Consider the following 72,089-nt stretch of genomic DNA (forward strand, 5'->3'; position numbering starts at 1 on the left):
CCCTCAGGCATCCATGCTGCCCTGATGTCTCTTCACAAAATATTTGGAATTCTAAGGCCAAAGTCTTTCCGCAGGTTCCTGAGGCCATGGCCTATAGACTTCATTACCCCAAAGATGAATAAGCATTTGCAGAGCAGCTGTGAGCCACCAGGGTCCTGAAGGGGATCTTTCATCTGAGATGGTTGAAAGGATACTGTGATGATGGTTGGAGGATGCTGTGAGTAATCAGAACAGACCCAGATTTGAAAGGCCTGGCATTGGCTTCAGTCTCCTTCCCCTCTTCCAGAATTCTCTCCTTAAAGAGTCAATCCTCTGAAAACCCAGAATCTCTCCTCACTCTAGACCTCAATTTAGCTCCCCGATTCCCCTCTTACTCCGCAAGTGGTAGTGAAAAGCAACCACAATCCCTTTCTTCTTTGCCAGCGCCCTTTTAGACAGGCCTATCATGGACTTCTAGAACATTTCTGAATGCCTTTGGAATTCCCTACATCATTTTGAAATGATATAAGATAACATTTGGCCATTTAAATTTGTCTCCCTCCTCAAGACACAGAGGGGAAATAAAGATAGAGATCTGCCCATCACTGCTGGTAAAAACTGACTAAAAGAGAGGTTTGATTGTGTATTAATGGCAAGAATGCATGGAGTCACATGCTTTCAAACCAATTAGCAATACAGATGAGCTAGCAAGTCAAGTTCCATTTATAGGCTGGGGGAAGGGGAGAAGTAAAATAATCTGTGTTGTTAAGTGTTTCTGAGAAATGAAGACCTCCAGGGCAGAGAGAAGGCGGATCAGGAAATAGCTATGCAAATCACATGCCTATGAAATTACTAAGACTTTGATCAGAGGCATTAACAACTGCTGGAGCATTCGCAAGTACGAAACAAGGAGTGAGTAAGACAGGACATATTTGGAAGGCATTACAAAAGTGTTTACTTACATGGTTTGTTGAGCAGTCAATGAAGTCCACGGCTGTTTTGGACTTATGTTGCCCGACCAGTCCAGGTATGACAAATGCAGTGATACATTCCACTCTTCATTAGTGACTCTTGGGGATCTCAGTGACAAAGACCCTAAGTGGCTTGACCTCATGGAAAGCCTGCTTCATTTTTTTTTCCCCACACTCTTTCTAATAACACTACCGCGCACCCTTCTACAGGTGGTAGGAGAGGACCTGGATTCAGTGAGAGCATAGTTCATTGGAAATGCTAAATTGTAGTTAATAGGCACGGTGGTTGAAGCAACATCAAGGTATGGCTTGGGCTAAAGCAACCTTGGAAACTCAAAGCAGCCGTGACATCCAGAGTAGTGAGTGTGACCACTCCCCTGGGGCACACCCCTTGGTCCCTGTGCAGGGCTGCCTCGTCTTGGTGGCATTTGAGAGTGAGGGCATTTGAGGCTGGCTCTGGTCTCAGCTTGCAAGTCTGGACTCATCTTTTTAATGCCTTTATTTGAGGGAAAAAATTACTCTTAAATAGGAAACTGTCAGAACAATGACAAAAAATGATAACACTCTTGCAGCTTTTTTTAAACTGTGCCTGTTTGCTTTAAAGTCATCATTTAAGTTAGCAAGCCCCTCAGGATGGAATTGTGCTTGTTAATGGCCCGGTGTGTTCTTCTCTCAGCGCAGTTGCTTCTCAAACATTTCTGCTGGGTGTGGGAAATTATTTATAGGCGAACAGAATAAAAGTAAACTTGCATGTTCTTAAATCTATATATAATTGATTCTTTGTGAATTCATGGAAAGATTCAACCAATTATCGGATGCTGAGTACCAGCGGCTGCAGTTTTCTGGCCTTGCTCTGTGAGGTGTGGAGCGGGGAGTATATGGAATGTAACCGTGGATTTGAAATAAAATTTCAGGGAATCATTTATGAATTTAAAAGTAAAAATGTTGGCTTTAAGTTAAAGCCAGCATGAGAGCTGAGAGCTTCTGTTTTTCTTTTCTTTTTTTCCAAGTATTTGAAAACTGAAATTCTGTAAGAGATTATCTGTGAAATGCCTTTCTTTTATTACACCCATAAATTTCAGGAGTGGCTTTGATCAAGCCTTCTTCTGCCATTCTCGGTTTCTAAATCTTTTACTCATACGTTAATAACTTTAAAAACACTCATCCTATTTTTGTTGTAGTGCAAGAGGAAGTTTCTAAGGAGTCAAAAGGGAAACATTGAAAATAGAACACAATAAATGATAACTAAATTAGGATAGGTTTTTTTTTTCCCCCCCAGTAAGAGCAACGCTCCATGCTGAAACTTGCCAGAGTATTTTAAGATTATTGTCTGTAAAGACAATGTACCAAAGAATTGAGATGCTCAGAGGAAAGGCATTGAAGAAAATGCAAAGTATTATCAGTAATGCACGCTATGCATAGAACAATGCTTGCCAGTCCACAATCCTTCAATCGGCGTTGTTTAGTTTTCTGACTTGTGTTTAGTGTTACACACACACACACACACACACACACACACACTTGCAAATCAAATGAGTTAACGCTCTGCCAGCTTCCTCTAGACATTGACCCTGGGAGTCAAACTCTTAGGAAAATGATGCCTGGTTTTCCATTCCCCTAATTCCAGTCCCTACCAACAAGCAAGTCCTATCTCTGAGTGGAAGCTCACAAAGAATTTCTCGAGAGAACATGTTGCTGTGCTGGCAACAAAATCCTCTCTGCAAAACGAGAAGAAAGAGTTGTTAACTGATGAGTCAATCCAGCTTTTATAGCAGTTTATCTTCATGGCATTTCCAAGAGCATAAATGTTATAAAAAAAAAAAGAGACGGTCATGACAGGAAGAACACAGTAGGAAAAAAAACAGGAACATTTAAGCCAAAAGCAATTTACTTTGCCAGTAACTGGTTACATTTCCTTTGTTTTTATTATTATTGCAAGATGAAAGTTTCCCACACCTGTGCTGCCCTGACACATAACTTGTCAGAACCCACAGTGAAGTAAATACGTACATGAACGCCTGCAACTCTGAGCTTCTAGACTCTTTAAGAAAAACAAAACAAAACACAAAGCATGTTTTGCTATACTGTTTAAAAAAAAAAAAAAGACTGTGATTCAGTAATAGTTGAAGGAGTTTTTAAGAAAAGGAACAAAACAAAACACATGGGTCAGATGTCAAAGTAGCCTGGGGCACTGGTGGGTGCCGATTCTCCTGGGATTAACACCTATAGAAATAGCTGTGACGTCACAATGGTGAATACTTGTTAATTTCATGGCGCTGAGTAAGAGGAACAGATGGGCAGTCAGAGAGGGAAGATTTGTTTTAAAAAACCACAGAGATCTTTCACCGATTAGGCAGAAGAGTTAGTCAGTGGCTCACTGCAAGGGGGTAATGTACTTGGTGCTCTAAGTTTTATTGGAACCCTGTGACTTAACTGATGGGGACCCTGCTCGCCCTCAGGGCTGTAGGATACCGTGTGATGCCTGAGATGGGCTGCAGCGCCCTCGTGCTGTGTGGTATTTGAGAGTTTTTTCATTTGGGGAAAGCTCCCCGGAGACTGCCAGCCCAAGTTAATAATATAGATCCCTCATTATGAGACACAGTGTGTATGTCCTCTGTTAGAGAGAAGTTCCTTAAAGCAGGGGCTCTGGACAATGTCCGGCTGCCTGGGCTGGAAGCCTTCTGCTACCAGTAACCAGTGGTATGACCTAAGACAAAAGTAATTTCACTCTATCTCAGTTACCTGGTCTGTAAAATGGGGATAATACTTGTGCCTTCCTGTTGGCTTGTTTTGAGTTTTAAATGAGTTACTGTATGCAGAGTGCTGACTGGCAAGAAAAAGTGCGCCGTAAGCATCAGCTATTATTATTATGTGTGAATAATATTGAAAACATTCGTGCAGAGGGCTTTGACTGAACTCTCTGAGCCGGGCCAGGGTTGGCCAGTGGATATACACACATATCAAAGTAACTGTGCATTTCCTGCTTCACACTAAAATACACTACATGTCTTTTTTTTGAAGTAGAACTCACCAGCACCAGGTATGCTATCAGTAAATGTATTGCTGGCTTCCAAGAATGGCTTTGTTGGTAGAGACTGCTCTCATCTAAAGCACGGGAGCTGGTGTGCGTCTGGAGTTTTAGGATTTGGGTTCTCTCAGGAAGTGTGCGGCCCTTAGCTGGCAAGAAGAGGGCGGGTTTAGGTGGGTCCGGGGCAGCTAGGAGGAGGTGGGGAAGAGTTAAAGGCCAGGGCCACGCCCCCCTGACCCCACCACACCATAAAGCATTTGTTTTCATTCACCCGCCTAGCAAGTGATTTGTCTTCTTGACCCTGTAGGAAAAAAAAATGTAATCTGGGGACAAGAATATTTGCCCTCCCCAAAAGCCAGCCTTTCGGTCCCAAAGATTCACCTGGGGTCTTGCGGATCCAAAAACTCTCCCATTGTATTACGGGGGCTCCCACCCCACACGGAGTCCTGCACGCTCCATTCCCCCAGGACTTTGAACGTCTGCTCTTCAGGGCATTTGTTCATTGCATGTGGGACAATCGTGGTCCCACTGAGATGCCAGATACAATTACCCTAAGCAGGAACCAAAGGCTGTAGGTTTCCTGTCTCATTTCCCACAGCAAACTCAAGTCACTGGTGTGTGCTCCCAGAGCTCACAGGTAAGCAGGAAAGGTGAGTGCCGTTTTTCAGGTGCCCAGTGTGACGGGCATACATGTGGTCAGGTCGGCGGGCCCAGCTCTTGACACCAAGGAGGCCTATGTGGGCACCTGTATTTCCACTAGTCACTTGATTATTCAACAGTATATTAGGCAGTGCTGCCCCTGGATGGATACTGGGGCAGAGAAAAATGAATCTAACATGGTCCTGCCCTTAAGGACTCTCCAACTTCGTATAATAATAAGCTATGAGACACAGCTAAAGTACAAATAATACAGTGATACTTTCCATCAGAGAAGGTCAGAAAAGAAGTTCAGAGGGGAGGCTAAAAGAGGTATTTGAGTTTGAGGCTTTGGTGACTGGTGAGATTTACCTAACCATGCCTGAAACATCAGTGTACTTGCCTTTCTTAGGGACAAAAGCCTTTTTCTCTTGATCAGATTCCACTTAGAGTTTAAGTTTGTGCGACCAGACTATTAGGTGTTAGTCTGTTCTAAATTTGCAATTCTCAGAATTTGCTGGGGAAGGGCATGTGCCTCTCTGGGTTCTGAAAGCAGCTCAGAGAATGGAGAAAATAGACCCGATTTGGGGATGACTTATTGTCAGTTCCCGGAACCTTTGCCTTTATTCAAAACAGCCTGTTCAGTGCAAGTTCTCTCTATCTAAAAGGCCTTTGGGATTTGAAAGCTTTTCTGGAAATAAATGCCTTTTAGGTTTAAATGCTTTTTGCCAACATGTTAGGAAGGAACGATCACAGTAACAAGTCTTAGAACAGAGGCAAGATTGTTTTCTTCCTTTTAACGAAATGCCTCAGACCTACCCCAAGTTCTGTGGGTTTCCGTCAGCTTTCTGTTCTGCTATTATTATGATAAGGGACTTGAAAGTACATCCTTCCCTCGCGGTCATTAAAGTCTTAGCCCTTGGGTCAGTTGTGGAAACACTTCTGTGCTACACTGCGTCCTCAAACCAAAATGGTCCCCGCCCTGGCTCCCGGCCGAGCCTGGAAGGAAGGTGGCATCGGGCTCTGACAGGGGAACGGGAGGCCAGGATCCACAAAACAGGCCGGATGAAATCACCAACCCCGTGTGGTAGTCTCAGAGAGAGGCAAGCCCTGCCTGCCAGTCTGGCAACTCAAGCCAAGTCCTCGGAGCTCATCCCACACACCCCCGTGCTAGTCACTGCTGTGTGTTTACATGAGTAATGGAGCTGCCGGGGGAGGGGAGTTGTAAGCAGAGCGCTGAGCCTCGCAGCTCGCATTCGGAGGGAAGCTGACATCCACACCAAGTCAGGTCGAGACTTCAGGGACACAGGGCCGGGAAGCAGTCACATGCTGTAGCTTTCACGCGCACAGACACCATCAGGCAGATGTTTGTCGACTGGAATGGGTAATCGCCGCTTTCTCTTTGCTTGATTTTTTTGTTTGTGAGTTTGTTTGCCTTTGATGATTCCAGGCTGGCTTTCTGAGATGGACTTTAAGACAAACGTTTTGGGGAAATGAGAGGAGAACGGATTTGGGAAGGGGGGGAGTCTGAGCCCCAAAGCCACTTTTTAAACTTTTGCCTGAAAGTAAAGGCAGCTCTGCTTTCTTGTGCTTTGTCAACAGCAAGACTGTTATCCACAGTAGAAAATCAAATCAGTGGGATTAATTGTGTTTGTTAAGAGGAGTCCAGTGTACAGTGCCCTAAAAGCACTGGTTAGTGGCGTGACATGAGTAAGATTAACAACAGTTAAGAGGGTTTGAGTTGTTCAGATTTTCCATGGTCATAATCATACCTTAAAGCAATAAAGAAGTGTGGGTACCTTGAAAGGTCCTAAAGAAATTGCTTGGGGTATAATTTGTTAGTTTGGAATTCTTCAAGGGCTAGTCGGTTAGTTGGTTTGTTTTATTTTTGCTTGACTCCGGTGACTGATGAAGTTAAATGTGAAAGCTGATGCCGGAGAGTCGTAGCACTCAATAAACAGCAGCCTTTTTTTTTTTTTTCCTCCTTCTTTCTGTATGGATCTTAAAGGGATTCAAACTCAGCATCCAAGATGAAATATAACTTTGATTTGTGTCTTGTCTGTGGCTTTTAAAAAGTATAATCTCCACGGAATCAGGCTAACTCCAGTGTGATCTTTGGAAGTTATTTTAAGTAACCCTCAAGATCTTCATAAACAAAATGTATTGAAAAGGAAAAGAGAACATGCTGACTTAAATGTATCTGCCAGATCTGTTGAGATTTGAAGCATGCTGGTTGCGATATTAATAGTAAATACATGGGATAATATTTTTCAGATTGTTATTTTGAATGCCTCTTTTTTTTTTTTACAGCTCTCTCCTTACTTATTTGTATCATACTTTGAGAAAACACTCATGTCTCCACTTTTGAAGAGAGATGTTTTCAAACGTTACATTACTATGATACCGTAATGGGCTGGCATATCATTTGGGTTTCTGAAAACAAGATGCAAAACAAAAAACAAAGAATGAGCCAGGCTCAGGGCTGTCTTTCAGCCCAACACGTTTCTTTGATAACAGTGGGGAAGTGCGTTTTCCTTATCCTAACCCTTTAAAGCTGAGGGCTCCGTTTTATTTATATTAATTAGACACGTTCAGGTGCAATAGATGAGCTTTGGGGAACATGGACAGAAGTGTACAGTCTACCAAGAGGCAGCCTTTCAGAGAGAGACGCCTAAAAGGAGGCTTGGCTACCACAGATGTGTATGTTTCTCTGAACAATTAGAGGGCGCCACTGGAGTTTTAACATCCTTGGTTTTTCATAAGGAAACCCACGCAAATGAAAATGTATCTCATCTGTTCTCCATTTGTTTTCAGCGCCAAATCTTAAAGGCAGACCACGCAAAAAGAAACCATGCCCACAGAGAAGAGATTCATTCAGTGGTGGTAAAGATTCCAACAACAATTCCGATGGCAAATCCGTTGCCAAGGTACAGTCATTCGGCTCCATGGTATTCGTTTTGCTGCATCTTTTTGTTTTCCCCTCTTCTCTTTCTCTCTCTGCTCCTGTGTCTTGGTGGCAGTTTTCAATTCAGAGTCTGACTTTGCTATTCACAGCTCTCTGCTGTTCCTGTTCCCGCCACCTCCCCTCCCCTCCCCTCCCCACCCCTCCCCTCCCCACCCCTCCCTCGGGGGTGGGGGTGGGGGTGGGGGTGGGGGAGGGGCGGTGCAGGCATTTTGATTAGTCAGCAGAAAGACTTCCCACCTCCCTGTTTGGCCTGTTGGGTAAAGGACAGATGATTAAGCGCCCACGTCATTGAGGCTGAGATTTCATAGTAGGTGACACAATGACATAGTTTACTCTGCTTGTATCAAAAATAGACAAGCTGAACCATCCTCTTTCTGAATGTATTCGTCTAAATATGTTTCAGCGGTTAACAGAGGATGAAATTAGAAATGGCTATAATTAATCTTTTTTCAAGTTACTTTTTTTTCAAAGTCACCTCTAATTTACCTTAGAATTAAAGACACGTAGCCCAGTACTTACGTGGATACATATACTCATATATAGATTTACATGTTTTTAAAGATCACTCTTGATGCAGAATGCAAGTCCAAACTCTAGGCTCTTTTTCAGGCCCTGGGGCCTAAGCAGTCTTTGGAATCTGGAAAGTGCATGCCTGAAGTATTTAGCACCATGAAGGGTGAAGTGTCACTTCATATTTTTAGGCTTATCTTTTTTTTTTTTTTTTTTTTTTTACTTTTGTGGCTTGGATCGTGTTTCCATGATTCCGTTTACGGGGTGTTTGCGTTTAGGTGTTGTTTCTGTGCCAAAGACAGCAGTAGCCCCTTTAGGACCTGAATTGAAGCCCGGATTTCAACTGATACCACGTTTCCAGATCCAAGGACTTAGCTTACGAAAATGGGAGCATTATTAGTGAATTTGGAAGATCCTAAAGTAGGAAAACATGAATTCAGTTCTCTGTTGACCATCTACTATTTTTCTGCCATGGCCTCCTCTTCTCCTCCCGGTGAAAAGAAGCAAATCCCAGACATTCACATTCTATAGCTTATCTTCAAGGATTATTTCATCAGGAAGTTCTGAGGACTTATGGGTTAAAATTTCTTCATGCTTCCAAGATTGCAAGGGGTTAAAAAGAGACCACCCAGTAGAAATGTGTGTTTTCTGGCTAAAAACAAATCTGTTTTTCCCTAAAGTTATTTTTGTTCTGTTCCTTTAACCTTCTGCCAAGTGAGTCTGTGTGGATACCAAAAATGAATTTTCTAGTAATTCGGACATCTTGGCCCTACAACTACCTATCTAGGGCTTCGACTTCTGTGGTCTTGAAGGATGTCAGCGGGAACAGTTTGTTCCCTGTGACATGGCTTGCAAGATACTGCAGAATGCAGTGAGAGGGTTTTAGGATCGTGGCATTCAGCAGAGCTTGTCCTGACAAGGTCTTGTGTTGGCGCCCTGCCCCATACCTCTAAGGTGACATCACGTGTTTATCCCAGCATGTTCTGCACCTGAGCCCAGCAGGAGGAAGCTCCTTCTCATGTCATTTGGAGCCACCACCAAAGAGTGCCTCTGGGAGTTTTACAGGAACTCATACAATTGATCTGAAAGAACAGCACCTCGAATATCACCCTCCGTGGAAGGCAGCTCAGGACTCCTACTCGGACCCACAAAACTGAAGAGAACTGCAGTCTGTATTTGCTGTTCACTGACTTACCCTTCTCAGAAGGGACAGTAGTGAAGCCTGGGTTTTCTGAGTGACCTTCTCCACTTGATTTGCACCAGCACTGCCACTTAGCATCTTTACCAGAAGGAGGGTCATCCTTCCGTCATTCGTTTCAATGGTGACTTGATGAATGTCATGCTGCAGTCAGCTCCCGGGGACTGGTTTAAACGCCCTGCTCCTCTCGGAGTCTTGGATTACAGTCCTGCTTTGTCTGCTTCCAGTGGGTCTGGAAAGACCGCTTCACCTAGAAGAGAGAGACTGGTAGGTATGAAGTATGGCGGGCTTATCTGTTGGCCCCAACAAATGGATGTAAAATCCCTGCTGAATGGACAGGCCACATCTGGGGCCGGGACAGCGTTAAAAAGACGTGTGTGACTTAAAGTGGTCTTTTCTCATGAAACGCTACCGTAGAGGTTACAAGTCTGTGACCATCTGATCATTTGCTGAACCGGAAGCAACATTTCAGGTGATAGTTTGGCTTTATGACCAAGACTTGTGTGACTGTTTGTTTTTTTTTCAAAAGTGCCTCAAACAGACCATTTCTAACTGTGGATCAGTACCAGCTTCCTGCAGCTCCATGCAGCAGAGCTCTTAGAGTAAGAACCCACTCACTTTGTTGTGTGCATGACTGGAAACGCAAGTCAAGTAATTTGCCTGTTGCTATCCAAAGGTTGCCCTCTTTCAGTGAGAACATGAAAACTAACTTTGCAAGACTCTGTTTTCCAAGGGACAGAGAATTTCATGGCTTTCCAACAATAGCAAAAGTCTCATGGAGAAGAGGCTACCAGTTCTCTGAAGATGTCATGAATGTGTCCAACACAAATCCAGGTCTGGGGCAAAAGCCCATTCATAATGCCGACCTATACAAGAGAAGTCTTCTCAGCCTGGCTCTCTAATGAAAGGCCTCCATTGATAAAAGGCAAATGACTTTTCACATCCTGTAAGCACTTTCCAAAGGCCAGAAGTACATTAACAGGTGGCTTATATTCTTGTATTCTTAAAGGAACATTAAAAAAGGAAACTGCAATAGGTTCTTCCCTTTAAATCACAAGCATACTTTTGATACTTCACAAATGTGATACTTCCATTATTTTCAATATTTTTCATCCCATTTGGTTCGCAGAATTCACCCCAGGGATTATCCTTCTTGCTTTCCTGAGGAAGAAAATGAGGGTTTCCTAGGAAGTTAGTGACCAAATCGAAATTAGACTCTAGTTCCTTTCCTGCTGGTTCAGCACATCTTGCTGCCCCAGTTGAAGGCTGAATTAGTTACAACTCAATCCAGTGAAAGGATGTGGTTAATATCAAATAGGTGGTGGTTCACTGAAAATGTTAAATGTGGATTCTTTAATCAGCACTTCCTCAGTCACTTTGGAAACCCCAAAGCTCTTAGTGAACTCAACAAGTGTAAGGTGTTCAGGTCTGGTGGGGGCGGGGAGTGGAGTGGGGGGGAACAGATCTAGTAATTAACTGTTACCATCAAAAGGCTGGGCTTTCTCAAGGTCAGCATGAAGACTAGCTCCCGTGTCATATTTCAGTAGCTTAAAACGCTGAGAATGTTTCCGGTAAGTGTGAAAAAAATGTAGAAAGGAACTTGGCCTGGTCCTATCCAGAAACAGAATAATACCCTAAAGGGCTCATTTATGTTAAGTGAAGAAACGTAGGAGCTAGTCTGAGGACAGAAACCACTGTTAATGTCTTACGAAGCCCCTGGCCCCCAAGAGAAGCCCCCTGACTTTCAGGATGCAGCTCAGTAGGTGGCAGCCCAGCATCACCTGGAGCCTCCCCTGTGATCATGGGGTCTGAATGACTTTGGGTCGGGGTTGTGCATGCCCTCTGTGCTTTCCTTCTGTTTCTGGGTGTTTCTGCATGGGTGAGGCAGCTCCCTAGACACTGAGGGGCAAACCTCACACTCCCTTAACAGTGGCGCTTCTGACCTAACAATATAAATAAGTGGCCCGTTATCACTGCAGATTTAAGACCTCAGCCTATTTTATATGCAAAACTGACACCTACTCCTGGTTTTAAAAGATGGGTTTGGAGTGTGGGAGACCTGAGTTCTCAACTCAGAGCTCTACCGGACACTAGCCACATACTAAAATACATACCGCTGAGCTTCAGTTTCCTTGACTGTAAAGTGGGGCTCAAAACCTCCCATTTATGATTCTTGTGAACATTAGGTAGGCTGTGTGAAGCCCAGGGCGCGCTGCTCCATTGATACTGGTTTCCTTCCCTCTGCTCAACACACAATGGAAGGAATGGAGCCCTTTTACACTTTGGAAACCACCGAGTTTTATCTTCAACTTCTCATTTGATAAATCACATTTCTAAGCTGTAGGTTTTGTAATGCCTAGTGATAAGATATGGTCTTTAATTGGAAGTATGTTTTGACTATCAATTTAATATTTTTATGAGTGTCAGTAAAATACAGTGTTTAAAAAACCACAAGCCATTGAGTGAGACTACCTGAGTTCAAATTCCAGACTCGCCACTTACTAACCTGGACATGATCTTGTGATCTTGGATGTGTTACCCATCCTCTCTGTACCTCAGTTTCCTCCTCCCTCATAGAGTAATAACCTGCCCCATTAGGGTTGTGAGCATGAAATGAGATAGGGCCCACACAGGGCTTAGAATAGAGCCTGGCTACATAGTAAGCGCTCAAAAAAGGCCAGAGAGCAAGACAGATTAGAACTGGAGTGATTTTATGATTTTAAAGAGCCGTTAAATGATCGATTTCATCAGAACTTTAGACTCAACAATCTGAAATTTGACAGTGAAAAATGATGACAATATAAAGTTTCCCAGGATGCTTGCCTTAATATAATGTTACAAAGTACTAAAGTTTGAAAATACTGTAAGAAGAAATCCTATATGGAAAAATGTTTTCATCCCACTTCCACCGATCTTTAAAAATTAAAATCTTATCTAGAGGCCCAGTTGATTGAGTTGTGCAGGAAGTTTTATTTTTTTTCCAGGACTCTAAAGATATTAAACTAGTGTGTCCATTTGAGAGAATAAACAATAAAGAAGACCCTTGCAGAGGAGACGTTTGTTTCCCTTTAATAGATAAATGTAGCCTTTTATGTTCTTAGAGGAGAGGTTCCCCTTTGGTAAATAAGTGAGGCCTTTTATGTTCTTAGCGCTTGGGAAGGAGACTCTGAAGGGAAAGAATAAGAGGGGTCAGAAATCTGAAATGGAAAACCTTGTTGAATGTGTGGGACATTTTAATTCGTGACATTTCCTGGGCAGTCATCCTCTTCTCTCAGACGTTAGATCGGGAGATGTAACGAATATTGGAATGTACACATTCCCCATGGGCTCACTTGAACTCGCAGCTTGACCCTTTGTACTTCCCCCTTTGACAATTAAAATAGCTCAGCAGCTCAGCCGTTACATTTAACAACCATCAAAGGCCTCTTGTAGAACGTGGCAGCGAGGAGGGAACATGAGGTTGGCCGCTCCGTGTGGCGGGCTCCGTACTTGCCTGGAGCATGGAGGGAAGAACGTCTGGCCCATGTACTGTCATTTATTTATTAATTATGGAGCTTTTCACTTACTCTTCTTGGGTTTTTAGCTGACCTCTACTTTTTCTTTTGTGGCAACTTAACATCTATGAGATTCTCAGAGCTGACTGAAAAGCGAGACACCCTCCTTAAAGAGTGGGGTGTTTTGTTTCCTACTGAGGGTGTATCTGGGCATCACCCTCAGGTGACAGATAGCAGAGACCTTGCTGGTATTCCTGATGCCAACATCTGCCAGCATTGACCTGTTTTTCCAGTTTGCTGGGAAGAGTGGCAACAAGATAAGTTTACTATGAAGAAATACACTTGCCTTTCATTTTGATACAAAATGCGAAACATGGGACTGTTATTAAGAACGTTCCTTGAATGATAGTAACAGATGGTGCCCCTTAGGAAAATAAAGTGTATAACGAGACAGGAGAATGGTCCTAGTAGATGCAAACACTGTTTCTGGTTTCATATCAACATACTTGTAAGGAGTCTAAAAGAGGCTGGCACAGTTTGGCAAACCATGGCCCACTGGCCACCTGTTTCTATAAATAAAATTTTATTGGAACACAACCTCATCCATTCATTTACATTTTGTCTGGGATGGCTCTCGGTGCTAGGGTTGAGTAGCTGTGACCAAGACAATAGTGCCCAAAAGCCTACCATAGTTACTATCCGGCCCTTCACAGAAATTTACCATCTCCTGGTCTAAGACGATTCCTATCCAGCGGTGCCTCTAAGAGCTATTTCAGGGCAAGGGTAGTTTACTGGTTCCTGTCCTAGCTGTGTCTTTGTAAGTGTTCCAGAGCGGTGCTTGACTTGATGTGGCATATTTTTTTCCCTTTTCCAGGTGAAATGTGAGGCCAGGTCAGCCTTGACCAAGCCGAAGAATAACCATAACAACTGTAAAAAAGTCTCCAATGAAGAAAAACCAAAGGTTGGAATTGGTGAAGAGTGCAGGGCAGATGAGCAGGCCTTCCTGGTGGCACTTTATAAATACATGAAAGAAAGGAAGACGCCAATAGAACGAATACCGTATTTAGGTTTTAAACAGAGTAAGTATACTTGTTTTCATTTCTGAAATATCAAAACCGCTCAGATTCATTGAATTGGGGGGAAAAAATTTTGACTCAGGATTATGTTGAAATCCTATTCTGGAGATGATGTTCTCTGTTTGTACTAAATCGACAAATCATCCAGGCCAGGAATTTTTCCCCCGCCTCCTTCCGCGATATTGTTCCCTTCTGGGGCAGTTGCAGTGAGATATTTATAGGCTCGAATCCACTGATTATGACTGGAAATAGACATGTTGAAAGTTCCTCATTTTCTGTTTTGTCAGTCTTGAGTGTCTGTAACGCCTTTCTTCTGAGATAATAATATGACGTAGCTTTATCAGGCACAGATGTTGCCTGAAGAGACAGCTTTTAAAAGGAGGACATTAAAAGATGGACAAAACAACCACAAAGAGAAAACATATTTCCTAAGCCCCAAATTTGTTAGGAGATAACAAAAACCTGATGACTTCAGAGGAAACAAGAAATACACAAATTGGAACCGAGGGCCCAATTTTGAATTACTTTGACATGTACATGTAAGCGTCATCATATATTTTAAAGTAGAACAGGGAACTCTTAGCTGAGCAGAATTCCTTATAAAAAGAGAAGAAACCCAGACCCTGTCCTGATTTCACAACTGAATATATATACTGCCTCTGTCTGGACTTCGTGGCACACAAAGCGATGAGCCCCTGGCTTGAAATAGTATTTTCTCCAAATGTATCTTCCTAGATTAAAACCATGTGTCATTTTGATGAAGAATGTCAAACCTGTATGTTTTACATAACAATTTACATACCTAATGGCAACTGGCACTGATTGCAAGAGAACACTTGCAGCTATTATAAACTTATATAACTACGAATGATTACAATGTTTGTCTGAAAACTGGTTGCTTGAAATAGAAGTAAAATTAATGTACTATGAACAGCTTTGTTGCATTATGCATTGGTTCAGATTAAATCAAGGCTGAGGCAGGGCTCTTGATAGCTTTGAAATAGTGCAGGGTTCAATGAGGCTTTTCGAACGTGTTGTGTCAAAGAGGCTTTTTTTTTTTTTTTAAATTTTAATTTTATTCTTCATTTCCTTTACCAAGGAATTACTTGAAGTTCAATTTTCCCCTCTTGTGAAAGAATCAAATCCGTAGCAGTCCCATTCCATGGTATTTAGTACAAATGAACAGGGTTGCTAGCAATTTGGCGTAGATGTTTAATAGCATAAACACATGCATGTCCTGAGAAGAGAAAATTGTTTTTAAAAATACATATGTGCAACATCACACAGGCAAGTTAGGGGACTGAGTGGACAAATGACTCAGTTGCTCTGTGAACCAGTATCTTCCTTTCCTTTGATCTGTTGTATCACTGCAGCCTCAAGGGTGAAGTATCTATTTCCCTGCTCAGTGCAAGGTACCATGTGCTAGTGAAATATGCTATGAGCTTTTAATATAGTGCTGCCATCAGACATTCTATTAAGAAGCTAATCATATATTAAAGTGGCTGTTATTTATTGATTATGGAGAGTTCTTATCTGAAGGAGGCATTAGATATTACCCTTTAGTCAATGGCTTCTTTCTAAGGGTCCTACAAGAACAGCCCCCATTTTGAAATCCCCCTCTTTTCCCAAGGAGGCTGTAACTTAGCTTCCCTTGGTCTGCTGATGGCAATAGGACTAAAAATTGTGTTTGTCCTTTATCCTAAAAGTAGAACTGTTTCCGTATTTGTGACTGTTTCTTTTTTAAGAAATATTTTAAGTGGTACTAATATATCCTGTTGTTGAACACCCTTTGGCAAATTGTTTCCTAAGAACTTAGCTCTCTGGGTTACTGTTAGTATTTCTTGTTTTTTTTTTTTTCTCTTTCTCATTGAAAAAACAAAGCAAAATGTTTTAATTGACATTTCTTGGAAATATGTTAATGCAATGCTTATCTAAATACTTATTGTCCCTCTAACAGTTAACCTTTGGACTATGTTTCAAGCTGCTCAAAAACTGGGAGGATATGAAACAGTAAGTGTTTAAGCGACTTAAATGAAATAGTTTTGCAATCTGACCCCCCACCCGCACCCTGCTGTGACCAAAATGGAGAAAATGCAAAAAGCAAACCATCGCTGACTTACCTTTTCAAATGGCTCTACACTTTTGGGGGTTTATTGGGCCGCTTTTGGAAACAGTCCCAATTAGTTCCAGGTTTGGCAAAATTGTAAACTTGTCGTAAAAACTACAAGTGGAAAACATATGTAACTCTCCCCTGTCAGGGAAATTAGTTGGGTCTGTAATTTTTTCCCATGTTGAGAAAGGGCTATTATTGTACAACAAGCCAAGATTGCATAAAAGAAATTTCCCTTGGCAACATACCTGACATCTGTTCATGTCTAATATGGGAAATGTATTAAAGGCTTTCAAAAGTAATCAGTATTGGCCATTAAGGAATAGAATGCAGCAGAATCTCCTCTCATTCTAGGGCAAAGAAGCTTTATTAGACAAGGGTCAGTGCCACATAAACAGGAAGTTATCAAACTTATTCAGAACAGGCTCTGACACTCTTTATCAGCTAATTCTAACTGACAGGAACGGGTTATTTTTAGCTCACAGGAAAATCTGATGGCCAGGGAGGTTTACAGCATGTATTTTGAACTGATAAAATGTTAGAGCAACAGACTCAGATTAAAATCTTGAAAGAAGAAGAGAGAGCTGCACTAATGCAGCACGCAGAGATGACATCTGTAATAAAATCAAGTGACACAGGAAGATGTCGTCACTGGAAAGATTTTCTCCTCCACACAATGATCAGCTTGAGTTGTGCAGGTTCTTCTACCATTGAAGAGGAAATTGCTTTTTTTCTTTCCTCACAGAGTAACCTGGGGTATATCCCTGCATCGTAGTAAAATGACAGTGAGAGACACAGAGTCAAGAAAATGAAATTCATTTTAACCCAAAATAATGAGTGTTTCTTGCCAGATGTAGCATATTGTTCCACAAACTAATGTAAGGGTGTGATGTCAGGGGCTTGGGATGGGAAAAGACAGCAAGTGTTATGTGACTCATGTAATCTGGTATTAATGTAGAGATACCTGCTGTGAATTCTGACTAAAAATTCTTTGATGTGAGTCTATATACATGTAAAATGCTTATTTAATATATGGGCATACATAGATTTTTATAAGGAAATCGAATACTCATATGAACTACATTTAAAGGTGCATTTCATAGACATGAATTTGCTTAAAATACTTGTTTTACCAAGTGCCCTATTGAAAAATAAATAATGTAATTTTTCACTTGGTTGGATCTGTTGATAGGACAGGGAGTTTGACTCCTTCCCACTGTGGCTCATAGTTTTGCAAAATCTTGAGCTAATTATAGCTTTTGTGCATGTGAAAAAGCTGATAACTTATTCAGTGTTAGTCTCATAAATTTAGGAGTCAACCCCATAGCCTAGACTTTTAAGCCTAACCTTTAAAGTTCAGAGTAGGAATACACATTCTTATGGACCGTGACTGCAGGCAGTTACATGATATTGCACAACATTATGAATGTCTTTTTAAACCCAGGAATTTTTTGTTATTCACTGATAGGGAGAGTGCCAGTAAATTTCACAGAATCAGTTTTTCCTGCTTTTGTATCTTCTGTATTTGCACAAGGATTTTTTTTTTTTTAACATGCAATAGCAAAGTGGTGTAGAAAATACAAAAGAAACTTCTGATGAGCCTCAAGGCATTTGCAATACTCTTTGAACAAACAGTGATTATTATTCTTCTGTTGAATGAATGAATGAATGAATGAATGGATCACACAATCAGCAGATCACCTGACCACATATTTACTGAGTGTCTTATGTGCATAAGGTATTGTGTTAGACACTCTGAGAGACATAAAAATATCTAGGCCAGGGGTTCCAGTTGCTTACCATCCAGGAAAGGCAGTAATTATAAAGCAAGGTGGAAAAAAAGATCAGCGCCCGGTTCAGGTAAAGTACTTCCTCGTTTAGAGATGGGGAAGAAAGACTTGTGGCTCTGATGCCAGTTGAGCAGAATTTTGGAGAATGGATGGAATTTAGACGTGAAAGATCATGGCCTTCTTGGAAGAGAAAATCAGATGGGGAAACAAACTATATAGGTGGAATAAAGTTGGGTATAGAGAGTTTGTAACTTAAAGTAGAGTCACTAGGTGGTGGGGATAAGTGACCGTGAAGGGGAATCCAGAGAGAAGGATGGACCCGAGGGAAGAAGGCCCTTGGATGCTAGGCAGTGAGGGATGGGGCTGGGGGCTATGAAGATCGATAACAAGTTGAGTGTTATGTTTTGCCACTTACTCTTCCTGCACTGTGTTGTGCTGGATGGAGTGGAGGAGAGAGTGACTGGGATGGGTGAACGTGGCAAGACCAGACGGGCATCTGCTTTCCATCTGGTTATGTGTTTCACGTCTCTTCAGCCAAGCCACAAAGAGGACAGGTGACCTGTGGGGTGGCCCTTTTCCTCCTTCCCTCTCCACTCACCCTTCAACTTCTTCATCCTTTGGTGGGTCCCTGCCACTCTTCACAATACGCCATATTTTTTCATCTTGTCTCAAGCAGTGAATCTACGTGGCTATCTCACTGTAAAATCTATTTGGGGCCATGAACTGAATGAAGCCAACTGGTGGGATTTTTTCCTGCCTTCTTTCTTTCCTTCTTTCCCTCCTTCCTTCCCTCCTTTTTAAAAAATGCCTCATACTACCTGTTGGCCCTGCAGGCACTTAAGTTTGCCACTCCTGTTTCTACCTTTAAGCTTTTGAACCTGTGAAGTACAGAAGACATTTTTCTCTAGTATATTTTGACTAATAAAACTATGAGATGCTCGGTGAGGATTCAGTTTTGAAGTCACTCCAGGAGATGTATGAATGATATCCACAGTCTGAGGACTTAACCTTGTCATCGCAGCCTTACTAGAGGATACTTATCTGTGAGATTATCTGATGTCGGAAGCAAGTGTAGACTTGGCATTTAGAGCTCAAAAGAGATCTTAGAATCTTCCAGATCAGTGAAGAAGATTCTAAAGGCTTCCCAGAGGCTACTCAAGAACTGGGGCTCCAATTTTCAATGGGGAACTTTAAAGTGTAAGTAGTTTTCTAAGTCTCTGAGATATTAACTCTGGGGTGGGGCCTGGCCTGAGAATTTGAGAATCCTTTTTTTTTTTTTTAAGCTGCCCAGATTATGTTAATTCAAAGCTAATGGTAACAGTGATTACTAGACCTCACAACTCCTGGCTTCAGAAGCCTCCATCTAAGTCAAGTATCAAAGATTAGAATGTTGTCTTCATGCTAGTACTAAATAAACACGCCAGAATATTAACATTCCTTGGCTCAGAAGTAGCACAAAGTTTCCAACGAATATTTTTCTGTTTGGTAAAGTGGCAATCTAAATTGGGACTCAATAAGCCATTTTCATTTTGAATAAGGAAAAGTGTAGCCCCCTAACTTTATTTTTCGCAAATTGGCCTTTATGCAGAAAAAGATCCTTGCCCTGCTGCAGATGAAACTGAGGCACAGGGAGATGAAATGAGTTGAATGGGGTCACCGTGGCATTCTTCACATTCTGAATTGCTGAGAATTTTGTGCATAATTACTTCAACCTCCATGGTATCACTGGGAAGAAAGAGATTTATAAATTCTTTGTGCCTTCCATTCCCAGCAGTCTCTTACGTATCTTTTTATGTATTTGGGGTGATGTTTTGGGGAAAAAAAAAAAAAGATCTAATAACCTACCTTCATTGGTAGCATCTTTCAGTCATTTCTTTGTACTTAATACGAACCTTACCAGATATACTAACTATTAGCTGAGATTTTCTGATTCTTGAGAAAAAATGTGTGACCTTAGAAGATGGGTCAGGAAGTCTGGAAGATGTAAATACTCAGTAATAGTAAAAACTTGCAAGTTTAAAATGTGTAGATATATTTCTTCTGCTGTTAACTTGTGATTGGATAAAGACATCTCTCTGGAATTCCTTCTGGTTATAAAAAGAGGCCATCTTAATTGGCTTGTTTTTGTTTGTGGTTATAAACTATTCCAAACCTTCTGGTTCGAATTGAGGATTACGGATTATTTCATTTTAGTCCTTCACAACCCTCAAATTGAATTAAAAAAAAAAAAAGCACAAGTTCTATTTTAAGCCTTTACAGCATTCAACTAATGGCTATATTCTGTTCTCTTGGCCTCTTCTGCCTCTGCTAGAAATGTGTATTGTGTCTCTGCACCCCTAGGTTTAGAGATCATAAATGTATTGAATGGATTTGATTTCCTAAAGAACAGTATACTGGCATTTTGATTGGTTGGCAATGAGGACCCTTCTTTCACAGTCATATATCCAATTTCTCCTTCCAAACATTTGAGAGTCTGGGTCACCTGCAGTGGAAGAGGCAGAACTGAATCAAGTTTTGCTGATGAGCTAAGGAGGTCTTCACATCAGTGTCTGGTGAAGCAGTTAAAGCTTGCAGAGTAGCTTGGGGTATTACCAGGATGCAGCATGTTGATGATGGTTTGCTAAAGTGATTTCCATTTGGCTAAACATTTGATGGCAAGCCAGAGGCAATATTTGGAGAGAGGTTGAGTCGGGAAATGGGTCTTGAGTAAATCTTATCCTAGAGGCAGAGGACCATGCAAGTGCTGCCTTCTAAGAATGTCAGCTCACAGCCCCGCCTCGCCCCATGGGTGAGACCGGACCATTATTTCCCAACTGGAAGAAGTCACTTGTCTTCTTGCTGGAAGGATTAGGCTTTGACATCAGATTCTGGCTTTGACATCATTTCAAGGCATCCTCTGAATCTAACCCTAGTTCTCTGGACAGACAAAGCCTCTCGCTTAATTCAAAATTCTCGAGGCCAAAGATGATGTCATATCGCTTTGAAAGGCTCCAGTTCCTGGAGTACTACCAGGAAAAAAAAGTCATCTTCCTTGAATTCAGTCCACCCTCAAGGTGTCCTGAGGAAAAAGGCTTTCTCACAGCAGCTGGGGCAACACTGCTCGCAGGCAAACTCTCCTCTGACTTCATAACGTCCTACACATTCTTACAGTTAATACAATAGTGGAAGCACTGTTGTCCTAAAAGATTTCTGATGACTGTTTCCTCACCAGTCCACAAAAATACCAAAATTATTTCATCCTAGTGACCTCAAAGGTAGGAAAATAAAGCCTCCAAGACTGTATCTTGGGTTAAACAGTTTTCCAATTTTTTTTAAAGTGACAGACTTTTTTTTTTTTTTTTTTGCTGTACGCGGGCCTCTCACTGTTGTGGCCTCTCCCGTTGCGGAGCACAGGCTCCGGACGCGCAGGCTCAGCGGCCATGGCTCACGGGCCCAGCCTCTCCGCGGCATGTGGGATCTTCCCGGACCGGGGCACGAACTCGTGTCCCCTGCACTGGCAGGTGGACTCTCAACCACTGCGCCACCAGGGAAGCCCGACAGACTATTTTCATCAAATAAAACCATGGGAGGGACAGATTCCTTTCCCACTCACTGGGCCCATTTTCTTGGCAGGGATTAGCATTGTTGAGAGTTAGTTTCACACCACCTTTTAAAACACCACCTGAATTCTAAAAAGCAGTTTGAAAACCACTGTACAGTCTACCCTCTGTATCTGAGGGTTCCACATCTGAAAATTCAACCAGTCTTGGATCGGAAAAAAAAATTTTTTTAATTCCAGAAAGTTCCAAAAAGAAAAACTTGAATTTGCCAAGTACCGGCAACTATTTACATAGCATTTACATTGTATTCAGTAGTATAACCAATCTGGAGATGATTTAAAATATACAGAAGGACGTGCATATGTTATATGCAAATTTTATATGGGACTTAGGCGTCCGCAAATTTTGCTATCTGCAGGGGTCTGTGGATGCAGAGAGGCGACTGTATTCATAAGCAGTGAAAACTTCATGAACATGATAGGTGTAGAGTGCTTTTCACAGAGTTCCTTGGGTCTTATCCACACTAGGGAAAGAAGTAACTATCAAGTGTCTTCAAAGTGAGATTAAGTTTCATATGCACCTACATTGGTTTACTTTACCTGGGTGTGGTCCACTCGGTTTTCCGTCTTGCTTTATGGTTAATGGTATGCGTTATGAATCCTGCTAGATCGTGAACCCTTAAAAGCGGTGACGTCTCTTTCTTCTCATGCTATCACCCCACCCTCAACCCTCCACCCTCCCTTCCGCTTCTGTACCTGGTAGTGTCCTAGAATGGTAAGCAGCAGCAGATGTGTTGATGTCAGGAATCCCACTGCTTGGATGAATTTTCTTTAGGAAACAGACAGCCAGAGTTCTTTGTATCCTTAAAAACCTAAAATAATAGAAGGTCAGGTTGAAACATGAACATGTCCAGGAAGCCTGAGGCTTTATGAGAGAGTTGATCAAGCTAACCCCATGGCTGGATCAAACCTTCCAGCTGAATGGGGCTGGGGGCCAGATACCAGGAGGCAGACATTGCTTCTGCCTGAGACTGGGTTTAAAGCTTACACACATCCAGAGAGGACAACAGAATAAAAACCCAAAGCCAATGCATGCCTAGGCACGACGAAAGCCTGTTAGTACAGAAGGCAGATGTACACAGGTGGGGGCATGATGCCCAGGAGCTGTCCCAGCTGCGTCCTCCTATCTCTCCTCACAGGGCTCTGAGACCCCCTGTAGGTTTGGACGAGGCGAGGATTTAGACGTTCCTTTGCTGTACAGCCTATGGTCAGCGTTTGAATTGAAAGCGCATCTGGGCACAAAAAATAAGAGATGTATACCCAGGAGAACTGTGTACTTAAAGGCGTTGAGCAGTTGGAAAGAGCACATTTTATGACTTTCCTGTGGAAAGAAAATATCTCAAAATGGCCCTGATTCATCCAGGCTGGCCAGTGGAAGTTCAGTAAACAGTTGAGAACCCACTTCCTTGAAGGCCCGGCCCTTGTCTTTTCTCCACTGGTAAAAACTGTATTGAAACTGCAGAACCTGCTAGCGGGGGGCTGACACAGACCCCTAGCCAGCCGCATACGGTTTACTAATGCCAAGTGGTGACTGATGCTGGCTTCCCGCTGCCGCAGCTTCAGTCCTAGCGTCAGGAAGAGTTTTTGTTTTTCCTTTTGATAATTCATTATCTATTCTCCAAGAAGTTTTGTCATTTCTGTCATAGGCATGTGTTTAACAGGGCATCCCCTAGTCTGGATGATGGGTTGTGGGTAGGGAACACGGCCAGTTTCCACACATATCCCTGTCAGCAGTGGCCTCTTGTTCATTATATTTTTCACAGTCAGTAGTACTGTTTATATATTTGGTCATTTGTTTATTTTTGGGTATCTGCCACTAGGATGCAGTCATCTTGGGTGTTGGGTTTTTACTGTTGCCACCCAGCTGCTAGCACAGTACCCAACAAATGGGAGATATTCAATAAATGTTTGGTGAGTGAATGGATGAGTGAATGGATGGATTCTGGTATAATTGGGACTTATCCGTGATTTAATGGTGAACCTATGTTCTAACTAGAGACACAAGTGGGCAGGGTGGCAGGAACCACAGTTTTAATGGTTTTACTTTAAGAGAGTAATATCTCAGAGCATTGGTAACCCAACCCACGCCCTTACATTCTTGCTGACCTCGCAGTAGCGATGCTATGTTCCCACTAGTGAGAATTTGAGAAACTGTAGCAGAAGCTATGGGTCCCACAGTTATCTCCTTCCTTCGAAGCAAAAGGCCCCTGGAGTTCTATATTGTCACCCTGCTACACTGTTCATCAGGTCATTCTGATATGGAGGCTGCTTTGATGTAGTGGAAAAAAGTCTGCTCTTGGGACCATAAGACATCGGTATGAATCCTGACATTCCCACTCTGCTGCTGTGTGTCCTTAGGGAAGTCGTGCAGCCTCTCTGAGACTTGTTTCCTTGGTCTGTGAATGAGATTCCTATAATCTGCCTCACAGGCTGATAGGAGGATTAAATGATATCATGGATATGAAAACTCTTTACAAAATATAAAATACAGTGTACACAAGAGATACAAGAATGACAAGAGTGATTGTTTCTTTCTGAAGTGATTGCAGGAACACACATAGGCTATTTTCCAGGGCCCGCACCTCACCTGAGGGAAGGGAATATGTTTCAAGGGACTCAGTATTCTAAGGGCTTTGAGGAATAAGGTAGATACTTGGAAGAAGGGGAACCTGTTCATTCTTCTGTGATACACAGGTCTAGAATGGATCAGCCTGAAACGGTAATATTTAAAAGGTTGGAGGGAGATTGTAACTAAATATAAAATAATTACCAAAATATGTATTTTCAGTATTTTTAAAGGGGCTTGAAAAAACATTTATTATTATAATCTAAACCAAGCTACAAATACAGGAGGATTTTTAGTTATACCTGCTAGTAGATCTAAGAGGTGGCTCAGGCTAACAAGAACTATTGAAACAAATTGGTCCAAGAATGCTTCATGGGAAATTGAACAATGCAAAACTCACACTGTCTCGAGGTCCTACTTGGGTCTGTTAAGAAGGGTTTATGGAAATGAAGGGGTTCTTTTTATTTGAAATGGAAAGGGTACCATTTACCCTATGATATGTAACCACCCTTCTCCTCCTTAGATCGCAATCACAGAGCCCCTGGATGCACGCTGAGATTTTTTTTTCACGCATTGCTGCCTCTAGCCCCTAAGTGAACTCCGCTGGCAGCTCTGCGGGTGTTTTTCAAAAGAAGCCTCCTGTTCTGACTGTTTAAATGCCACTGGCACCTCTGCCACGCCCTGCCCCCTGCACATTCCACTAACAGAGTTTTTTCCTGGAGCCCTGTTTAGAAATGTTCACAAAGATCTCAGAACTTGCTCGGTCTTCCCAGTTTCAAGGAAACACTAGATTGCTCAGATGTAGTAAGTGACGTGGTTTCTCCAAATGAATCATTTGCTAGATCATGCATCTGTTATTTTGTAAAATCTTAATTTATATATAAAAATAAAATTAAAGGAAAAAAAAAACCAAGACCATAGTATGCCTTTCGGTATGTTGCAAGCTGTTTGTTTTTATTCACCCAACTCAGTAAAATACAGAGCTTACATTTTGACTTTGGAATATGTTAATTTTCATAGGATTTGATGGATATCCCATTTTCCTGACCTAAGTGAAGAAAAATAAACAGCTTGTGACATAGACAGTTTCAGATTTTGGTTTTGTTCTGATGGTTAGAGGAGCTGGCGTAAAAATACAGCCTGAGATGACCATACATTTCATAACCAACTTGATCATTTTAATTAATTTGTGTAGGAATTTTTTTTTTAGTCTTTAAAGTAGGCGACACATCACAATAGTTGGAAAACCAGAAGATACAAAAGCACGTTTTATGAAAACTCTGTCTTTACCTGTGTACTCAGCCACCATGACCATATCCCTTAAGCAAGTAATGTTAATTCTGACTCATTTCAACTGGTACACTAAGATATATTTTAGCTGAAGTCTTATTTTATTTTGATGCTTTATCACATGACATAAAGGAACAGAGTGTAAGTTTGGGACCTTGGGGGCAAATAACTACATGAATATCCAGGGAGATGCCTCAGATAAAAATGCGCTAAGGGTGACAAAATGTAGAGCCCAGAGCAGAATTCCATTTTTACTGTAAAGAAAAATGCTAAGAGTGAGATCTTACTATGAGCCCGTAAGTCTCCCATGTATTCACGTGGACTTCTCTGTTTCTGGGTCTCCAGAATAGACTGTTGCGTATGTATTGAATCCTGGCACTGTGAACCTCTTATGATGCAAGATTAAATTTCTCATTGCCACTTTTTTCAGATAACAGCCCGCCGTCAATGGAAACATATTTATGATGAATTAGGCGGTAATCCTGGGAGCACCAGTGCCGCCACTTGTACCCGCAGACATTATGAAAGGTAAGGCACCCTTTCTTGGAAAGTCGTTGATTAATTACAAGTGTGTTCATTGGAAGTTAATTGGTCAAGCATAAGACCTTTTAGGAAACAGAAAATATCCCTCTGGCATTTTACTTTGCATACTGCCTTGTGATTTTTAGGGAACATGGCTTTCTCTGGTTATAAGGGATGAAATTCGATTAAGTTCGTTTAGTTTGGTTTTATCCTGTGACCACCTGCCTGATAATACTTACCCCTCCCCCCCGCAAGCATACATTATTCAATATGTTCTCTGTACTCTGTAGGTTTATTTACTATGAGAACTTTCAGCTTCTGGAAAACTTTGAGATTCTGGGGTCTGTGGTGTTACTATGAGGTTGCCAAGTAACTGCATTAATATTGAAAAGTGTTAATGTTGACTGTATTAATATTGAAAAGTAAGCATTTCTTTAATAAGAAAATTGGTCCCAGATAAGATCCATTGTTTTTTCCCATCTTGGTGTTCTTCTTCTAATGCTTTCGACCCAGGAAATCCTTTCTTGCCAAGCTCTGTGTGGTTTGGTTTTCTAATAATTTCAGCTTCTCTTAGAAAGGTGATGATAATGCAAACAAGAAATAATGCCAAATTGGCCTCCTATAAGGGTTGTATCCTCAGGAATTCTTCCCCTTTGCATTAGGACTGTGTTACCCACAATGCTGGAGACCAGTTAGCATAAATCACGCGTTATCCTTGCTCTGTACTTCCAGCCCCTACTTAATTTCTTTAGGTCATAACAAGTTCCTCATCACTGGCATTTCCCTGCAGTAGTGTTGACCGACTTGGCTTCACGGTTTCAGATTCAGAGCTTGTGAGATCCAAGTAGAGGTGTCTGTGTTTTAATGATGGCCATGGATGGAATGAAGTCAAGACACGGTCAGCTGAGCAAATGGGCCAGTTAGCTTCTTCCTTTGAAAACTAAAACACAAGTGCTAAATTTGATGGTTGCTCTTCACATAGTCAGTTCCCATTCCAACTTCAACCCACATGCTTAACACCCGTCTCTGGATCATACAAATGCATCTTCAGATAATGTCACCTCACACATCAACTCTTAGTCATATTTCTTTTGAGCCCAATTATATTTTTATCTGCATTGCACTTAACACAGAGCCTCTTTTAGCATGGCCATTCAGTGAAACTTGGAATGTTTTTATAGGTATAATCATAGAAAATTGAGCTGGGTTTAGTACCCTACGAAAAATTCTCACAAAGTATTCCCAAGAGATTGCCTTACTTGACAGTGTTATAATGCAGAAGGATTTTTAAAAAATTGATAACAGGAATTCAAATTATTACTTTTCATAGCATTGTTTGCAGTATACTGCACGAATTTTTTAAATGTGTTATTTCTCGCAGTATTTAATACAAAAGCCCGCACCCTCACTGTACCTAACACTTAACAGCACTGAAGTTCTAGTATGAAAAGGCACTGGTACCTGGCATGAGTGTTCTGTAGTGTCTGAGGTACCATAGTCATCTTGTTTTGATTATGAGTCAAGGCTTTAATCAAAACATTTTCATTAGCAACACTGTCTCTACTTTCAGATAGTGAACCTCCCTTAGCTCCATGTGCCAACGTCCCCAGCATGTGAACCATCACACTTAAAGGACCAGATAGCAATTAAAATTTGAAAAAGGAGTGTTATCTCAGCGGGGAGCTGGCTCACCTAGTTAGAGTGAAAAATTAATCAAATGTATTAGAAAGCATCACATGGTCAAAAAACAGATACGGTTTGGGATAGAAAAAGGATTGGATTCCATAGTACTAGGTACGTGTGTGTGTGTGTGTGTGTGTGTGTGTGTGTGTGTGTCTGTGTGTGTCTGTGTCTGTGTGTGTGTGTGTGTGTCTGTGTCTGTGTGTGTCTGTGTGTGTGTGTCTGTGTGTTTAATTTACTCAAGCAGTTGTGTGGATAAAAATAGCTTCAATCTTAAATGAAATGCCAAGATATGTTCTTTTGAAGGTTGTGTACTTTTGTTTTATGATTTACCTCTTCCTGGAGTAGTAGAATCCCACATGCCTTCAGTCAGTCAAAATGGAAAATTCTAATAGAGATACCTCCAACTTTAGCAACTGAAAACATTATTAAAGATTTTTAGAGATTTTTCTTTTCTCATTCTTGGGAGCAGACTTCATAAAGGTTTAGTCTCCCACTGGAATACATTTTTTGAAAAGCTATGTCGGTTACTCCTCCAAATCTAGAATTTGTTCAGTCAGTGTATCAGTCAGGATCCAGGAAGGAAAATAAAAATCCACACTAAGTATTCAACAAAGAGAATTTACTGTAGGGAACTGCTTAACAAGCGTTGGTGTGAAGCAGTCCACTACTATGGAGGCAGTAACTATAGGTTTCCTAGGGTTGAAGGAATAGAGAAAAGGTAGGTTATCACCACCCAGAAGTTTGGAGAGTGGACTTCACCAAACTGGGGTTCAGATCTCTCATAGGTAGAGGCGCCCAGCCAGTACTGGTCCTTCAGGGTCTCAGAGGAGAGGCACCGTGGAGCTGGGCGCAGTCCTGAAGAGGCATGCTCTGTGGCTGGGGCCAGACCTCAGAGGAAATGCACTGAAACTACTCAGGGATTGTTGAAAGACGCGACAGGGTGGAACCAACTGCTGCTGCTACGTCACTGTTGGGTTGGCACTGAAATGAACAGCAAGCACAAGGGAAGGTGGTCCCTTCTCCCTTCCCCTGGCCTGCTAGGGCCCCACTTGCAGAACCCCAATAGGAAGACAGCTGACAAGAGAGACATGTAATTTATGTTGTCCCGGTCCCAGCATCACCAAGCAGAGCACAGAAGAGTGGATCTGGAGTTGAGAGACAGTAGTCAGCTGTGGGCACCCCACGGGGCCCCCAACATAGAAATCCCTGCACAGAACCTGAAACCCAGGTTGGAGCACAGCTGTTCCAGGGTGATTAGCATGGTCCTTAACCCGTTCTTGGCATTTGCATTTCCTTTCTTTGTCTTAATTTAATTTTTATTTTACAGTGGAGTATAGTGGATTTACAATGTTGTTTGTTTCAGGTGTACAACTAAGTGATTCAGTTATAGATATACATGTATCCATTCTTTTTCAGATTCTTTTCCCATATAGGCCATTGTAGAGTATTGAGTAGAGTTCCTTGTGCTATACAGTGGGTCCTTGTTGGTTATCTACCTTATGTATAGTAGTGTGTGTACGTTAATCCCAAACTCCTGATTTATCCCTCCCCGCCATATTTCCCCTTTGGTAACCATGAGTGGTTTCTGATATCTGTAAGTCTGTTTCTGTATGGTAAAATAAGTGCATTTTTATATTTTTTTAAAACTAGATCCCACATATGGGTGATATCATATAATATTTGTCTTTCTCTCTCTGACTTACTTCACTTAGTATGATAATCTCCAGGTCCATCCATGTTGCTGCAGATGGTATTATTTCGTCCTTCTTTATGGCTGAGTAATATTCCATTGTACATATGTACCATATTTTCTTTCTCCATTCCTCTGTCAATGGAAATTTAGGTTGCTTCCATGTCTTGGCTATTGTAAATAGTGCTGCAGTGAATACTGGGGTGCATGCATCTTTTTTTTTTTAAAGAGTCTGTGTTTTTCAAATTAATTAATTAATAAGTTATTTATTTTTTTTGGCTGCTTTGGGTCTTCGTTGCTGTGCGCGGGCTTTCTCTAGTTGCAGTAAGCGGGGGCTACTCTTTGTTGAGGTGCTCAGGCTTCTCTTTGCAGTGGCTTCTCTTGTTGCGGAGCACAGGCTCTAGGCGCACGGGCTTCATTAGTTGTGGCACTCAGGCTCAGTAGTTGTGGCTCGTGGGCCCTAGAGCACAGACTCAGTAGCTGTGGCTCATGGGCTTAGTTGCTCCGCGGCATGTGGGATCCTCCCGGACCGGGGCACGAACCCGTGTCCCCTGCATCGGCAGGCGGACTCTCAACCACTGCGCCACCAGGGAAGTCCTGTTTTAGTTTTTCTAAAGAACCTCCATACTGTTCTCCATAGTGGTTGCACCAATTTACGTTCCCACCAACAGTGCAAGAGGGTTCCCCTTACTCCACACCCTCTCCAGCATTTACTGTTTGTAGATTTTTTGATGATGACCATTCTGACTGGTGTGAGGTGATACCTCATTGTAGTGTTGATTTGCATTGCTCTAATGATTAGAGATGTTAAGCATCTTGTCATGTGCTTTTTGGCCACGTGTATGTCTTCTCTGGAGAAATGTCTATTTAGGTCTTTTGCCTGTTTTTTGATTGGGTTGTTTTTGGTTTTGTTTTGATACCGAGCTGCATGAGCTGTTTGTATATTTTGGAGATTAATCCCTCGTCGGTCACATCATTTGCAAATATTTTCTCCCATTCTGAGGGTTGTCTTTTCATTTTGCTTATGGTTTCCTTTGCTGTGCAAAAGCTCTTAAGTTTAATCAGGTCCCATTTGTTTATTTTTGTTTTAATTTTCATTACTCTAGGAGGTGGGTCCAAAAAGATACTGCTGCGATTTACGTCAAAGAGTGTTCTGCCTGTGTTTTCCTCTAAGAGTTTTACAGTAGGCATTTCCTTTCGCCATCTAAGTCCCTCTTGCATTGTTGTGGTCAGATACAAGGGATGTCATGAATAATTAGTAATCTCTAATAGTTAAATCAATCATCTGCAAATATTGGTATTTTTTTTAAAGAAATCAGACTCTACTTACCGTAATGCCACCCTCACTCATTTGAACCACGCTCTAAAGGAGTCACCCACACTCCTGTGTGTTGTGGTGGGGAGAAATGTCTGGGAATGACTGCGCTAGATGTCTTACTCCTCTTTGATGGTTCTACCGAAGAAGGGAAGAGTATACACTCAGATCTGTCCAGGGACTTGAACCGCTTACGCTTCGGTCAGAGAAAAGGCTGAAGCTCTTGACTGCAGCTGTGTTGAGTGATTCTGGCAGACTTCACTCATTCTTGCTACTTACAGGCTGTGCTAACACAATGAAAACAGAGGTGACTAGAATGGTGAAAGGCCATTGTCTTCCAGAAGGTTCAGGGAGTTTTAAAGGGCCAGGGTTTTGTGAGCAAACATCTAGTCTGGAGATGCCCTTGGCAATGTTTAAAGCCTTCCAAACCAGATGAGAATGACTGGAGTTCCCCCTCTGCTGCCGGCTCACCTGGGCTCTCGTTTTCACTCTAATATAGGGACTGGCTCCTTTTCCTGTTTCCCTACCCCCAGCTTTGCTTTCCTAGAAGATGAAGAAGCAATGAGTGATCTACTACGCATTATCCACTGATTTATTTTTCATGCAGTGTGGTTCATGCTTCCAGTAAATGTTTTCATTTTCCAACAAGAAAAAAGTAGCCGGTTCCCTCAGTAAATGTTACTTGTATATATTAGTTGGGCACTTTTGGTTTATTAATGAGTGTAATAATGAAAGTGCAAGTTGTTGAAAAGAATCAATGTTGTTTTTATTTAAGGCATAGCAGGAATGGTAGGTACAATGCCTGTGAATGCATCATTGTCGCTGAAGGCCTGACGGGTCCAAACTTGCCTCTGATTGGTTTAAATCAAATAGGTCCAAGCACTTCATAAAAATGTCTTTGTCAGCCTGGTTTTGCTTCCAAACCTATTCATCTCTGTCAGTTTTTAATATTAGTACCAGGCTCCTGGCCACAGTCCATTAGTACTGTACTTAATTGCTCATGTTACAGATGATCACCAATATAAAAAGCATTAATGTTTCCCCATCGAAAGACTGTTGCTATGTAGATGTCTCCAGCTCAGCAAAGCTTATGAAGTGTGGTTATCCTGGACACTTCTTGTTCAGGATTTATAGATAAAGTTACTGTAGATTATAATGCAAAGGAAAATGCCCACCTCCTTCTGTGCAGGACACTTCTCAGTGGAACATTTTCTTTCTCGTTCAACTCTTCGTTGAAGATGCCCCGAATAACTTTCTTTTATCAGTAAAGGAACAAAAAGGAAAATGGTTACTTTAGTGGAATTCTCTTAGCTTGATCTTTCTGGAATAGTAATTCACTTTAAAGACTGTTTTCACATGCAGATTTGTTTTCTTTTCTTTTTTTTAATGTTTTTTAAGCACATGCAAGGGGGAAAAAAATCTTTACACAGAATACCAGATTACTGGTTTTAATTTTCCTGAATAAATTACATGGTCTGTGTCTGTGGAGCACATGAAATTGTTCCTAGGGATTTTAAAAGGAGCATTAAGGCAAAAGTACTTTATGATGTGCTTTTCTGAGTAGTTAGAAAATCATAAACAAATGGATTTGTTTGTGGGGGAAATGAACAATTATGCCTCACCTTCTTATGTACTCAATGCCCAATTTCAAAGTCTACCCTCTACCCTTTTCCCACAAGCATTCCTGGGGTGAGACTGTCCTGCCGCCTGGCTGAGGCGTTTTCCTGGGCAGTGACGTGGGGTGAGCTGCACCCAAGCCCCATGCGTTTGGGCAGAAGCCCAGTGATAGTCAGATGGAGTTTCGGCCTTTTTTTCTCTGAAGGTGGAAGGCGGTGTGTGAGAGGTTCACGTTTTAAATAAGATAAGTATGTGCTGCAAGGTAAATGCCAGACATACACCAGGTTCTAAGGGACTCAGTTAGTCAGCACACGGTTGAGGAGGCCACAGGCCGGGTTCACAGATTGCGGGGATCCTTTAGCAATCCTCTAGACAGTGTTACTCAAGTGAGGTTCTTCTGGCCCATCTGTGCTCTGTGAATGGGGCAGCTATGCATAAGCACTGATACACTTACATGGCAGTTTGCCAGAATAATTTTTTGTCTGTTGAATTTTTTTTTTAATGGGGGTTTGCATTTTGTATGTCTTTTAAAATTTCTCATTTTCCTGTTAATTCCTTTTTATGGTATTTTACAAAAGTATCAGTCAGCAACAGACAGGAAATTTAGGAAACTGGTCCCTCTCACCCGGTCACTGGAGAAGCAGTGGTCACACACACAGATGTTGATGGGGGCAGGTAGCATGGGTGAGCACAGGTGTGGCCAGGCTGGAAAGTGCAAAACACACAGCCGGGCGCGAGGGAGGCCCGGTGGGATCAGCGACACTTACTGCCGTAGAAGGATATAGTCTCCGTGCTTCCACGCCTTCCGTGTTCTGGAGATAATTTTTATGTGAAATCACCCGACTTACAAATACTGGCTCCAATAGTTTCTGAAAATATTTTATGTAAACTAAACTAAACATGCCTGTGGGCTGCTATGTTCCATGAGGACTGAACTGTCTCTGGCATCGGGCTATAATTCGTCTCTGCTTAATCGCCCTGCAGTGGGAAGGCAACGAAGAAACACCACTGTTGAAGGCACTCTTCACCTGTACGCTCTTCCCATACTGAGCAGCACACCTGTGGCTTCCCACTGACTCTACCTTGCCTTTTGGGGCTGACTCATTCCACATGCTCTTTTTTCTCGGTGATGGGCCTCCATACACTTGGCAAAGCTCCTCTCTCACTTCAAGTCTTCCTAATCCATTCATTCAAGCCTCAGAGCACGATATATGGACTTTCACCAGTTTGGCTTGCTCTCATGTAAATGCCTCCCGTTTGTGTCACTTAGAATACCCAAAGCTATCCCAGATGTGGCATATAGTATTTCTTGGGATGTGGGCAGTGTCAGTCTATCAGCAGAGCCTAAGATTACTTTTGAAATTGGCGGCCAGTTTCTTTTTCTTGGGTCGGGTAGATGCGCCATTTGACTCACTGCCTTTTTCCTTTGCTGCTGCCCTCAAGAGCCAGTTGGTGTTTTTGGAACGTCTATCAAGAATAGGGCTGGCAAAAAATGAGGAGGTGCCCATACTACCACATTCATGGCAGAGACCGCTAAGGGAACACGATGCTGCTTCCCGAGAACCCAGGCTCAGCTTCACAGTTCTTCTCAATATGGCACCCGTACGCACTACTACCGACTCATTAGAACTGGGAGGTGCTGTGACCCTATCTTTTTTTTTTTCTAAAATTTGCTTTCTTTTTATTATTTTTAAAATTTTTATTTTTTGAATTTAATTTTTTTATACAGCAGGTTCTTATTAGTTATCTATTTTATACATATTGGTGTATATATGTCAATCCCAATCTCCCAATTCATCCCACCACCACCACCACCACCACCACCACCACCACCACCACCAACAACAACAACAACAACAACAACAACCCCCCTTTACCCCCTTGGTGTCCATACGTTTGTTCTCTACCTCTGTGTCTCTATGTCTGCCTTGCAAACCGTTCATCCGTACCATTTTTCTGGATTCCACATATATGCGTTAATATACGATATTTGTTTTTCTTTTTCTGACTTCCTTCTGTATAAGTCTCTAGGTCCATCCATATCTCTGAAAATGATCCAGTTTCGTTCCTTTTTATGGCTGAGTAATATTCCATTGTATATATGTACCACGTCTTCTTTATCCATTCGTCTGTCTGTGGGCATTTAGGTTGCTCTCATGACCTGGCTATTGTAAATAGTGCTGCAGTGAACACTGGGGTGCATGTGTCTTTTTGAATTATGGTTTTCTATGGGTATGTGCCCAGTCGTGGGGTTGCTGGGTGTGACCCTATCTTGTGTGATCCGACTCATACTCCATACATACGTGAAAGAGAGCTAAATATTTAAGGCTATAAAAACCTTAGGTAAGGAAGTAATAGATACAAATAATAAGTTCAACAGAGATCAGAGAAAGAAGAGAGAATTTCCAAATGGAATAAGCAAAGTCTTCCAGTGGGGGGGGGGGGGGATCTAGAATTTGAACTGGATTTTTTTTTATTGGCGTATCGTTGATTTACAATGTTGTGTTAGTTTCAGGTCTACAGCAAAGTGATTCATTTATACATATACATATATTCAATTTTTTCTCATATAGATTATCACAGAATATTGAGTAGAGTTCCCTGTGCTATACAGTGGGTCCTCATTGGTTATCTACCTTATGTATAGTAGTGTGTGTACGTTAATCCCAAGCTCCTGATTTATCCCTCCCTGCCATATTTCCCCTTTGGTAACCATAAGTGGTTTTTGATATCTGTAAGTCTGTTTCTGTTTTGTAAATAAGTTCATTTTTTATCATTTTTTAAAATTAGATTCCACATGTGGGTGATGTTCTAGATTTGTCTTTCTCTGACTGACTTCACTCAGTATGACAATCTCTAGATCCATCCAGGTTGCTGTAAATGGCATTATTTTGTTCTTTCTTATGGCAATATATATACGATATTCCTTTGTGTATATGTATCACATCTTCTTTATCCATTCCTCTGTTGATGGACACTTAGGTTGTTTCCATGTCTTGGCTCTTGTAAATAGTGCTGCAGTGAACAATGAGGTGCATGTATCATTTTGAATTATGGTTTTCTCTGGATTTATGCCCAGGAGTGGGATTGCTGGGTCATATGGTAGTTCTATTCTTAGTTTTTTAAGGAACGTCCATACTGTTCTCCACAGTTGGTTGTACCAATTTATGAACCAGACCTTAAAGAGATTCGGTTAGAACCTAAGATAGATCATCGTACACTGCCTAAAATAATTCAGTTGTAGAACTCAGAAACAGTAAAGAAATTATATTTGAGGGCAAGGACCTTGTGGTATTGCTTCCCTTGAGACTCACCAGTGCACCCAGTACTGCGTCGTGAACATACCAGGGACTCAAGAATTAGGGGTTGAATGAATTAAATTAAATCCAAACCAAAAGGACAGCTTTCTCTAGGAAATGTGTACCAAGAGGTAGGGAATGAGTTGGTAGAAGGGGCAGTCAGGAGGGGTCTAAGGCTGAATTTCCAAATTGGATACACCAAAGGCAGGTATTATAGTTTATCCTCTCAGTGTCTGTTCAGTCTCTTGCCTTGAGGTCCAGTGGGTAGACCGTACCCCATCCTCACCCATGGTGGGCTCGACCAATCTATGGACTTGCATCTCCTTTGTAAACACTGTCTTGGTAATGGGGACTCTGGCCAACGGGCGCTCTGTTGGTAACGCTTCTGTAATACCGCCACCCAGGCGCTCTCATCTCCCTTTTCCCCACACCCACAGAAGGCCACCTGGCCCTTATCAGCAACCAGCAACCCCCAAAATCTAACACAAAGTGTTGAGATTTAGGCAGACTCAATAAGGTACTGCTGCTGCTCTTCCAGGGATACCCCATCAGGCTCGTTCTTATAAGGCACCTGAATTGGGTGGATGTAAGCACCCTATACCCGGAGCAGCTTCTCATCTGTAGAGGATGTCTCCCCAAAGGACAGTCAGGTAATTTCATAAGCGAGAGCCTCCCTCCGTATCACTCAGCATGCCTAAAATGCTCTCATAACTTTCCAATGCCTGGATTTTTCAAGAAACTTTTAAAAAGGAAAACAGAACCCCAGCCAGGCCCTGGAGTAGAAAAACTGGTTTCTGTTTAAAAAAAAATAAACAACAGCCTTTGAAAAATCTCTATTTAAAAATTCTTAAATTTGCCTCTAAATGCAAGTTGTAATTAATAGAAGTTGGAGTTTACACTGTTGAGTGTAAAAACACCCTCAGGCACAAACTAATCAAGTGTGTATGTCATGCTGTAAACTACAGCAAGTTCTTTGTTTGACCCAAAAAAGGCTTGCCAAACAGCAGTTTCTTCTTTGTCGAGCTCCCTTATTGTCTCATTTTTGTTTTCTTCCCACTCCCCCTACCCAACCCCCTTTGAACCTTGCTATAGTATTTAAGAAACTTTGCAGGTTCCATGTTTTATTGATAGTTTTCATCCAGCCTGAATTTAAATTTGAGAATAGATGAGGTGTCTTAGCCCTTTTTCTTCTTGATAAATAACAAGAGGTTTCTACTTATGATTTTCTGTCCTCAGGGCTTTATCATTAAGATTAAATAACTGTATTCTCAAGCATGCCACTGCACAAACATCTTTTCAATTATGTGAGTAACAGATGCCTTCACAAAGGAACTATTGAAAATTCAGAAAGCATGTTTCCAAAAAAGAAAGGAAAAAAAAAGTATCAGATGACAGAAGAATGTAATTGTTTACCATTAAAATATATCCTTAACTCTTCCACTGAAAACCTCTTGGAACATTTTGGTTTTGTGCAAGTTATTACAGAGTTTGATCAAAGTGATACATTTTGGGGGAACTGCTGAACATTTCAGAAGCTCTGGGATGTGTGGTGTCTCACGTGGGACTTGAATGCGACAGTTGTTTGTGCTTCTACATACGGACCCTTCATGTTGGGGGTGCACGTCACGTTGAAAACACTGTAGTTGTATCTGTCTATTATTCTTGAAAGGATGTTCATCTGCCCTTGAAAGAGATCCAGAAGAACACCCAGAAGTTTCTCTCCACCCCCCCACCCCCCCTCTAACCCTGGCTCCCACAGCCCATGTATTCAGTTCAGGGGCCTGTCATCCTGGAGCTGCGTCTCTCACGCTGACCCTCCTTCATGGGAGTCAAGCCACCGTCCATCGAGCCAGGGATCCCAGCACCTTTCTTTCCCCTCTTTGCTTAGTTAGGGTCACAGTTACTCCACGACTGCGGGAAGGCCAAGGGTCATCAATGGGCCTCAGAAACAACTCTCCCACAACTGGGGCAGAGGGAGAAAATTAGTGCCTTCAAAAGGTTTTCTTGTTCATCTTCTGCTTGCCCTTGAGTAGGTAATGAAGCCCCTAGTGAGCTGATGATTTTCCCAAGGCAGAGGTTTTCTGAAGACGAGTGGCCATTGATCATGGTCGTTGATGATAATGGGCCACGTGCCTTTTAGGTATCTTAGAGTAGAATAGAAATGGTGCTCTTTATGCCGACTTCCTTTTTAAAGAGCCCTGTACCGTTTACCGTTGGTAGCTCATGGGCAAGCTAAGTCTTTCACACAGAACCCATGTTGCATTCTCCCACCGTCTTCTTGGCTCAGGTGGGTCCTGCCGCTGGCTTATGCTCCGTGGTCTACATGTCAGCATGGCATCTCCCTCCGTGGTTCGGTGCTCAAAGCTTTGAGTTCACATCTTCGTCTGTCAGAAACTGACACTCAAGTCCTCTTTCTCAGCTCTCTTTGTGACTGATCTTTTTTCTGCTCCACTGAAACTTATACCATAAGCCAGTGGAGATCTTCATCTGGAGCCCACATTTTTTCTTAGATGGAGTTTGGCTTTTAAAAGAATAGGAACAAAGCGGCATAATGGCCGTTATACTCAACCAGCGTTGTGCCCACTGAGGAAACATTCCCGCTGCTCCGCACGTTGACAGAGCAGCACATTTGTGTATTTGGCTTTTGTTTCGGTACGTATCCCCCCCCCCCCCCCCCCCGCCAACACATGCTCTTTAGACATTTTTAGAGTAATGGTCTGGTACCTTGAGCTGGAGGTGAACAGTATGTGAGATTAGAACCTTCCATGTTTCTTGGAACCTTAACAAGTGTGTGTACTTCATCTTCACAAAAGAAAAACATACCTTCCGTTGGCTCCATATTTGGTGAAAGAGTGCTTCCCCGCACTTCACAGCGAAGTTATATATTTTCAGTTTCTGGCTGAGAAGGGAAATGTCTGGCCAAACCTTAGAATTTATCGACCCTGGAATCAACTTGGAGGTATAAATAACTCCATTTGGGATCAGATCAGGTCTGAAGCCCCAGTGGAACCAATATGTCATTTCTTTTCTAATGCCACGATAAAACCTAATAGTTAAAAGAACAGTAGTAGCATTTTTGCCCTGATATGCATGCCAACTTTATCCCCTCTGCCCCTAAAACATTCTGCTCCAAAGGCACCAGTAGAAATCTGGGCCTGGAATTGTTCACTGGTTTGATAGCATCAAAGTGCCTATGAAGTAACTAGGGTAAGTTTGAGGTTCAAATACAACCCTAAAGATGTGCCACTATGCCGTGGAGCAGCTAGGCCCGTGCGCCACAACTACTGAGCCTGTGCTCTAGAGCCTGCATGCCACAACTACTGAGCCCCCGTGCCACAACTAATGAAGCCCGCCCGCCTAGGGCCAGTGCTCTGCAACAAGAGAAGCCACCGCAATGATAAGACCGTGTACCGCAACGAGTAGTAGCCCCTGCTCGCTGCAACTAGAGAAAGCCCGCGCCCAGCAACAAAGACCCAACACGGCCAAAGACAAATTAATTAATTAATTAATTAAAAAAAAAAAGATTTGCCACTTCTTCTAACTCTTCAGACTGAATCAGTCCTAGACATTCTTATAATATCATTTTTCAGAGCTCTATAAATACATGGATTCTCATTTCTCGTCTTAAGCACTGTTTGCTAAATGTTTTGGCCCCAAAAGTCAGTCATTCCATGAAAGCATTAGTCAATACGGGAGACATTAGTGGTTACTCGTTCTGATGAGATTTGACATTATTTTTCCTCTGTCTATGGGGAGGGGAGGGGAATGTTGCCTAATAAAGATGAAGGGTCTTTTCTTCTTTTGTATGAAATGCAAATGATGAGGACATGTGCAATATTCATTTCTTGAATGTGAGGCTGCTGCTTTTTGTTGAGAAAGAGAGGCCGGGCCCTGGAGGATTTCAGAATTTGTAAATATAAAATTATCTGCCTTCGTGTTTAAAAAAATAATAAAAGGGAGAGAGAGTTGGCAGGTTGCCAGATTACTTACATTACAGTAATAGATTTGCTGACCCTTGACTTCTGCTGAAGAGAAATGTATTGAATTTTTCATAATATCAGATGAGGCAGATCTAAAAACCTAGTATACTGAGCACCATTATTTAACTTGAGATTTAACAAAGCAGAAATCTTTTCAAACCAGCAGTTTCTTGTATGATGATAATTTAGTGGCTCAGACGCTGATAAATCAAGGTTATAATGCCACTGATTTGTTCATTTTAACTTGGGTTGGTTTTAAGTTGTCTTTATTTAAGGAAAAAAAAAAAAAGAAGAAGGAGAAAAAAATCTTGCTTTTCACAGTGACTGAATTTAGTAAGAATCTCTGTGATAGAAAAAGGCTCCCCTACTGTTTCTGCTTTGGGGTGGAAAATGTTATTCTTGTATTATTCCTAGGGAAAAATAAAATCTCATGCTGCTACAATTCTTATGCCTATGGAAAGATGTTATTTTTTTAATACACGATGGCGTACCTATTTCAGATCCATTAATGGCATCGTAAATAAGCATTTTGCTAATCTGAAATCTCGATAATAGTAAAGGCCCATTTATCTGCCTAGCTTTCAATCCTCGGACTACATTAGATTGGGGGGGTGGGAGGGGGAATTTCTCTGGATTTTCTAATGAATATATTGCTTCTCTTCCCTATTACTTCCATCCACCAGAAACCCAAACCACATTCTTAGAGTTGCAGCCCATTGAAAATATTTCTCCTGTGTAATGAGTTCTTAGGGGCTGGGGTGCATTTTTGCTTTTATCTGCACAGTTTAGAGGCTGATTAAATCTTTGTTGTAAGGTGCAGTCATGTTGCATTATACTAAATTCTTTACACAACGCTTGCTGCATTGGGCAATGTTGACCTTATGTTGGCTAACCTGTTTTCAATGGTATCGCATGTACGTTAAACGTTTAAATGTTCAGAAACCTATAATAGCTTTCGTCCTCTGTACTGTGTAAAAACTTCTAATAATCAGATGATAAGATCATATCCTGTGGGGTAATTGTGTTGTACCATGACAGGATAACTGAAAAAACATTCAGTGAAAATCGTACCAAACGGAAATCACTATATGAACAGCGATTGTTTGTGTGCCGGGTGAGAAGAGCTCTGCTCTTCAGGGCTTAGCTGGTCATATTTCTACTTGTTTCCTTTTAGCTGCTGCCTTTCTTGTTTTATTTCGGGAGCCTTTATTCCCTGAGCCACTATAATTATCTTTCAGTGATTTAGAAGGGGAAAAAAACACTCACTTGACCTTTACACACACACACACACACACACACACACACACACACACTCACACACACTCACACACACTCTCCCTCTGGAAGCCTTGAACAAGCAGGGTTTGTGTTTGGATTCAGTTTTACCTTAGTCATGCCTCTTTCCAGATACAAGAAACATTTAATTCCAGATTTCCTGCTTCTGGCTTTAGGCCTTTGACCAGCAAAGTGAAATGTATTTTTTACTGCTGTCAGCCAGCCAGCTGCTGAGCTGAGTGAAGGGAAGAAAAAAAAAAAAAAAAAAAAATGAAGGAAAAGGAAAAAAGAAAAAAGAAATGAAATAGAAGTGTTGCCCTGCTTCTTGAACTTGCAAAATTGTGCGAGGAAATTAAAGTCTCCTTAGCACCCATCTAGAAAGCTGGGTTGGCCCAGGACTCCCCGGACCTGAGGTGAGGGGTCCTCACCTTGGGTGTCTCTCCCAGCCAGTTCTCTGCTTCCTCTCACCCCCTTCCCCACACTCAGAGGTGATGCTGTCATCCTTAGTGAAGGGAGTCCCTCCCTCATGGTGCCACCATCTCAATTAGAGAGTGGAGTTTGGGGGGAGGGTGGTACCAACAAACAATAACCATTGGAATCCCCAGACTTCAGTGCTCCTTGGGTTCCCATGGCAACCAAACAAAAGTAAAACAAACCTATCTGTCCTAACAATAAAAATATGTTTTCATTAAAGTCAATTTAACATATTTTTCCTAATTTAAAATATTCAATGCATTTTGCTCCCGGACAAAAATCCCCAACCTGCCACTGCTGAAGGGGATAAAGTCCCTGGCAGAACCATGCAGATAAAAGCAACTGGGGGGAATGTTGGGGACTTTACAGATGAGACGGAATACATTCAAGTATGAACAAGATTGCTTTTTTTCTCTCTTCTGCTTAGTTATGCTTTTTATTATATAAACATTAACTGTAATATTACAGTGGGAAGCAGGTATTTGGCAGCCATATATTATTTTAGTAAGTCTACACAGAGAGAACAGTTTCCAGTTTTAGCAGCTGTAACATGTTTAAACTCAGTTTGTAATGGGATCTGAAGATAACTATTCCCCATGGGCTGTGTTGATCTTCATGGCTGGCCCGCTGCCAGACGCAGGGCTCGAAACTATTATTCACGCCTTCTTGCACATACCTTGCCTGAGCATGCTCAGTGATGACTTTTGTTTCTAATTGCTATACACTGAGATTTGACTTTCCCATAATTTACTTGGTATTTTATTAAAGAGTGAAATATCACGATCGCAAATGTCCCCACGTCTGTACTCAGAAACCCGAACAGTTGTGTACGTTTAAGTAGCTGTGATCCAGACTGCATAGTTAGAAACCAGTTTTAGGATAGCTAACGAATATCCAAGCCAAAGAAGTTTTTGCCTGGGAGTCTTAGTTTAAAAATAATTACGGTTCCCAATATTTGAACAGATTTATGTTGTTTATAAGCCAAGTACATTTTCTTCATTGAGTCAACTTGTCTTACTTAAAACAAATTATGTTTGCTGTATTAAAGTTCATATTTTTAAGGCCGAGTCTTGTATTAATCCCACAGTGAGTCATTAATCATACCAAATGCATTATAAAAACTTTAATCACTGAAGTTGAAACTGAGATTGTAATGCAATCCATCCCGTTTAATTACATCAGCTATTTTTCCCTTTCAGATCAAGCGCTACATCGCAAAGGGAAAACAGATTAAAACAAGAGCTGTTTGATGTTTCTCTTTTTAGAGCAATTTTATGTACTTTGTTTAAAAAGTTATATAATTAAAATGCTTGAATTTTTCAGCCCTCTGATTTTTGTGGCTTGAACGTTCTGTCTGCCTGCCTTCTCTCTGGGGCCCTCTTTAACTTGGCACCCCAAAACAGAGCTTCTCTTGTGGGAGGCACCTGCCCCCCTAAGAGCTCTGGGTAAGGCAGCCGTCTCCCGCTGTGCTGCGCTCCCCTCCCGTAACCTCTTTATCTTAAGTGTCTGGTCTGTATTTTGACATGAATGAATGCAAACTTGGGAGACAGGCAGAACTAGGTTCAAATTCCACATCTAACAAATGGGGTGACTCAGGCAAATTATTTAGCCTTTTTGGGCCTCAGTTGCCTCATCTGTTGAAAAGGGAATAATAATAACAACAACAATAATAGTAAATACTCCACAGGGATGTTGTGGACATTACGTGAAATAACCTATATAATGTACCTAGGGCATCACCTGGCACATACTAGTACTTTACTGGAACGTAAGCCTCAGGGGCCTTGAATATCTTGCTCGCTGCTGTATCTTGGTGCCTAGAACACTGCCTGACACATAGTTAGTGCTCAATAAACAGCTGCTGGCAGAATGATAAATGAATGGCAGCTAGCATTATAGTTGCTATTATTGTGATGTGGTTATCAGCATTTAGCCAGGTCCCAGGGGCAGTGATAATGATGTGACTTTGGATGTGTCCATTGGTATCCTCGGTGTACAGCTTCGCACAACAAGAAAGAGGTCTTGCAAAGAAAGCAGGATGTAAGCTACCAGGTGCTGGTTTTGACCGGGGAGACAAGAAAGTAAACCCCCATAGCATCGACACTACTGGAACTGCCTGCCCTGACCGATCCTCTCTTCTGATACCCTTGTAGATTAATCCTGCCGTATGAAAGGTTTATTAAAGGAGAGGAAGATAAGCCCCTGCCTCCAATCAAACCTCGAAAACAGGAGAACAATTCACAGGAAAACGAGAATAAAACAAAAGTATCAGGAGGCAAACGCATCAAACACGAAATCTCTAAGAGCAAGAAAGAAAAAGAGAATGCCCCGAAGCCCCAGGATGCATCAGAGGTGAGTCGGGCTCCTCCACAGAAACACCTCTGTGAGGTCGGTCCTGCCTCGGGGTCTTCTGGAGCCCTGCATCCGTAGCTGCATCCCTGCCAGAGACACCACCAGGCTAAGCAATCTAATCACCTAAACGTCACCATTCCCTGAGGAGTGGGCCTTTCGGGGCAGCACATGGATTGATGGGATAGGCCAAGAGTAGGATCTAGAAGGAAGCAAACACTGTAGAAAACTGAGAGCAGACCCGACTTTGAGACAGAAGGAGCCAGAGCTTCAGCTCTGAAAGCCAAGGGACTCCCATGCGAAAGATGTGGCTTCTCTGCCATTTCACAGCCAGCCTGTCTGAGGAGTTAGTGTGACTTTAAAGCACGCATTGTGGGATCTGCTGTGTCTCTGCAGGACTGTCCTAAAAACTTCAGAGACTTGTTTGCCTCCATTAATTGACCTCTGTGTACCAGACTTGGGTTAAGACCAATTTAGAAACATCTTAAGTACGTATTATTTATAGGGGAATTTTGAAATGGTTCCTCTGAAGCCATGATTATCTGTCTTGTTAACAGGTAGTTTCTGAACCTTTTAAAACAGGCCCCAGCTACCCACAGCCCCCAACAGCTCTCTGGTAGAAGCCGTTACTGTCATCGTCCAGACAGTCATGGGGGATGAGCTGGGCTCTGTTTCAAGATGAATAATAAAAAATCTCTGCCGCCCATTAAAAAAAAAACCCAAACCAAACCAAAAACAACTTAGCAGCCACATTTGAAGACAGCACGTTCTAAGATTCAACCCCAGAGGGAACTTTGGTGCTGATATTAAACACCCCCTAAAAATCAGGTTTATAATGAACACATGAGAGACTCTCTAATTAAACACCAGCTTAAAACACACACACCAGCCTCCTAACTAGAAATTAACTTACCCAACTGACTCCTGTGTAAGAAGATAATATTAGTACCAAGAAGAGAAATTTGCTTTAATTTTTGTTTCATAATTATTTTAAGCTCTAATAATTAAAAGGGGGGGGATGGTGCAGAGATTTCTAAACATCTGCAAGCTTGCAACATAAATGGCCAAAAGCAAGGAAATTCCAAGTTAAGGCTTACATTCCATTCTCCCTTTATCCTGTTGGTCTGGTGATTTATCATAGGGCCTGGGAGCAGTGAGTTCTATTAGATACCATATGTACAGCATTGCCAAAGCACCAGGGGACAAACTGAGGACCAAGAGGCCAGCTGGCCTTTGAATGGCTGCACTCTGGGCGTGAGAATTGAAAGGGCTGCTTTGTGAGTTGGGGGAGGAATCCTCAGGCCATTGCCCTGAGCCCGTCAGCTTGGGAGGCGGACCGCTGTCAGGAGTAGAGCCCGGTGCCCTGCAGTCCACAGAAATCCTGAAAGCCTTAAGGCTCCCTGTTTCCTATAGGCCCCCACAGGTTCCCTTCAGGGACTGCAAGTATCTAAGGGACCAAGGTCATTATGATCGTTATCTAAACTACCTGGAATCCAACACCCTCTCTCCAAGGTTGACCCAAAGATCAGAATCGCTCCCCGCCTCCTACACAGACCCATGTTATATGTATATAACAAGTATATTTCTCTCTATATATATAGAAATACACTATACATAGCAAGTATACACAGCAAATATATTGCTGTGTATACTTGCTATGTATAGTATATTTTGTATTGCTATTTCTATACATAGCAAGTATATTTCTCCTCACTGTGTGTTTGGGGGTTGAATTTTATTGTTGTTGTTATTATTGTCATTGTTTTTAATTTGGAGATAGGAGGGCTTAAAAAGCCCTTCTAGTCAAACCCACTGTCTTCAAGTAATCAGATTATAAGCTGTGTGGTGGGAAGGTACCATTTAATATACTAAGGCAAATCATAAAATGCCATCCTACGAAAAGGCTCCTTTACTTTTTTTTTTCCTGCCTAGCTTTCAATGACCTCCTAAACCTGTTTACAACCAAAAACCTAGAACTCCATGTACCTGAAGGCCTAGGTCATAGAGACATCAGTGGGGCTGAGACTCCCCCACAGCGCCATCAGAAACTAACACTTAAATGCAATATGCCTTTTTCCCTAGCCGTAGTCATTTTTCTATATTTTCATGTAATGTATAAGCTCACGAGACCGATGATGACTGTTAGTGTAGAACAAGTAATGATATTTGTACTGGAAAAGGCAGCTATTAGTACAAAAACAAAGAATGATGATAAGTATCCCTAAAACAGAGGGCTATCTTGAAGTGGGTTTAAGGAGAAATATCTATGAAATGGGTGTGGTTCCTTAAAACTTTTGTTCCTACGCATCCCTACACCAGCATCCTCAGTCTTGCCCAAAGATGCTAAAGTGGTAGACACTTCTTTCCTTAACAAAGAAGATAAATATTCAAGGGATGCGTTTGCGGGGAGGTGGGGGAAGACCATCTCAATATCACCGTTTTGTGACTGTTCTCCACCAAGACACATCAGGGCAGAATGACAGAAGTTTTGAAAGAACTTGCCAGTCCCCCTGGGTCACAGATGGAAAGTTAAGATGACCTTCTAAGGCCAAAGTCTGCACAGCTACGTCATGCAATGAATGAGTCGAACTGTGCCCACAACTTCTGTCAGTGGGGACACATAAAGACCATCCATCTCATCGACTACAGCTTATTTCAGTGAACAGAAAAGCTGTATGTGTTGTGGCACTCACTGCTTGAATTTTGACAATTTCATTTTCAGCTTTAATGGAAATGTAGTTTGCTGCAGCCTAGAAGGACCTGGAGTCCTTCTGCCCCTCAGGTAGACAGGCTGACACAGCATCTGCATAATTTTTCAATATTTTAGCTTTATCTGCATGTCATTATGGCACTGGGTAGAAATTATTAACACTTAAGCATCGCTAATGTAACGCATCATACTGAACACGTTAGGACGGGATTTGCTCTCGAAGAAAAAATAAGGGGTTTTAGTAAGTTTGTTGTTGAGACGGGGTTGGATTTTTGAAAGAGAGATTCTAAAAAAATCTTTCTCCAAAGTGTCATAAACTGCAACATGTAATTTAAAACCCATTTGGATAATTGACTGATTTGACAAGAAAACAACCTCAGAATTAAACTATATATTAGAATCAAGGAGTGATATGACTGTATACCGGCAGTACATAATACTTTGCTATTTTGATAGGTATCTCATAAGGGACTGGAGTGAATATGCATGTTTCCCCTAATGTTTCTGTAATTTATATTTCTTTGTTTAGAGCCATGATTGGGAGTAATAAAGCTTCACAGAGACTCCATGAGCTGACTGAAAAGGCTGTTTTCAAAAAACGGCTGTGTGTAATATTTTATTTCATAGCATAAAGTGTCAACGCATTTGGCTTCCTTCTGACTATCTTTTGCAATATTTTATCAGGTTTCGTCAGAGCAAGAGAAGGAACAAGAGACTTTACACCAGAAAAGCATCGCTGAGCCTCTCCCAGTAGCAGACACAAAGAAAAAAGTGGAAGGGTACCAGGATTTTGCAGCAAGGCCCCCGGTGTCCCGAGCAGACCCAGAAAAGGACGACGACACAGATCAAGGTACCAGCAACGAGGAGGCAGGAGAGGAGGGGCCTGCCCCTCCGCTCGCGAGTGCCCCTCTGGCCCCCGAAAGGGATCCAGCCCCGATCCCCGGGGCTGGCAAACAGTCGCGCACCTCTCCCCGGGCTCTCCTGGACTCAAAACAAGAACCCAAGTCCTGCTGTTTTACAGAGAGCCCTGAAAATGAACTCCAAGAAGCGTCCTTCCCCGGCTTCCCCACCACGCAGCCACCACTGGCAAACCAGAGTGAAATGGAGGATGACAAACTCCCCGCAATGGCGGATTACATCGCCAACTGCACCGTGAAGGTGGACCAGCTGGGCAGTGACGACATCCACAGTGCACTCAAGCAGACCCCGAAGGTCCTTGTGGTCCAGTCATTTGACATGTTCAAAGACAAAGACTTGACTGGGCCCATGAATGAGAACCATGGACTTAATTACACGCCCCTGCTCTACTCAAGGGGCAACCCAGGCATCATGTCCCCGCTGGCCAAGAAAAAACTTTTGTCCCAAGTGAGCGGGGCCGGCCTCTCCAGCAGCTACCCCTATGGCTCCCCACCCCCTTTGATCAGCAGAAAGAAACTGATTGTGAGGGACGACCGCTGTTCGGGTTTGTCCCAGGCCCACCACGGCCAAAGCACTGACCACGTGGCAGTCAGCCGGCCGTCGGTGATTCAGCACGTCCAGAGTTTCAGAAGCAAGCCCTCAGAGGAGAGAAAGGGCATCAATGACATTTGGAAGCACGACAAGCTGGGTCGATCGGAGCCCCACCGCTGCGGCTTCTCCAAGCATCACCTTAGCCCCCTTGCCGACTCCTATGCCCTCAAGCAAGATGCTCAGGACGGCAAGGAGAAGCTGCTGGAGAGGAGGGCTCCTCCCCACTCCCACATGCCCAGCTGCCTGGCCGATTTCTACTCGTCGCCTCATCTCCACAGCCTCTACAGGCACACTGAGCGCCACCTGCATAACGAACAGACATGCAAGTACCCTTGCAGGGACATGTACGGGGAGTCGGAAAACAGTGCTTTTCCCTCCCACAAGCACCAAGAGAAGCTCCACGTGAATTACCTGGCGTCTCTACATCTGCAAGACAAAAAGTCGGCTGCGGCGGAAGCCCTCACAGACGAGCAGCCAACCGACCTGAGCCTTCCCAAGAACCCCCACAAACCCACAGGCAAGGCCCTGGGCCTGGCCCACGCGGCGCCCGGGCCTCAGGAGAGCAAGGGCGCCTCCCAGTTCCAGGTCATAAACAGCCAGAGTCGAGACTGTCACCCCAAGGCCTGTCGGGTATCGCCCATGACCATGTCGGCCCCTAAAAAATACCCTGAATCGCTTTCCAGATCGGGAAAGCCTCACCCCGTGAGACTGGAGAATTTCAGGAAGATGGAAGGCATGGTCCACCCCATCCTGCACCGGAAAATGAGCCCCCAGAACATTGGTGCGGCGCGTCCCATAAAGCGCAGCCTGGAGGATTTGGACCTTGTGATCGCCGGGAAAAAGGCCCGGGCCGTGTCTCCTCTGGACCCCTCCAAGGAGGTCTCTGGGAAGGAGAAGGCCTCAGAGCAGGAGAGCGAAGGCAGCAAGGCCACGCACGGTGGGCATGCCGGGGGCGCCTCCGAAAGCCACAAGCTGCCCCTCTCCTCCCCCATCTTCCCAGGTTTGTATTCTGGAAGCCTGTGTAACTCGGGCCTCAACTCCAGGCTCCCGGCTGGGTATTCTCATTCTCTGCAGTACTTGAAAAACCAGACTGTGCTTTCCCCGCTCATGCAGCCCCTGGCTTTCCACTCACTTGTGATGCAAAGAGGAATTTTTACGTCGCCAACAAATTCTCAGCAGCTATACAGACACTTGGCTGCAGCCACACCTGTAGGAAGTTCGTACGGGGACCTTTTGCACAACAGCATTTACCCTTTAGCTGCTCTAAATCCTCAAGCCGCCTTCCCATCTTCTCAGCTGTCGTCCGTACACCCCAGTACGAAACTGTAAGCCTGGCTCTGCCCAGCATCCCAAATGGCGTGGATAACAGAGCTTCACTCCTTAGCCTCGGGGTGACGGCTTGTAGAATTAGAAGTCAGTATTCTTCTAATCCGGGGTGAGATCAGTCCCGGCCAAAAGGGGCCCAGAGGGGAGGTGAACATACCTGATATTTCCGGGATGACTCTAGCCCTGGCTGGTCAGTCTTGAGCCCCTGCCAACACAGATGCCCTCGCACCTCAGATGGTCCACTTTGCACGGGGATCTTGTGAAGGGGATTCATGTGTATCCAGGAAGAACTTAGAGGACCCCGTCTGAGTTCTGATGGTCAGGAAACAATCTGGGCAAAAAAGGGCAGATATTTCAGAGGAAGGGGCAAGGAAGACTGGCAAATATGCCAAGGGATGCCCCTCTCTTCATAAAACTCTCCAAGGTTCAATCAATGCAATGTATAGTGAAACTTCAATAGATCTTTCATTTTGACACTATTAAACAATCCAGAGAAGTAAACACTGTTAAACTGACTGTATATATTTGCTTCTTAAAACTACCCGTATCACTGTTTGCTCACCTAATTTATATACAGGTAGTCCTATTTTCTCCCAGTTCCTTCTTGTCCCTTTTTTTTTTTTTAATTAAACAGTATCGCTTTTGTTTGCAGGTCTTGTTTCTGTTTTATTTTGTTTTGTTTTGTTTTAAAGGCTGACTGTCCTTAGTTGTTGATGTGTGTTTGTAATTTTTCCACATCTTATCATTTTGAGCAGCTTTGGGTGGTAATGTTATTGTTTACAAATTGAAGCAACTGATTCTAGTGGAACAAATGATCAAAGAAACAGTTGAGCACACAATGGTGCAAAGAACGTTCCTTTGCAAATCTGCAACTTAAGGATTTTTTTCCTCATAAATGGCATAGTTGAAAGAGCTTATACACTGCTTACCCGGCCAAATGCTTTGCTTTGAAGTGTTGGGTTATGTGAAAATATCGAGCATTGTACTTACCTTATCTAGGCTGTGAAACTGTCCTACATACCAGAGGAATCATAAAAACAAAAACCTCACTGTCAGCGAGCTGCTGAATAACAGCAGAGTCTAGAGGACATATCTGTGGGCTGCACACATATTTTAGGAATTTCAGAAATTAGAATAGAAGCCAAAATGATTTATATTCGTGTTGGCACTGATCCCTTTAAACAGTCTGGGAAGGGGGGTTGGGAAGAAGATAGAGCTTGACTATCCAGGAGAAAGTGCACAGCGGGAGGCCCAGGCACCAGATACCTGCCCAGGGCCGTGGTCTTTCGAGTAACAGGTAGTCACATTGCCTTCATCGAGTTGGTTTCTCGCTATTCCCAGGAAGAACCTCACAGGCCACATCTTTGGAGGTGGCCGGCAAACTGATTACCCAGTTCAAAAGAAAGCCATCCTCTTTGGGTTTATGGGGCATGACTTCTGTGTGTATGCACACACATAGGGTGATTTGTGTCATGTTTTTAACCACCTGGCAATACGGCCCACTTAACAATTTCTTTTACTGTTGGGAAGAAATGGTCAAGCTGTTCAAGCAGTCGAAAGATGCAGAGAATGTATACTGTCATTCTTGCCACTTCATTCGTTTGCTGCCGAGATGTAACATCAAGGTGGATGCATTTTCTAAGTGTGTTAAAAGTCGATCGACACAGAGAGTGGATTTTCCTTCCAGGTCCCATCCCTGCTGATAAGACTGCTTTGATGAACTCCCCAGTCAACCCTCCCCTGCCCCCACCACTACCGGTAGACATTAGGACCATAGTTAACCAAGTCTTTTACCTGTGAGATATTTAATTCTATGAAAATGGATAACCATTTTCAACTTCTAAATAGGTAACCTGACTGCAAAATGATCAAAACTGGTAAACAATGAAACCGTGGCTCTTAAACCAAGCCATGCATGCCATGCATTTGTACTGAAATGTCTCTATGATACGAAGCCAAATATTCAGTGTAGCATACTTAATATCCAAAGGTGGAAACAAGAGAATGTAGAGATCTAGTGTTAAGAGTTCCATTTGCTTCAATTAATTATTTACCTTCCTGTGGAATAATATATATATATATATATATTTAATAGAACCATAGATAGACTAGTAGAATTTAGATTATAAATGTGTGAATGCAGATTATCCTGCTATTGCACAAGATAGAGGGCGGAAACAAATCTCAATTCCAGCTGGCAGAATGCTGGCCAGGACACACAGAAGGAAGCTGCACTAGACTGAATAAGTCACAGAATCAGAGGACATGGAAGAAGGAGGAAACGCCGGTGTTTCTGCAGCTGACATGGGCTAGATCCTACATGGTTTCTCTGAGCTCGTTTCTCAAAGAAAATGGGGGCATCTGTCCCTGGTGGAGCTCACCTATCCATTTTGAATATGGGGCGTTTGTTTTCCCCACTGCAATGATTTCAGTCTGGTTTCATCATGTTGGAATTCGATCACACCATTTTCAAACAATGTTAACATAGTCCAGCTTTTGTTTTTCTCATCTCTTCCGAGGAGGAGATTCACTGTTTCTGTCTGAGGAAGCTCATACCCTTGGCAAAACAGCAGGACAAATAAAGAGAAATGGGGGTATACATTCCCAACAGAAGCAGTGTGTTGTTTTAAAACTCCGAACAGAGATCTTGGAAATCCTTCAAAAAGACCATTGAATTCTTCATTGGCTGAGAACTACATTTTAAAAAGTCTTAAATAGGGCTTTGTTTGCATTGTTTGAGTTCAAGGGGCCTTATTATTGAATGGAATTGCACAAGCCTTTCTTTGTGCAATCAAACCATTGTTATTGGTAGTTCTGTAAAGGAAACTGTGGAATCTAATTGGCAGTGGAGTCATAAATCTATTTACGAAGTGTGGCTTCCAAGAAATGTTGCAATTCAAAATGCACTAAGTCCGTGATTTACTGGAGATTTGGAGATTCTAAATAATATTTCTGAAAAACTTCTGGCTTAACTTTTGGCAACTCAACATTAAAGGAAAAAAAAAACCCCACAAAACCCAGCCCAACCAAGTTTCAGAATTAAGTATTCTAGTAAGTGATTGGAACTTGTAATCTTTGCCACAGGACTGACTTATTTATTTACTAGCTAGAAGCTCTTAAGTTCACTTGTTTATCAGGGCATATACAGAAGGGTTTGTTAAAACTCAGCATTGACTTTACAACTTTCTGACCTGGTGCATGAATTCTCAAGTACTGTATTTCACTGTGTTGGTGTGTCTGATGGAAATTTCGAGGTGATCCCACAAAAATATTTTATGTAGTGTGCCTTCAAAGAGAACCATTTATTTCTCTTCACTTGTTGTCCCACAAGTCACATTTGGTCGTGGTCAGCCAAGTCCCATCTGGTCTAGTTTTACTCTTGTCCCAATTTTAAAGAAAAATGGGAACAAGTCTGCCCTGGTGAGACCCACACCATTGCAATGAGTATCTTGAGCACTTAAATTCCAGTGTTGGCTGTTGATGTATTTGATATTCTGCTTGTCTCCTCATGGTTGAAATATGTCTGAAGAATAGCAGCATAATCTCTTGGCTGTTTATACTTTTTTAAACCTTCCTGTGTTGTAAATATTGTATACTTTTGGTGACTCCAGCTCTGTAACCTCTATGCTCTTCTGTAAGGTGATTATTTGTATATAGCAACATGGCCCAGTGATACTATACAGTTTCCCAATGGAGAGGTTATTGAGTAACCTTTGCATTAGTTTAAACACTACCAGAAGAATGCTGAGCCAACTATAAACACTCAATTTTGTATGTTTTCCAAATTGTACTTATTACTGCTTTTGATACTGTATTACGTGCCAATAGTTTCCCAATCACATAGCAGGCAAGAGATATTTTGTACTTTTTGATCCACTGTAATATTTAATAAAAAATGTTACTATCTGTTTCCTTTTGGGTGTCATCTGTCACTTCCTCCTGAGGAGCCCTGTGACCTCACCAGAGTACTTTCTACCCCATTGTCCCCAAATAGGATACTAACGATAACAATGATGATGATGATGTGTATGTTTGTTGAGAACCTACTGGGTGCCCATTGGGCATTACTCTTCACAGCCCCATGTAAATGTGGTTATGCCCATTTTACTGATGAGAAGACTGAAGCTTAGGTAAATCAACTTGCCCAAGATCACCTGGCTAACAAGTTGGCAGAGTTAGGATTTGAACCCAGGGCTCTTAAGTCTACAACTTCCTTTGTATACCATGCTCCTCTCCTGGCAGGTAACAGAAGTCACCATTTACCTATTTGCTTATTTGGTCCACAAAGATTTTTTCATGTCTCAACTGCCAGGCATAGTGTTAGGAGCTGGGATTACAATGGTGAGTAAAAGATAAAAAATACTGTCTCTGGAGTTTATAAATCTTATGGGAAAGAGAGTTAATCAAATAGTCACCCACATAAATAACAAAAGTTCAACCTGACCTAGTTCCAGGGGAGAAAAAGTGATACATGAAGAGGAGGTGGTGACTAAACCTATAACGTGAAGGATGAGTGTGAGTTGACCAGGTGAGAAGGAATTGGGAGAAGAGTTATCCAAGCACAAGCTAACACATATGCAAAGGCCGGGAGGCAGGAACAAGTTTAACTTATTACAGGAATCGAATAAGCCTATGTGACAGAAGCATAATTAATAAGGTCCAGGGAATGAGGTTGAGTTGAGGTTCAGAGTATAGCAGGGGTCAGCCAGATAGGTCCTAAGAGACCAGGTTGAGCATTTGGTCTTTATCCTAAGCAAGAAGAGGTTTAAGTGGGGAGGTGATATGTTCAGATTTGTCTTTTTCAGTATCACCCTCTGGCTGCTGTGTGAAGGCATATTGAGAGCAATCTAATGCAAAGATGGTGGTCATTTCAGTTGCGGTGGTGGAATGGAGGAGTGGATACATTTCAGAAGTACTTGGAAGGAAGGATGAACAGACTTAGTGATGGGTTAAATGGAACAACTGATGTATATTCAGGATTGAAAAGCTAGGAAAACAGCACATTCTGATGTCTGGTGATCATGGACAAAGATTTCTGGTCTTTCATCCCCTTGGTCCACTGCCTCCAAGCTTCCTCCTGGTTTTGCTCAGCTTAATATTAGTTGAAGTGAGGCATTCACAAAGTAGCACCCTGTGTGCTCCCTTCTTAATGGGTCCCAGAGACTGGGGCAGGGGAGAGGGTGGACAGACTCTGCTGAGTGTCTTAGTTTATCTGGTCAGGGTGGACTTTGAATAGACAGGTGAGAGTAAACTGCTAACCAGCATGTCACCACAACTCTGGGGGAAGAAAGCCACAAATATCAGTATGTTTTGATAAAAGACCTAAGACCCTTTTTCTTATCATGGTTGACTCCCTGAAGGACCTGCCCACCCCTCTCAGGCCAGCAGGAGTTACAGCAACATGTTAGAGCTCTCACCCTCTCCCCCCCGACTCTCATCCCTTTGTTAATCCAAACACACCAAACACAGAAAGAACACCTAGCCCCATGGTCTCCTTGCCCTCATGCTGATTCATGTGTATTTCACCATATCACGTGAATTGTTATGAGTACATCAAAAGAATGTTCTTCCATCTACGACACATTCAGCATTTATAGATCTGATACTTGAATCATACACAACAGGAAGCATCACGATAAGTTATCTATTTTTACCAGGCCTGGCTGGCTAATACTTTTGGGAAGGAGGGTGCTTTTGCTAAAGATGTCACTCATGGTGCAAAAGCAATAAAACTGCCCAATGATTTATTCTAGGAAAGTGGCCAAAGTTGACAAATGTTTGAGGGCTGATAGTGACCAGGAAATGGGTGATCATTTACATCAACAAGTAGGTAAGTGGAGGAGGTGGGCGTGGGGTAGGGGGTGGGGTGACCTCTGGCCAGGAATAATGTAAAAGAAAAAGCATAGCCTTCAGGGTTGACCTTGACAGTAGAGTAAATGACACTAATTTGGGTCCACTGATAGAGAATTCCTGAATTTTGGAATCTCCAGGATACCTCCTGGGATAAACAACATTGCAAAGCATTTGTTCAACCTGCTTAAAAGAACAAACTGTTTTAATCATGCTAGCTCTAACCACAGGCGTTCAGCCAACCTAGTAAGGACAAGGTGATCTGCTCCCTGAGGCATCCATACAAGAACTACTACTGCTTTAATATTGTTGAAACTCTCTCTAGAACAGACCCGTCCAATGGTACTTCCTAGAACGGTGGAAATGTCTTACAATTCAGAGTTTTCCAATACCGTAGCTACTAGTCAAAGTGGCTACTTAGCTCTTGAAACACGCCTAGTATGATGGAGGAACTGATTCTGTAATTCTATTTAATTTTTATTCACTTAAATTTAAATAGCCACATGTGGCTAATGGGTACTATATTCAACAGCACAGCCCTAGGATGTGAAATTGGCCAGTGAGCACATACGTACAGACACAATTACAGATGGGACAAAATCTGCAAATGAATTTTAACATAGACACTAAAGCAGGCAACACTGTATCTCTTCTGGGCAAAACTTCATTAATCCATTAGGGGGTAACTACAGATTTAACACTATTTTTCACTCAGGATTTACACATTATAAACATCTAAATACTTACTAATGAACAAACCATTGGGAGACCCTATGCCAATAAAATGGACAACCTAGAAGAAATGGACATATTCTTAGAAAGGTACAACTTTCCAGGATTGAAAGAGGAAGAAAGAGAAAATATAAACAGACCAATCAGAAGTAATGAAACTGTGATTACAGAGGGGATCAAGATGGCGGAGGAGTAGGACGTGGAGGTCGCCTTCTCCCACAGAAACATTAAAAATACATCTACAGGGCTTCCCTGGTGGCGCAGTGGTTGAAAGTCCGCCTGCCGATGCAGGAGACACGGGTTCGTGCCCCGGTCCGGGAGAATCCCACATGCTGCGGAGTGGCTGGGCCCGTGAGCCATGGCCGCTGAGCCTGCACGTCCGGAGCCTGTGCTCCGCAACGGGAGAGGCCACAACAGTAAAAGGCCCGCGTACCGCAAAAAAAAAAAAAAAAAAACAACATCTACAACTGGAACGATTCACACAGAACACCTACTAAACGCTGGCAGGTAGGAGAAGGACTTCAGACTTCCGAAAGGACAAGAAAACCTCCACCGTAACCGGGCAGAACAAAAGGGAAAAGAGAAAGAAGGAATCGGGACAGGACCTGTGCCCCAGCGAGGGAGCTGTGAAAGACGAAAGGTTCCCTCATGCTGGGAAGTCCCCTCTCCGGCAGGGAGATCAGCCTGGACGGAGGGGTTGCTTCAGAGCCTCAGAGGAGAACGCAGCAACTGGTTTGCAGAAGTCAAAACAGCATCGCCGCCCTGTGCTCCCCAGCCTGAGACACTAGTCGGTCGGTGCAGGTGGGGGCTGGGTGCTGAAGCTCAGGCTTCAGAGGTCAGACCCAGGGAGAAGACGGGGGTTGGGTGCACAGACACAGCCTGAAGAGGCTGGACTGTGGCAACTGAGGGTGTACCCGGAAGAAGCCTGGGCTCACCAGAGAGGCAAGGTGCCACTGTTCAGGGGCTTGCACCAGGAGAGTGGCACAACCACCAGAAGATCTTCGTTTCCTGTGTGTGTGCTCCCAGGCAACAGGACACCACCTACAGGAGATCCAGGGGCGGTACAAGTCACCACCACCATAGTGGGCTCCAGAGGCAGGCACGGGCTGCTGCTATGAGACCCGAGAGCAGGCACCAGGCCCTGCCCCAACTGTCCCGGGAGGGCGTGGAAAGAGAAACCCACACGAAACCTGTGAGCAAGCGCCAGGCCCTGCCCCTGCTGTCCAGGGAGTGCGCTGAGAGCAGTCACCCATACAAGACCCACCACCAGGTGCCAAGCACTACCCCTGCTGACCCGGGAGCACACAAGGGCCACTGTACCTGCATAACCCATATCAAGGGAATAATAGCCAGTACACACTGAGGAAAGGCGCAGCAAGCGTCCAAATTAAAAGCAGTCCCTTGACTGCAAAAAAGGGAGTGGAAGGACTTAAGCTTACCAGCTCTCGCAAAAGCACCAAAACCACAACTGCTGAACAACCATTGATGAAAAAGACTGGAAACTATGAAAAAGGATATTTTATCAACGACAAAGAAGCCACAAAAAGACAGCAGGAGGGGTGCTTTCGTGACATAATCAAATCCCATACCCGTTGGGTGGGTGACCCACAGACTGGAAAATAATCATATTGCAGAGGTTTTCCCACAAGAGTGAGAGTCCTGAGCCCCATGTCAGGATCCCCAGCCTGAGGGTCTGGCATCCGGAGGAGGAATCCCCAAAGCATTTGGCTTTGAAGGCTAGCAGGGCTTGAATGCAGGACCTCCGCACGACTGGAGGCAACAGAGACTCTACTCTTGGACGGCACACACAAGGTTTCATGTACACTGAGACCCAGCACAAAGCAGTAACTCCATAGGAGCCTGGGATAGGCGTACCTACAAATCTCGGAGAGCCTCCTAGGGAGTCGGGGGTTGGCTGTGGCTCACTGGGTGGGGGGATGCGGGGGTGGGCGAAGGACACTGGTGGAAGAGGCCCCAGAGTACACTGATTGGCATGAGCTCTCCCAGAGGTTACCATTTTGGCATCAAGACTTGGCCCTACCAAACAGCATACAGACTCCAGTGCTGGAACACCTCAGGCCAAGAAAACAGCAGGATAGGAACACAGCTCCACACATCAACAAACAGGGTGCCTAAAGCTATGTTAAGCTCACAGCCACCTAAAAACACAACCCTTGACATGGCCCTGCCCACCAGAGGGACAAGACCAGCTCCATCCACCAGTGGGCAGGCACCAATGTCACTTACCAGGAAGTCTACACAAGCCTTAGGACCAACCTGACCCAGCAGAGGACAGATACCAGAAGCAAGAGGAGTTACGATCCTCCAGCCAGCAGAAAGGAGACCACAAACACAAAAACTCAGGCAAAATTAGACGGCAGAGAAATATGTTCCAGGTGAATGAATAAGACAAAAACCCATGAGAAAAACTAAATGAAGTGGATATAGGCAATCTACCTGAAAAATAATTTAGAGTAATGATAGTAAAGATGACCCAAGATCGCAGAAAAAGAATGGAGGTACAGACTAAGAAGATAAAAGAGATGTTTAACAAAGAGCTAGAAGACTTAAAGAACAGAGATGAAAAATACCATAACTGGAATGAAAAAATACACTAGAAGGAATCAATAGCAGAATAACTGAGGCAGAAGAATGGATAAATGAGCTGAAAGAATGGTAGAAATCACTGCTGTGGAACAAAATAAAGAAAAAAAGAATAAAAAGAAACGAGGACAGTCTCAGAGACCTCTGGGATGACGTTAAATGCACCAACATTCAAATTATAGGGTTCCCAGAAGGAGAAGAGAGAAAGAAAGGGCCTGAGAGAATATTTGAAGATATTATAGCTGAAAACTTCCCTAACATGAGAAAGGAAACAATCACTCAAGTCCAAGAAGTACAGCGAGTCCCATACAAAATAAATCCAAGGAGGAACATACCGAGACACATGTTAATCAAACTGGCAAAAATTAAATACAAAGAAAACATATTAAAAGCAACAAGGGAAAACAACAAATAACATAAAAAGGAATCCCCTTAAGGTTATCAGCTGATTTTTCAGCAGAAACTACAGGCCAGAAGGGAGTGGCACAATATATTTAAAGTAATGAAAGGCAAAAACCTATATTCAAGAATACTCTACCCAGCAAGGCTCTCATTCAGATTTGATGGAGAAATCAAAAGTTTTACAGACAAGCAAAAACTAAGAGAATTCAGCATCACCAAAACAGCATTACAACAAGTCCTACAGGAACTTCCCTAGGTAAAAAAGAAAAGGCTACAACTAGAATCAAGAAAATTACGAATGGGGAAGCTCACTGGTAAAGGCAAACATACAGTAAAGGTAGAAAATCATCCACACACAAATATGATATCAAAACCAGCAATCGTGAGAAGAGGAGAGTACAAATGCAGGATAGTGCAATGAAACTGAAATTAAGAGATCAGCAACTTAAAACAATCTTGTACATATATAGACTGCTATATCAAAACCTCATGGGAGGGCTTCCCTGATGGCACAGTGGTTAAGAATCTGAACGCAGGGGACATGGGTTCGAGCCCTGGTCTAGGAAGATCCCACATGGCGCAGAGCAACTAAGCCCGTGTGCCACAACTACTGAGCCTGCGCTCTAGACCCCGCGAGCCACAACTACTGAGCCCATGTGTCGCAACTACTGAAGCCCATGCGCCTAGAGCCCATGCTCCACAACAAGAGAGGCCACTGCAGTGAGAAGCCCATGCAACGCAACGAAGAGTAGCCCCCGCTCGCTGCAACTAAAAGAAAAGCCCACGCACAGCAATGAGGACCCAATGCAACCAAAAATAAAATAAATAAATTTATAACAAAACAAAACAGAACAAAGCAAAACCTCATGGGAATCACAAACGAAAAATCTACAATAGATACACACACAGAAAAGAAAAAGCAATCCAAACACATCACTGAAGACAGACATCAAATGGCAAGAGAAGAAAACAAAAAAGGAAGGGAAGAAAAAATACCTTCAAATACAAACCCAAAGCAATTAACAAAATGGCAATAAGAACATTCATATCAATAATTACCTTAAATGTAAATGGATTACATGCTCCAACCAAAAGATATACACTGGCTGAATGGATACAAAAACAAGACCCATATATATGCTGTCCACAAGAAGCCCACTTCAGATCTGTGGACACATACAGACTGAAAGTGAGGGGATGGAAAAAGTTATTCCATGTTAATAGAAAAAAAAAAAAAAAAGCTGGAGTAGCAATACTTATATTAGATAAAATAGACTTTAAAATAAAGTCTGTTTAAAAGACAAAGAAGGACACTACATAATGATCGAAGGATCAATCCAAAAAGAAGATATAACAATTGTAAGAATATATGCATCCAACATAGGAGCACTTCAATATATAAGGCAAATGCTAACAGCCATAAAAAAAAGAAATCGACAGTAACACAATAAAAGTGGGGGAATTTAACGTCCCACTTTCATCAATGGACAGATCATCCAGACAGAAAATCAATAAAGGAAACACAGGCCTTAAATGACACATTAGACCAGATGGATTTAATTGATATTAATAGAACATTCCATTTGAAAGCAGTAGAATACACTTTCTTCTCAAGTGCACATGGAATATTCTCCAGGATCGATCACATCTCAGGTCACAGATAAAGTCTTGGTAAATTTAAGAAAACTGAAATCATATCAAGCATCTTTTCCAACCACAATGCTATGAGATTAGAAATCAATTACAGAAAAAAAAAAACCACATACACCTGGAGGCCAAATAATATGTTACCCAACAACCAATGGATCACTGAAGAATCAAAGAAGAAATTTTAAAATACCTAGAGACAAATGACAATGAAAACACAATGGTCCAAAAGCTATGGGGGACTTCCCTGGCAGTCCAGTGGTTAACACTTTGCCTTCCAGTGCAGGGGGTGTGGGTTTGACCACTGGTCGGGGAGCTAAGATTCCTCTTGCCTCACAGCCAAAAAACCAAAACATAAAACAGAAACAATATTGTAACTAATTCAATAAAGACTTTAAAAATGGTCCACATAAAAAAAAATCGAAAAAAAAAAAGCTATGGGACACAGTAAAAGCTGTTCTAAGAGGGAATTTAATAGCAATACAATCTTACCTCAGGAAATAAGAAAAATCTCAAATAAACAACCTAATCTTACGCCTAAAGCAATTAGAGAAAGAGGCACAAATAAAACCCAAAGTTAGTGGAAGGAAAGAAATCATAAATATCAGAGCAGAAGTAGATGAAATAGAGATGAAGAAAACAATACCAAAGATCAAAGAAACTAAAAGCTGGTTCTCTGAGAAGATAAACAAAACTGATAAAAGTTTACCCAGATTCATCAAGAGAAAAAGGGAGAGGACTCAAATCAATAATATTAGAAATGAAAAAGGAGAAGTTACAATGGACACCACAGAAATACAAAGGATAATAAGAGACTACTACAAGCAATTATACGCCAATAAAATGAACAAGCTAGAAGAAATGAATAAATTCTTAGAAACATACAACCTTCCAACACTGAACCAGGAAGAAATAGGAAATATGAACAGACCAATCACAAGTACAGAAATTGACACTGTGATTAAAAAACTTCCAACAAACAAAAGCCCAGGACCAGATGGCTTCACAGGCAAGTTCTATTGACCGTTTAAAGAAGAGCTAACACCTATCCTTCTGAAACTCTTCCAAAAAAGTTCCAAGGAAGGAACACTCCCAAGCCCATTCTATGAGGTCACCATCACCCTGATATCACAAAAAAAGAAAACTGCAGGCCAATAACACCAATGAACATAGATGCAAAAATCCTCAACAAAATACTAGCAAACCAAATCCAACAATACATTAAAAGAATCATACACCATGATCAAGTGGGATTAATCCCAGAGATGCAAGGATTCTTCAATATCTGCAAATCAATCAGTGTGATACACCACATCAACAAATTCAATAATAAAAACAATATGATCATCTCAACAGATAGAGAAAGAGCTTTTGACAAAATTAAACACCCATTTATGATAAAAACTCTCCAGATAGTGGCACAGAGGGAACCTACCTCAACACAGTAAAGACCATATATGACAGCCCCACAGCTAACATCATTCTCAATGGTGAAAAGCAGAAAGCATTCCCACTAAGATCAGGAACAAGACAAGGATGTACACTCTCCCCATTTTTATTCAACATAGTTTTGGGAGTCCTGGCCAGGGCAATAAGAGAAGAAAAAGAAATAAAAGCAATCCAAATTGGAAAAGAAGAATTAAAACTGTCACTGTGTGCAGATGACACTCTACATAGAGAATCCTCAAGATGCTACCAGAAAACTACTAGAGCTCATCGATGAATTCAGTAAAGTTGCAGGATACAAAGTTAATACACAGAAATCTGTTGCATTTCTATACACTAACAATAAAAGATCAGAAAGAGAAATTAAGGAAACAATCCCATTTACCATTGCATCAAAAAGAATAAAATACCTAGGAATAAACCTACCTAAGGAGGCAAAAGGCCTGTACTCTGAAAAGTATGTGATGCTTGATGAAGGAAACCAAAGATGACACAGACAGATGGAAAGATATACCATGTTCTTGGATTGGAAGAATCAATATTGTCAAAATGACTATACTACCCAAGGCAATCTAGAGATTTAATGCAACCCCTATCAAATTACCAATGGCATTTTTCATAAATCTAGAACAAAAAATTTCACAACTTGTATGGAAACGCAAAAGATCCTGAATAGCCAAAGCTATCCTGAGAAAGAAAAACGGAGATGGAGGAATCAGACTCCCTGACTTTAGACTATACTACAAAGCTACTGTAATCAAAACAGTATGGTATAGCGCAAAAACAAATATAGATCAATGGAACAGGATAGAAAGCCCAGAGATAAACCCACGCACATATGGTCACCTTATCTTTGATTAAGGAGGCAAGAATATATAATGGAGAAAAGACGGTCTCTTCAATAAGTGGTGCTGGGAAAACTGGACAGCTACATGTAAAAGAATGAAATTAGAACACTTCCTAACACCATACACAAAAATAAACTCAAAATGGATTAAAGACCTAAATGGAAGGCCAGACACTATGAAACTGTTAGAGGAAAACACAGGCAGAACACTCATTGACATAAATCACAGCAACATGTTTTTTTCATCCACCTCCTAGAGTAATGAAAATAAAAACAAAAACAAACAAATGGGACCTAATTAAACTTAAAAGCTTTTGCACAGCAAAGGAAACCATAAACAAAATGAAAAGACAACCCACAGAATGGGAGAAAATATTTGCAAATGAAGCGACTGATAAGCAATTAATCTCCAAAGTATAAAAACAATTTATGAAAAAAAATTTATGCAACTCTCTATAAAACAAACAACCCAATCAAAAAATGGGAAGAAGATCTAAACAAACATTTCTCCAAAGACATACAGATGGCTAAAAACCACATGAAAAGATGCTCAATATCACTAATTATTAGAGAAGTGCAAATCAAAAGTACAATGAGGTATCACCTCACACTGGTCAGAATGGCCATGATCATAAAGTCTACAGAGGATCAGATCAAGATGGCAGAGGAATAGGACATGAAGCTCACCTTCTCCCACAAGTACATCAAAAATACATCTATATGTGGAATGATTCTCACAGAACATCTACTGAACACTGGCAGAAGACCTCAGACTTCCAAAAGGTCATGAAAATCTCCACATAACTGGGAAGGACAAAAGAAAAAAAGAAAAAAAGAGAGAAAGGAATCAGAATGTGACCTGTACCGCTGGGAGGGAGCTGTGAAAGAGGACAGGTTTCTGCACACTGGGAAATCCCCTCACTGGCGGGGAGATCAGCTGGGACAAAGGGGGAGCTCTGGAGCCTTGGAGGAGGCTGCAGCAACTGGTTTGCAGAGGGCAAAGCTGAGAGAGACCTGCACAGAAGGTCGGTGCTGCCCAGCACTCCCCAGCCTGAGATGATTGTCCGCTGGGGCAGGTGGGGGCTGGGTGCTGAGGCTCAGGCTTGAGGACAGACCCTGGGGAGAAGACTGTGGTTGGCTGCATGGAGACAGTCTTCAGGGGCTAGGGTGTGGTGGGCCATGACCAAGGGAGTACAGAAAGAAGCCAGGGCCTGCCAGAGAGGCAAGCCTCCATTGTTGGGGGGCACACAAGGCAAGGGGCAGTCCCACTATAGGAGTTTCTTTCTCTGCACATGCTCTTAGGTGGCAGGGCACCACCTACACGAGCTCCGGGGATGAGCACAAGCCACCGCTGCCATCTTGGACTCCAGAGGTGGGCATGGACGGCTACCACTGCCAAGCATCCTGTGAGCGAGCACTAGTCACTGCCCCCACCTTCCTGGGAACTGTGTGGCCAGCCACCAAGGGTGCTGCAACCAGGCACCTGCACACCCCCTATCAAGGGGATGACAGCCAGCACACGCTGAGGAAAGAGACAGCAAGTATCCAAACCAAAACCAGCTCTCACGCCAAAACAATATTAAACTCACACAAGCTATGCAGGGACACTCCTGCATATAAATAGCACTTCAAGACTACAGTAGATAATTGTTTCTCCTAAACTCAGAGTAAGAGAAATACAAGCAAAATGAAGCAGAGGAACCATTCCCAGTTAAAAGACCAAGAGAATTCCCCTGAAGGAACAAACAGTGAAACAGTCCTCTTCAGTCTAATGGATACCAAGTTCAAAAAGGAGGTAATAACACTGCTGAAGGAATTAAGAAAGGCTATTGACAGAAATGCAGAATACTGTGAAAAGGAGCTAGAAACTATAAGGAGGAGCCAAGAAAAATTAGAAAATTCATTTGCTGAGACAAAAGCTGAGCTCAAGGCAATGTATAGCAGAATGAATAATGCAGAAGAAAGAATAAGTGATCTGGAAGACAGAATAATGGAAATTACCCAATTAAAACAGGAGACAGAAAGCCAAATGAAAAAAAAAATGAAAGCAACATAAGAGAATATAATAATATTATAATATAATATAAAGTGTGCCAATCTATGCATAATAGGAATTATGCATAGATTGTAGAAGAAAGAGAAAAGGGGATTGAAAATGTTTTTGAAGAAATTATTGTTGAAAACTTCCCAAAGCTAAAGAAGGAAACAGATATCCAGACACAGGAAGCACAGAGAGTCCCAAACAAGATGAACCCAAACAGACCTACATCAAGACATATTATTGGGTTGACCAAAAACTGCCTTCAATTTTTAAGTAAAAATAAAAGACACATTTTTCATTTTCACCAAGAACTTTATTGAACAATGTATTCACCCTTTTGTTCCACTACCTTCTGCCACTTTTCAGGCAACTTCATAACTCCACCTTCTCAAAACTTTTTATCTTTTTGAGTAAAGAACTGTTCCAAGTGCTTTTAACAGTCTTCCAGGGAATTAAAATTTTTCTATTAAGAGAATTTTGTAAGGACCAAAATAAATGGAAATCCAAAGGTGCAATGTCTGATGAATATGGCAGATGAATCAGAACTTCCCAACCAAGCTGTAACAGTTTTTGCCTCGTCATCAAAGAAACATGCAGTCTTGTGTTATCCTGATGGAAGATTATGCATTTTCTGTTGACTAATTCTGGACACTTTTAGTTGAGTGCTGCTTTCAGTTGGTCTAACTGGGAGCAGTACTTGTTGGAATTAATTGTTTGGTTTTCTGGAAGGAGCTCATAATAGAGGACTCCCTTCCAATCCCACCATATACACAACATCACCTTCTTTAGATGATAACTGGCCTTTGGTGTGGTTGGTGGTGGTTCATTCCGTTTGCCCCATCATCTCTTCTGTTCCACATTGTTGTACAGTACCCAGTTTTCATCACCTGTCACAATTTTTTTTAAAAATGGAATGTTTTCATTACGTTTAAGTAGAGAATCACATGCGGAAATACGGCCAACAAGGTTTTTTTGGCTTAACTTATGTAGAACCCAAACATCAAATTGAGGAACATAACCAAGCTGGTGCAAATGATTTTCAGCACTTGACTTGGATATTTTGATTATGTCGGCTATCTCCCATGTGGTATAACGTGGATTGTTGTCAATTAATGTCTTGGTTTGATCGCTATCAACTTCAACTGGACTACCTGACCCTGGAACATCGTCCAGTGAGAAATCTCCAGCATGAAACTTCACAAACCACTTTTGATAAGTTTGGTCAGTCGCAGCACCTTCTCCATACACTGCACAAATGTGCAATCAATTTTTTGTATTTCAGTTGCATTTCTACCTTTCTTGAAATAATAAAGCAAAATATGCTAAAAATGTTGCTTTTTTTCTTCCATCATCAATATTAAAATGGCTACACAAAAATTCACCAATTTTGATGTCTTTTTTTAAATGCACACTGATATGACAGCTGTCACATACAATCTAACAAAATTGTTTTGACTGAAGTTAAGGACAACTAAGTGCTACTAGAACCATCTTACAGAGAAAAAGAATGAACTTTTTGACCGACCCAATATAATAAAAATGGCAAAAGTTAAAGATAAAGAGAGGATTCTAAAGGCAGCAAGAGAAAAACAAAGACTTCATTACAAGGGACCCACCATAAGGCTATCAGCTGATTTCCCTACAGAAATACTGCAGGCCAGAAAGGAATGGCAAAATATATTCTAGGGCTTGAAAAGGAAAAATATGCAACCTAGACTACTCTACCCAGCAAGATTATCATTTAGAATAGGAGAATTAAAGAATTTCTCAGACAAGCAAAAACTAAAAGAATACAACAACCCTAAACCTATCCTAAAAGAAATACTGAAAGTCTTCTCTAAATAGAAAAGAAGCAAAAAGACATAGGAAGGAGGAAATCACAAATTGGAAAGTAAATCACTTAAATTAGCCCATATACAGATTAAAAACAAACAAACAAACCCTATCTGTGAAAGTGATGATAAACACAAGGAACAGCAAAAGGATAAACATGAAGATGTAAAAAAAAGTACATCAAAATCGTAAAACGTGAGGAAGGAGAGTAATAAAATGCAGATTCTCCTTCTTCCTTTTTTTTCTTTTAAGAACGTGTTTGAGCCTATATGACTACCAGTCTAAAGCAGGCAGATATAGGAGGAGGTTAACATACTTGAAAAACAGGGCAACCACAATTCAAAAACATATTTACAATAGATTCACAAAAACCATAAAGAAGAGAACACAAGCATAAAATAAAAGGAAATCATCAAACCAAAAAGAAAAACAAAAAGAAAAAGGAAGAAACAAAGAATCAACTGGAAAACAAGGTTTAAAATGGCAATAAATACACATGTATCAATGTTACCTTCAATGTCAATGGACTGAATGCTCCAATCAAAAGACACAGAGTGGCAGACTGGATAAAAAAAGAAGAACCTACAATATGCTGCCTACAAGAGACCCATCTTAGGGCAAAGTTCATACACAGATTCAAAGTGAGGGGATGGGAAAAGATATTTCATGCTGATGGAAATGACAAGAAAGTGGGAACTGCAATACTCATAACAGACAAAATAGATTTTAAAGAAAAGGCTATAAAAAAGATAAAAAAGAACACTATACAATGATAAAAGGATCAATACAAGAAGAGGATTTTGCATTCATCAACATATATGCACCTAATACAGGAGCACCTAGATACATAAAACAAATACTAACAGACATAAAGGGAGAAATTGATGGGAATACAATAATAGTAGGAGACTTTAACACCACATTCACATCAATGGGCAGATCTTCTAGGCAGAAAATAAGGCAAAAGAGATCCTAAATGATACAACAGAACAGTTAGACTTAATTCATATTTTCAGGACATTACAGCCAAAAAAAAAAAAAAAAAACAAAACAGAATACACATTCTTTTCAAGTGCACATGGAACATTCTCTATGATTGACTGTGCACATACTAGGGCACAAAATTAACCTCAAAAAATTTAAGAGTATAGAAATTATTTCAAGCATCTTCTCTGACCACAATGGTATGAAACCAGAAATCAACCACAGGAAAAGAAATGAGGGAAAAAATGATTACATGGAGACTAAATAACATACTACTAAAAAACCAATGGGTCAATGGGGAAATTAAAAAATACTTTGAGATAAATGAAAATGAAAACACAAATACAAAATATATGGGAGGACTTCCCTGGTGGTCCAGTGGTTAAGACTCCATGCTCCCAATGCAGGGAGCCCAGGTTCAATCCCTGGTCAGGAAACTAGATCCCACATGCTGCAGCTGAAGATCCCGCATGTCACAACGAAGTTCCTGCATTCCTCAACTAAAACCCAGTGCAGCCAAATAAATCAATAAATAAATATTTAAAAAAAACAAAAACAAAAAACCCATATATATGGGATACAGCAAAAGCAGTTCCTAGAGGGAAGTTCATAGTGATACAGGCCTTCCTCAAAAAAACAAGAAAAATCTCAAATAAACAACCTAACCTACCACCTAAAAGAATTAGAAAAAGAGGGCTTCCCTGGTGGCACAGTGGTTGAGAGTCCGCCTGCCAATGCAGGGGACACGGGTTCGTGCCCTGGTCCGGGAAGATCCTACATGCCACAGAGCGGCTGGGCCCATGAGCCATGGCCACTGAGCCTGCATGTCCAGAGCCTGTGCTGCGCAATGGGAGAGGCCACAACAGTGAGAGGCCCGCGAACCGCAAAAAAAAAAAAAAAAAAAAAATTAGAAGAAGAACAAACAAAACCTAAAGTCAGCAGAAGGAAGGAAATAATAAAGATCAGGGAGGAAATAAATAAGATAGAGATTTAAAAAACAATAGAAAAAATCAATAAAACCCAGAGCTGGTTTTTGAAACTGTAAACAAAATTTTCGAAACTCTGGCCAAGCTCACCAAGAAGAAAAGAGAGAAAACCCAAATAAACAAAATATTGATAAGAAATGAAAAAGGAGAAATCTCAACTGATACTGCAGAAATACAAAAAAAAAAAAAAAGAATACTATGAACAATTATATGCCAACAAATGTAACAACACAGAAGAAATGGACAACTTTCTAGAAACATACAGCCCACCAAAACTGGATCAAGAAGAAATAGATAATTTGAACAGACCAATCACTAGAAGTGAAATAGAATCTGTAATAAAAACTCCCTACAAACAATAGTCCAGGACCAGATGGCTTCACAGGCGAATTCAGCCAAACATACAAAGAAGAACTTACACAGATTCTTCTCAAACTCTTTCAAAAGACTGCAGAGGAGGGAACACTCCCTAAGACATCCTACAAAGCCAACATCACCCTGATACAAAATCCAGACAAAGATAACACCAAAAAAGAAAATTACAGGCCAGTGTCTTTGATGAATATATATGCAAAAATTCTCAACAATATATTAGCAAACCAAATCCAACAACACATAAAAACGATCATACACCACGACCAAGTGGGATTCATCCCAAGTTCACAAAGATGATTCAACATATGCTAATCAATCAATGTAATACACCACATTAACAAAAGAAAAGACAAAAACCACATGATCATCTCAATAGATGCAGAAAAAGCATTTGACAAAACTCATCCATACATGATAAAACGTCCATCCATCCATCCAAACATCTGTACATGATAAAAATTCTTACCAAAGTGGGTATAGAGGGAACATCTCAACATAATAAAAGACATTTATGACAAACCCACAGCCAATATAATACTCAAAGGTGAAAAGCTGAAAGCCTTCCCAATAAAATCTGGAACAAGACAAGGATGTCCACTCTCACCAGTTCTATTCAACATAGTATTGGAAGCCCTAGCCACAGCAATCAGACAAGAAAAGGAAATATCAATAAAAGGTATCCAAATTGGAAGAGCAGAGGTAAAATTGCCATTATATGCAGAAGATATGATACTATATATAGAAAACTCCAAGGACTACACACAAAAACTACTAGATCTAATAAATGAATTCAGCAAAGTAGCAGGATACAAGATTAACATTCAGAAATTGGTTGCATTTTGTTATATTAACAATGAAATATCAGAAAGGGAATGTAAAAAAAAAAACAGTACCTTTTAAAATCGCACCAAAAAAACCCCCTAGAAATAAACCCCACCAAGGAGGTGAAAAAGTTGTATGCAGAGAACTATAAAACATAATAAAGGAAGTTAAATAGGATTCAAAGAAATGGAAAGATATGCCATGTTCTTGGATTGGAAGAATTAATATTGTTAAAATGGCAATACTGGGCTTCCCTGGTGGTGCAGTGCTTGAGAGTCCGCCTGCCGATGCAGGGGACGCGGGTTCATGCCCTGGTTCGGGAAGATCCCACATGCCGCGGAGTGGCCGGGCCCGTGAGCCATGGCTGCTGAGCCTGTGCTCCGCAGCGGGAGAGGCCACAACAGTGAGAGGCCCGCGTACCATAAAATTAAATTAAATTTTTAAAAAATGGCAATAGTGATTTTTCCCTGGCAAAGGTGCTCAAGATGGCGGCAGAGGAGGAGGACGTGGAGCTCCTCTCCCCCCACAAACGCATGAAGAATAAATCTATAAATGGTACAGTTCTCATCGAGCACCTGCTGAGCACTAGCAGAGGACCTCGGACACCTAAAAGGACAAGAAAGGTCCCCACGTAATTGGTTAGGACAAACGAAACAAGAAGGGAAAAGGAAGAGGAGAGGAAGCAGGACGGGACCTGCGCCCCTGGTGGGGAGCTGAAGGTGAAGAGATGTTCCCGCATGTGGCGATGCCCTCACTGGTGCAGAGATCAGCTGGGACAGAAGGGGAGCTTCAAGGGCTCGGAGGAGAGAGCAGCAACTGGTCTGTGGCAGGCAGGACAGAGTGAGATGTACACAGATAGGCCGTGCCACAGCCCTGCACACCCCAGCCTGAGACGGGTGTCCGCTGGTGTGCACAGAGTCTGGGTGCTGGAATGTGGGGTTTGAAGAGTAGACCTGGGGAGGGAACTACTGCTGGCTGTGGGGACTCCCCACGGAGTGAGGAGCTCCGCAACCGGGAATTCTTGTGGAGGAAACCTGGATTGCCACAGAAGCGAAGCACCACTGTTGAGTGACGCACAAAGGGCAGGGCCGCCATTGCAGCCTCTCTCATCACATGTCAGCCCCTGCCTCCACAGGCACTAACTAGGGAGGGCTCCTCCTGGGGCCGGCTCACGTGGTCCTGCCATCGCCTCCTTCTCCCCCACCTCCCCTCCCTGGCCTGGGCAGCCTGCTTACCCCAATCGCTGCCTGATGGGCTCATGCATTCAAACTGCTACCCCAGCGCCCTCCCACCTGGGTGGCCCACTTGCCCCAGTCGCCACCTTGGCTCCTCCCTGCCTGATGGGCTCATGTGCTCCGGCAACCTCTGGAGAAGACTCCAGTGGGAGGACCACATATAGAGGTGGGGCTGAAACCACAGCTGAGCCCCAGTGGCTGTGTGACTACGGAAGGAGAGCTGAAATCTCTCCTCACGGCTGCATGAACTGCGGAGTTACACCTCCATTGACGGCTTCCTAAATTCAGTGCCTGGGAAACATCTGGAAGGACAACAACTGCTCCTGCAGCTGGGACAGGACTAGCTTTAGCAGCCGTGGGCTTTGTGGGCAAGTACACGTGGGGGTTGGGCCAGGCCAGAGTCTGAGCTGCCTCCACAGCTCCCACAGTGGGTCCAGGTGCACAACTACTGCAGTCCTGGGAACTGACCACAGTGGATCTGCACTGGTGGCCTGGTGAAAACAATGCCTGAGAGTCACCAGGGCCAACTGCTGGTGTACCCACAGTTCAGGTGGGACCGAGAGCAGTGCCAACAACAGTATACATTGTGAGCCTGCACAATGGGTGAAAGGGGACACAACAGAGCACATTCACAGGTGAACAGCTACAAAGCAGGAATACTCAGTGGCTTCTCTCCCAGTGGGAGTGCTCCAATCCCACCTACCTTGCAATGCAGATCTGAAACACAGCGAAGAAATAGATCTGGGGGCCTCTACTCCAACAACCAGGGAGCAGGCCCCATCCCTGACAGGGCAGTGACAACCACAGAGCAAAGGGAAGGCCCTGCTCAATATCCAGGGCAATCTCTTGTGACCACACCACCAGTCAAACCCCCTATCAAGGGGATAACGGCATAAGCCTCTGGACCAACCTCACCCACGAGGGGGCAGACACCAGAAGACATACTATGATCCTGCAGCCTGCAGAAAGGAGACCACAAACACATTAAGTTAGACAAAATGAGACAGCAAAGAAATATATTGCAGGTGAAGGAGCAAGATAAAAACCTACCGGAACAACTAAATGAAGGGAAGACAGGCAATCTACCCGAAAAAGAATTCAAAGTAATGCTAGTAAAGATGATCCAAGATCTTGGAAAAAGAATGAAGGCATGGATCAAGAAGATATAAGACATGTTTAACAAAGACCTAGAAGAACAAAAGAACAAACAAACAGAGATGAACAATACAATAACTGAAATGAAAAATATACTAGAAGGAATCAGCAGCAGAATCAACTGAGGCAGAAGAAAAGATAAGTGACCTAGAAGACAGAATGGCGGAAAT

At 42.3% G+C, this 72,089-nt stretch overlaps 1 protein-coding gene across 1 annotated transcript; it reads left to right on the forward strand.

Annotated features, from left to right (window-relative positions):
• Nucleotides 1-5,874: 5,874 nt before the first annotated feature.
• ARID5B (AT-rich interaction domain 5B) lies at nucleotides 5,875-52,866 on the forward strand. The gene is made up of 7 exons (XM_082673355.1): nucleotides 5,875-5,998; nucleotides 7,429-7,541; nucleotides 13,656-13,860; nucleotides 15,815-15,867; nucleotides 25,642-25,739; nucleotides 43,220-43,418; nucleotides 46,810-52,866. Exons 1-7 carry the CDS (start codon nucleotides 5,995-5,997, stop codon nucleotides 48,961-48,963), a joined length of 2,826 nt encoding a protein of 941 aa, XP_082529481.1. The 5' UTR covers nucleotides 5,875-5,994; the 3' UTR covers nucleotides 48,964-52,866.
• Nucleotides 52,867-72,089: the final 19,223 nt, after the last annotated feature.

This window comes from Grampus griseus (genome assembly GCF_964374135.1).
Source record: "Grampus griseus genome assembly, chromosome: 16".
NCBI classification, from domain to species: domain Eukaryota; kingdom Metazoa; phylum Chordata; class Mammalia; order Artiodactyla; family Delphinidae; genus Grampus; species Grampus griseus.

Bases quoted from the DNA above. Each gene is read 5' to 3' on its own strand.
- ARID5B (XM_082673355.1), top strand. The intron at 13,861-15,814 runs GTAAGTATACTT...TCCCTCTAACAG, and splicing joins GTATTTAGGTTTTAAACAGA to TTAACCTTTGGACTATGTTT. The intron at 15,868-25,641 runs GTAAGTGTTTAA...CACTTTTTTCAG, and splicing joins AACTGGGAGGATATGAAACA to ATAACAGCCCGCCGTCAATG.